Consider the following 72,089-nt stretch of genomic DNA (forward strand, 5'->3'; position numbering starts at 1 on the left):
GGAGGAACTCAACGCAATGGGGACCATTGCTTCCTAAGGGGGGAGGAATGATCCAGGTGGATATTGGTGGCCACCTGCCAGGTCCACCTGGACCCCCACCATTGTCTTTCTCAGCATTTTCAGTTTCCTTAATTGTAGCACAGTTTACTATTTTTAGCAGTTTTTCGGGTCCTGAACTTCCGGAGCCGTTTTGAGGCCCTAAACGACGTTTTTTTTGGAATTCTGGGGCGACCGAGCCGTATGTTGCCTCCCAAAGTGGTAGTACTCGGATAGATCTTTCTAACGAGCTATCGTACGCGTCAAACGGAGATCGTATGCCAAAGTTACGACCCCGGGAAATTGATGTACCAATTTACCCAAACGGGGCCCACAATTTGGCGTTTCATCTTCTAGGGTTAGGTTTCGGTATGTGAAGGGTTTTCCATTGTTTCTCAACAATAAATAGGCCTTCGAGCCTCATTGTAATACAGTTCGGAACAGTTCAGAGGCATGTAGCCGCACATCTCTTCTCAGAGATAGCTACCATCGCCCTAGCTGGTTTATTTCCATTTCTGGTTGTATTCAGTATTTTCCATTAATGAAATGAATCATTATTTCCGCTGCATATATGTGTTTATGGTTATTGCATCTCTGTATTTATGGTTATCTCTGTAATCTATTGCGTTCCTGTTTAAATCCGGATCAGTGGTATCAGAGCGGTCTGCTTTTCCTCTGTTTTTCTTTGCATGTCCCCAACGAGGTCGGGATATAAGGAGTTAGGGCTTGAACTGGTCGAACCTTTGCAAGACCAGCCTCGCAAATCCCGACGGCCTCCCATGGCGGACGAGAAGAAAGACGAGGGGGCAGGAGATCCTATCAAAATCTTGCTCGAAGAAGCGCTCGAGCGGCAAAGGAACGCGATGATGGATAGCTTTGCGCAGATCCTTCAGCGGCTACCCAGAGGCGACGCATCAGCTTCCAACAGCGACTCTGGAAATGCCACACCCTTCAAGGTACAAGTTAATTTTGAAATCCCCATATTCGAGGGTCAAATAGACGCAGATGCCGTAGATAAATGGTTAAATCTGCTAGATGGGTATTTTTCTGTTCATGAATTTTCAAGTCGGGAAAAGATTGTTTTCGCTCTTCTCAAAGCAGCCCCCCACGTCAAGGACTGGTGGGAAACATACTGCGAGCAGAAGGATGAAAGTACAGGCTCACTATTTTCAGCCGCACCCACTTGGAATGACTTTCGGGATGCCATCAAGGAGCAGTATTACCCTGTCGGAAGCTATGAGGACAAATACATCAAATGGACCACACTGCGGCAGGGACGAGACCAAGATGTGCCGGAGTTCACAAACATTTTTCATACCCTTCGCACACAGTTGGGTATCAAAGATTCTGAGCTGCATCTGGTACTCAAATACCGTGGCTGCCTACACAGATACATCCAGGAAGAGATGGTGTTCTTGAACATCTCCTCACTCGGCACAGCATACCGATATGCTGTCAAAATCGAGCAAAAGTTCAAACAGAAGAAGGAGACTTTGGATCTGCAAATCCGAAGCCCAAAGGACAAAGCCAAGGCGGGGTGACCCAAGACAACCCGTCGAGGCCGCAAGAAAAGAACAACACCACGAAGCCGAGGAAGGACACAGGAAAGTGGTGTGAGTTCCACAAGAGTCCCACTCATAACACAAGTGAGTGTCGGACCAAGCAGTCGCTGGTGGCTGAATTGAAGGCTTCCGAATCAGATGCATGTTCCGATCCTGAGCCAGAACCCGACAAGGGGAATGGCAAAGGGAAGCAGATCATTGATGCGGATCCCAGTGCCACTGTTGCCACCGCCAAGATCAAGAAAAATGAGCCCGAAGATCCAGAGGAGGGGGAGCGTCTTTTCCACTCACAGATGTGGGTGAAGGGTTCACCGCTGCGATTCATTGTCGACAGTGGTAGCCAAAAGAACCTGGTTTCAGCAGAGGTCGTGAAGCGATTGGGCCTACCGACTACACCACACCCGCAGCCATACAGTATCGGGTGGCTTCATGAAGGACGAGATCTCAAAGTTCGCCAGCAGTGCCGCCTTCCCTACAGCATCAAGCCCTTCACCGACGAGGTATTATGTGATGTTACACCTCTGGATGTTTGTGATGTATTATTAGGCCAGCCATACTTGTGGAGGCGACATGCTGTGTATGAGTCCAGGCCTCGTGCTGTCATTATTTCTTTAAATAATTCATTATACAGGATACCGGAGGTAGCCCCACCTACCGCCACATATTTGATCACTACCAAAAAAGCCAGCAAGCTCATATCACAGACCAGGAAATTCATCTGCCTGGTTCACTCCCAAAGTAAGGGGAAGATTGTTGCTACATCCATGACCCCTGCAAAGGGTTCCTCCACGCAGCAGCAGCAGAAGAGGGATACGGTCATGATAAAACACAGGAACAACTTCTCCTCACCCACATGGGTACCACACAAGTTTCAGATGGGCAACTAATTCTGGTTACATCTGCAGAAAGAACGCCTTACAAGAGCCCATCAGAAGCTCCGATCACTCGGACATGGTCTTTACAACAGTACCAAGGCTATGGGGAACAATGCTTTGGAGCACATCATTCCTCCATTCCTTCACTGGCACCAAATGTTCAATGTGGACCATCGTCAACCATGCTTCCCACCATCACTGGACACATCAGAGATTGCAGGACAAGTTCAGCAGATGGAGGAACTCAACGCAATGGGGACCATTGCTTCCTAAGGGGGGAGGAATGATCCAGGTGGATATTGGTGGCCACCTGCCAGGTCCACCTGGACCCCCACCATTGTCTTTCTCAGCATTTTCAGTTTCCTTAATTGTAGCACAGTTTACTATTTTTAGCAGTTTTTCGGGTCCTGAACTTCCGGAGCCGTTTTGAGGCCCTAAACGACGTTTTTTTTGGAATTCTGGGGCGACCTAGCCATATGTTGCCTCCCAAAGTGGTAGTACTCGGATAGATCTTTCTAACGAGCTATCGTACGCGTCAAACGGAGATCGTATGCCAAAGTTACGACCCCGGGAAATTGATGTACCAATTTACCCAAACGGGGCCCACAATTTGGCGTTTCATCTTCTAGGGTTAGGTTTCGGTATGTGAAGGGTTTTCCATTGTTTCTCAACAATAAATAGGCCTTCGAGCCTCATTGTAATACAGTTCGGAACAGTTCAGAGGCATGTAGCCGCACATCTCTTCTCAGAGATAGCTACCATCGCCCTAGCTGGTTTATTTCCATTTCTGGTTGTATTCAGTATTTTCCATTAATGAAATGAATCATTATTTCCGCTGCATATATGTGTTTATGGTTATTGCATCTCTGTATTTATGGTTATCTCTGTAATCTATTGCGTTCCTGTTTAAATCCGGATCAGTGGTATCAGAGCGGTCTGCTTTTCCTCTGTTTTTCTTTGCATGTCCCCAACGAGGTCGGGATATAAGGAGTTAGGGCTTGAACTGGTCGAACCTTTGCAAGACCAGCCTCGCAAATCCCGACGGCCTCCCATGGCGGACGAGAAGAAAGACGAGGGGGCAGGAGATCCTATCAAAATCTTGCTCGAAGAAGCGCTCGAGCGGCAAAGGAACGCGATGATGGATAGCTTTGCGCAGATCCTTCAGCGGCTACCCAGAGGCGACGCATCAGCTTCCAACAGCGACTCTGGAAATGCCACACCCTTCAAGGTACAAGTTAATTTTGAAATCCCCATATTCGAGGGTCAAATAGACGCAGATGCCGTAGATAAATGGTTAAATCTGCTAGATGGGTATTTTTCTGTTCATGAATTTTCAAGTCGGGAAAAGATTGTTTTCGCTCTTCTCAAAGCAGCCCCCCACGTCAAGGACTGGTGGGAAACATACTGCGAGCAGAAGGATGAAAGTACAGGCTCACTATTTTCAGCCGCACCCACTTGGAATGACTTTCGGGATGCCATCAAGGAGCAGTATTACCCTGTCGGAAGCTATGAGGACAAATACATCAAATGGACCACACTGCGGCAGGGACGAGACCAAGATGTGCCGGAGTTCACAAACATTTTTCATACCCTTCGCACACAGTTGGGTATCAAAGATTCTGAGCTGCATCTGGTACTCAAATACCGTGGCTGCCTACACAGATACATCCAGGAAGAGATGGTGTTCTTGAACATCTCCTCACTCGGCACAGCATACCGATATGCTGTCAAAATCGAGCAAAAGTTCAAACAGAAGAAGAGAGACTTTGGATCTGCAAATCCGAAGCCCAAAGGACAAAGCCAAGGCGGGGTGACCCAAGACAACCCGTCGAGGCCGCAAGAAAAGAACAACACCACGAAGCCGAGGAAGGACACAGGAAAGTGGTGTGAGTTCCACAAGAGTCCCACTCATAACACAAGTGAGTGTCGGACCAAGCAGTCGCTGGTGGCTGAATTGAAGGCTTCCGAATCAGATGCATGTTCCGATCCTGAGCCAGAACCCGACAAGGGGAATGGCAAAGGGAAGCAGATCATTGATGCGGATCCCAGTGCCACTGTTGCCACCGCCAAGATCAAGAAAAATGAGCCCGAAGATCCAGAGGAGGGGGAGCGTCTTTTCCACTCACAGATGTGGGTGAAGGGTTCACCGCTGCGATTCATTGTCGACAGTGGTAGCCAAAAGAACCTGGTTTCAGCAGAGGTCGTGAAGCGATTGGGCCTACCGACTACACCACACCCGCAGCCATACAGTATCGGGTGGCTTCATGAAGGACGAGATCTCAAAGTTCGCCAGCAGTGCCGCCTTCCCTACAGCATCAAGCCCTTCACCGACGAGGTATTATGTGATGTTACACCTCTGGATGTTTGTGATGTATTATTAGGCCAGCCATACTTGTGGAGGCGACATGCTGTGTATGAGTCCAGGCCTCGTGCTGTCATTATTTCTTTAAATAATTCATTATACAGGATACCGGAGGTAGCCCCACCTACCGCCACATCTTTGATCACTACCAAAAAGGCAGCAAGCTCATATCACAGACCAGGAAATTCATCTGCCTGGTTCACTCCCAAAGTAAGGGGAAGATTGTTGCTACATCCATGACCCCTGCAAAGGGTTCCTCCACGCAGCAGCAGCAGAAGAGGGATACGGTCATGATAAAACACAGGAACAACTTCTCCTCACCCACATGGGTACCACACAAGTTTCAGATGGGCAACAAATTCTGGTTACATCTGCAGAAAGAACGCCTTACAAGAGCCCATCAGAAGCTCCGATCACTCGGACATGGTCTTTACAACAGTACCAAGGCTATGGGGAACAATGCTTTGGAGCACATCATTCCTCCATTCCTTCACTGGCACCAAATGTTCAATGTGGACCATCGTCAACCATGCTTCCCACCATCACTGGACACATCAGAGATTGCAGGACAAGTTCAGCAGATGGAGGAACTCAACGCAATGGGGACCATTGCTTCCTAAGGGGGGAGGAATGATCCAGGTGGATATTGGTGGCCACCTGCCAGGTCCACCTGGACCCCCACCATTGTCTTTCTCAGCATTTTCAGTTTCCTTAATTGTAGCACAGTTTACTATTTTTAGCAGTTTTTCGGGTCCTGAACTTCCGGAGCCGTTTTGAGGCCCTAAACGACGTTTTTTTTGGAATTCTGGGGCGACCGAGCGATATGTTGCCTCCCAAAGTGGTAGTACTCGGATAGATCTTTCTAACGAGCTATCGTACGCGTCAAACGGAGATCGTATGCCAAAGTTACGACCCGGGAAATTGATGTACCAATTTACCCAAACGGGGCCCACAATTTGGCGTTTCATCTTCTAGGGTTAGGTTTCGGTATGTGAAGGGTTTTCCATTGTTTCTCAACAATAAATAGGCCTTCGAGCCTCATTGTAATACAGTTCGGAACAGTTCAGAGGCATGTAGCCGCACATCTCTTCTCAGAGATAGCTACCATCGCCCTAGCTGGTTTATTTCCATTTCTGGTTGTATTCAGTATTTTCCATTAATGAAATGAATCATTATTTCCGCTGCATATATGTGTTTATGGTTATTGCATCTCTGTATTTATGGTTATCTCTGTAATCTATTGCGTTCCTGTTTAAATCCGGATCAGTGGTATCAGAGCGGTCTGCTTTTCCTCTGTTTTTCTTTGCATGTCCCCAACGAGGTCGGGATATAAGGAGTTAGGGCTTGAACTGGTCGAACCTTTGCAAGACCAGCCTCGCAAATCCCGACGGCCTCCCATGGCGGACGAGAAGAAAGACGAGGGGGCAGGAGATCCTATCAAAATCTTGCTCGAAGAAGCGCTCGAGCGGCAAAGGAACGCGATGATGGATAGCTTTGCGCAGATCCTTCAGCGGCTACCCAGAGGCGACGCATCAGCTTCCAACAGCGACTCTGGAAATGCCACACCCTTCAAGGTACAAGTTAATTTTGAAATCCCCATATTCGAGGGTCAAATAGACGCAGATGCCGTAGATAAATGGTTAAATCTGCTAGATGGGTATTTTTCTGTTCATGAATTTTCAAGTCGGGAAAAGATTGTTTTCGCTCTTCTCAAAGCAGCCCCCCACGTCAAGGACTGGTGGGAAACATACTGCGAGCAGAAGGATGAAAGTACAGGCTCACTATTTTCAGCCGCACCCACTTGGAATGACTTTCGGGATGCCATCAAGGAGCAGTATCACCCTGTCGGAAGCTATGAGGACAAATACATCAAATGGACCACACTGCGGCAGGGACGAGACCAAGATGTGCCGGAGTTCACAAACATTTTTCATACCCTTCGCACACAGTTGGGTATCAAAGATTCTGAGCTGCATCTGGTACTCAAATACCGTGGCTGCCTACACAGATACATCCAGGGAGAGATGGTGTTCTTGAACATCTCCTCACTCGGCACAGCATACCGATATGCTGTCAAAATCGAGCAAAAGTTCAAACAGAAGAAGAGAGACTTTGGATCTGCAAATCCGAAGCCCAAAGGACAAAGCCAAGGCGGGGTGACCCAAGACAACCCGTCGAGGCCGCAAGAAAAGAACAACACCACGAAGCCGAGGAAGGACACAGGAAAGTGGTGTGAGTTCCACAAGAGTCCCACTCATAACACAAGTGAGTGTCGGACCAAGCAGTCGCTGGTGGCTGAATTGAAGGCTTCCGAATCAGATGCATGTTCCGATCCTGAGCCAGAACCCGACAAGGGGAATGGCAAAGGGAAGCAGATCATTGATGCGGATCCCAGTGCCACTGTTGCCACCGCCAAGATCAAGAAAAATGAGCCCGAAGATCCAGAGGAGGGGGAGCGTCTTTTCCACTCACAGATGTGGGTGAAGGGTTCACCGCTGCGATTCATTGTCGACAGTGGTAGCCAAAAGAACCTGGTTTCAGCAGAGGTCGTGAAGCGATTGGGCCTACCGACTACACCACACCCGCAGCCATACAGTATCGGGTGGCTTCATGAAGGACGAGATCTCAAAGTTCGCCAGCAGTGCCGCCTTCCCTACAGCATCAAGCCCTTCACCGACGAGGTATTATGTGATGTTACACCTCTGGATGTTTGTGATGTATTATTAGGCCAGCCATACTTGTGGAGGCGACATGCTGTGTATGAGTCCAGGCCTCGTGCTGTCATTATTTCTTTAAATAATTCATTATACAGGATACCGGAGGTAGCCCCACCTACCGCCACATCTTTGATCACTACCAAAAAGGCAGCAAGCTCATATCACAGACCAGGAAATTCATCTGCCTGGTTCACTCCCAAAGTAAGGGGAAGATTGTTGCTACATCCATGACCCCTGCAAAGGGTTCCTCCACGCAGCAGCAGCAGAAGAGGGATACGGTCATGATAAAACACAGGAACAACTTCTCCTCACCCACATGGGTACCACACAAGTTTCAGATGGGCAACAAATTCTGGTTACATCTGCAGAAAGAACGCCTTACAAGAGCCCATCAGAAGCTCCGATCACTCGGACATGGTCTTTACAACAGTACCAAGGCTATGGGGAACAATGCTTTGGAGCACATCATTCCTCCATTCCTTCACTGGCACCAAATGTTCAATGTGGACCATCGTCAACCATGCTTCCCACCATCACTGGACACATCAGAGATTGCAGGACAAGTTCAGCAGATGGAGGAACTCAACGCAATGGGGACCATTGCTTCCTAAGGGGGGAGGAATGATCCAGGTGGATATTGGTGGCCACCTGCCAGGTCCACCTGGACCCCCACCATTGTCTTTCTCAGCATTTTCAGTTTCCTTAATTGTAGCACAGTTTACTATTTTTAGCAGTTTTTCGGGTCCTGAACTTCCGGAGCCGTTTTGAGGCCCTAAACGACGTTTTTTTGGAATTCTGGGGCGACCGAGCCCGATGTTGCCTCCCAAAGTGGTAGTACTCGGATAGATCTTTCTAACGAGCTATCGTACGCGTCAAACGGAGATCGTATGCCAAAGTTACGACCCGGGAAATTGATGTACCAATTTACCCAAACGGGGCCCACAATTTGGCGTTTCATCTTCTAGGGTTAGGTTTCGGTATGTGAAGGGTTTTCCATTGTTTCTCAACAATAAATAGGCCTTCGAGCCTCATTGTAATACAGTTCGGAACAGTTCAGAGGCATGTAGCCGCACATCTCTTCTCAGAGATAGCTACCATCGCCCTAGCTGGTTTATTTCCATTTCTGGTTGTATTCAGTATTTTCCATTAATGAAATGAATCATTATTTCCGCTGCATATATGTGTTTATGGTTATTGCATCTCTGTATTTATGGTTATCTCTGTAATCTATTGCGTTCCTGTTTAAATCCGGATCAGTGGTATCAGAGCGGTCTGCTTTTCCTCTGTTTTTCTTTGCATGTCCCCAACGAGGTCGGGATATAAGGAGTTAGGGCTTGAACTGGTCGAACCTTTGCAAGACCAGCCTCGCAAATCCCGACGGCCTCCCATGGCGGACGAGAAGAAAGACGAGGGGGCAGGAGATCCTATCAAAATCTTGCTCGAAGAAGCGCTCGAGCGGCAAAGGAACGCGATGATGGATAGCTTTGCGCAGATCCTTCAGCGGCTACCCAGAGGCGACGCATCAGCTTCCAACAGCGACTCTGGAAATGCCACACCCTTCAAGGTACAAGTTAATTTTGAAATCCCCATATTCGAGGGTCAAATAGACGCAGATGCCGTAGATAAATGGTTAAATCTGCTAGATGGGTATTTTTCTGTTCATGAATTTTCAAGTCGGGAAAAGATTGTTTTCGCTCTTCTCAAAGCAGCCCCCCACGTCAAGGACTGGTGGGAAACATACTGCGAGCAGAAGGATGAAAGTACAGGCTCACTATTTTCAGCCGCACCCACTTGGAATGACTTTCGGGATGCCATCAAGGAGCAGTATTACCCTGTCGGAAGCTATGAGGACAAATACATCAAATGGACCACACTGCGGCAGGGACGAGACCAAGATGTGCCGGAGTTCACAAACATTTTTCATACCCTTCGCACACAGTTGGGTATCAAAGATTCTGAGCTGCATCTGGTACTCAAATACCGTGGCTGCCTACACAGATACATCCAGGAGAGATGGTGTTCTTGAACATCTCCTCACTCGGCACAGCATACCGATATGCTGTCAAAATCGAGCAAAAGTTCAAACAGAAGAAGAGAGACTTTGGATCTGCAAATCCGAAGCCCAAAGGACAAAGCCAAGGCGGGGTGACCCAAGACAACCCGTCGAGGCCGCAAGAAAAGAACAACACCACGAAGCCGAGGAAGGACACAGGAAAGTGGTGTGAGTTCCACAAGAGTCCCACTCATAACACAAGTGAGTGTCGGACCAAGCAGTCGCTGGTGGCTGAATTGAAGGCTTCCGAATCAGATGCATGTTCCGATCCTGAGCCAGAACCCGACAAGGGGAATGGCAAAGGGAAGCAGATCATTGATGCGGATCCCAGTGCCACTGTTGCCACCGCCAAGATCAAGAAAAATGAGCCCGAAGATCCAGAGGAGGGGGAGCGTCTTTTCCACTCACAGATGTGGGTGAAGGGTTCACCGCTGCGATTCATTGTCGACAGTGGTAGCCAAAAGAACCTGGTTTCAGCAGAGGTCGTGAAGCGATTGGGCCTACCGACTACACCACACCCGCAGCCATACAGTATCGGGTGGCTTCATGAAGGACGAGATCTCAAAGTTCGCCAGCAGTGCCGCCTTCCCTACAGCATCAAGCCCTTCACCGACGAGGTATTATGTGATGTTACACCTCTGGATGTTTGTGATGTATTATTAGGCCAGCCATACTCTTGGAGGCGACATGCTGTGTATGAGTGCAGGCCTCGTGCTGTCATTATTTCTTTAAATAATTCATTATACAGGATACCGGAGGTAGCCCCACCTACCGCCACATCTTTGATCACTACCAAAAAAGGCAGCAAGCTCATATCACAGACCAGGAAATTCATCTGCCTGGTTCACTCCCAAAGTAAGGGGAAGATTGTTGCTACATCCATGACCCCTGCAAAGGGTTCCTCCACGCAGCAGCAGCAGAAGAGGGATACGGTCATGATAAAACACAGGAACAACTTCTCCTCACCCACATGGGTACCACACAAGTTTCAGATGGGCAACAAATTCTGGTTACATCTGCAGAAAGAACGCCTTACAAGAGCCCATCAGAAGCTCCGATCACTCGGACATGGTCTTTACAACAGTACCAAGGCTATGGGGAACAATGCTTTGGAGCACATCATTCCTCCATTCCTTCACTGGCACCAAATGTTCAATGTGGACCATCGTCAACCATGCTTCCCACCATCACTGGACACATCAGAGATTGCAGGACAAGTTCAGCAGATGGAGGAACTCAACGCAATGGGGACCATTGCTTCCTAAGGGGGGAGGAATGATCCAGGTGGATATTGGTGGCCACCTGCCAGGTCCACCTGGACCCCCACCATTGTCTTTCTCAGCATTTTCAGTTTCCTTAATTGTAGCACAGTTTACTATTTTTAGCAGTTTTTCGGGTCTTGAACTTCCGGAGCCGTTTTGAGGCCCTAAACGACGTTTTTTTTGGAATTCTGGGGCGACCGAGCCCGATGTTGCCTCCCAAAGTGGTAGTACTCTGATAGATCTTTCTAACGAGCTATCGTACGCGTCAAACGGAGATCGTATGCCAAAGTTACGACCCCGGGAAATTGATGTACCAATTTACCCAAACGGGGCCCACAATTTGGCGTTTCATCTTCTAGGGTTAGGTTTCGGTATGTGAAGGGTTTTCCATTGTTTCTCAACAATAAATAGGCCTTCGAGCCTCATTGTAATACAGTTCGGAACAGTTCAGAGGCATGTAGCCGCACATCTCTTCTCAGAGATAGCTACCATCGCCCTAGCTGGTTTATTTCCATTTCTGGTTGTATTCAGTATTTTCCATTAATGAAATGAATCATTATTTCCGCTGCATATATGTGTTTATGGTTATTGCATCTCTGTATTTATGGTTATCTCTGTAATCTATTGCGTTCCTGTTTAAATCCGGATCAGTGGTATCAGAGCGGTCTGCTTTTCCTCTGTTTTTCTTTGCATGTCCCCAACGAGGTCGGGATATAAGGAGTTAGGGCTTGAACTGGTCGAACCTTTGCAAGACCAGCCTCGCAAATCCCGACGGCCTCCCATGGCGGACGAGAAGAAAGACGAGGGGGCAGGAGATCCTATCAAAATCTTGCTCGAAGAAGCGCTCGAGCGGCAAAGGAACGCGATGATGGATAGCTTTGCGCAGATCCTTCAGCGGCTACCCAGAGGCGACGCATCAGCTTCCAACAGCGACTCTGGAAATGCCACACCCTTCAAGGTACAAGTTAATTTTGAAATCCCCATATTCGAGGGTCAAATAGACGCAGATGCCGTAGATAAATGGTTAAATCTGCTAGATGGGTATTTTTCTGTTCATGAATTTTCAAGTCGGGAAAAGATTGTTTTCGCTCTTCTCAAAGCAGCCCCCCACGTCAAGGACTGGTGGGAAACATACTGCGAGCAGAAGGATGAAAGTACAGGCTCACTATTTTCAGCCGCACCCACTTGGAATGACTTTCGGGATGCCATCAAGGAGCAGTATTACCCTGTCGGAAGCTATGAGGACAAATACATCAAATGGACCACACTGCGGCAGGGACGAGACCAAGATGTGCCGGAGTTCACAAACATTTTTCATACCCTTCGCACACAGTTGGGTATCAAAGATTCTGAGCTGCATCTGGTACTCAAATACCGTGGCTGCCTACACAGATACATCCAGGGAGAGATGGTGTTCTTGATCATCTCCTCACTCGGCACAGCATACCGATATGCTGTCAAAATCGAGCAAAAGTTCAAACAGAAGAAGAGAGACTTTGGATCTGCAAATCCGAAGCCCAAAGGACAAAGCCAAGGCGGGGTGACCCAAGACAACCCGTCGAGGCCGCAAGAAAAGAACAACACCACGAAGCCGAGGAAGGACACAGGAAAGTGGTGTGAGTTCCACAAGAGTCCCACTCATAACACAAGTGAGTGTCGGACCAAGCAGTCGCTGGTGGCTGAATTGAAGGCTTCCGAATCAGATGCATGTTCCGATCCTGAGCCAGAACCCGACAAGGGGAATGGCAAAGGGAAGCAGATCATTGATGCGGATCCCAGTGCCACTGTTGCCACCGCCAAGATCAAGAAAAATGAGCCCGAAGATCCAGAGGAGGGGGAGCGTCTTTTCCACTCACAGATGTGGGTGAAGGGTTCACCGCTGCGATTCATTGTCGACAGTGGTAGCCAAAAGAACCTGGTTTCAGCAGAGGTCGTGAAGCGATTGGGCCTACCGACTACACCACACCCGCAGCCATACAGTATCGGGTGGCTTCATGAAGGACGAGATCTCAAAGTTCGCCAGCAGTGCCGCCTTCCCTACAGCATCAAGCCCTTCACCGATGAGGTATTATGTGATGTTACACCTCTGGATGTTTGTGATGTATTATTAGGCCAGCCATACTTGTGGAGGCGACATGCTGTGTATGAGTCCAGGCCTCGTGCTGTCATTATTTCTTTAAATAATTCATTATACAGGATACCGGAGGTAGCCCCACCTACCGCCACATCTTTGATCACTACCAAAAAAGGCAGCAAGCTCATATCACAGACCAGGAAATTCATCTGCCTGGTTCACTCCCAAAGTAAGGGGAAGATTGTTGCTACATCCATGACCCCTGCAAAGGGTTCCTCCACGCAGCAGCAGCAGAAGAGGGATACGGTCATGATAAAACACAGGAACAACTTCTCCTCACCCACATGGGTACCACACAAGTTTCAGATGGGCAACAAATTCTGGTTACATCTGCAGAAAGAACGCCTTACAAGAGCCCATCAGAAGCTCCGATCACTCGGACATGGTCTTTACAACAGTACCAAGGCTATGGGGAACAATGCTTTGGAGCACATCATTCCTCCATTCCTTCACTGGCACCAAATGTTCAATGTGGACCATCGTCAACCATGCTTCCCACCATCACTGGACACATCAGAGATTGCAGGACAAGTTCAGCAGATGGAGGAACTCAACGCAATGGGGACCATTGCTTCCTAAGGGGGGAGGAATGATCCAGGTGGATATTGGTGGCCACCTGCCAGGTCCACCTGGACCCCCACCATTGTCTTTCTCAGCATTTTCAGTTTCCTTAATTGTAGCACAGTTTACTATTTTTAGCAGTTTTTCGGGTCCTGAACTTCCGGAGCCGTTTTGAGGCCCTAAACGACGTTTTTTTTGGAATTCTGGGGCGACCGAGCCGTATGTTGCCTCCCAAAGTGGTAGTACTCGGATAGATCTTTCTAACGAGCTATCGTACGCGTCAAACGGAGATCGTATGCCAAAGTTACGACCCCGGGAAATTGATGTACCAATTTACCCAAACGGGGCCCACAATTTGGCGTTTCATCTTCTAGGGTTAGGTTTCGGTATGTGAAGGGTTTTCCATTGTTTCTCAACAATAAATAGGCCTTCGAGCCTCATTGTAATACAGTTCGGAACAGTTCAGAGGCATGTAGCCGCACATCTCTTCTCAGAGATAGCTACCATCGCCCTAGCTGGTTTATTTCCATTTCTGGTTGTATTCAGTATTTTCCATTAATGAAATGAATCATTATTTCCGCTGCATATATGTGTTTATGGTTATTGCATCTCTGTATTTATGGTTATCTCTGTAATCTATTGCGTTCCTGTTTAAATCCGGATCAGTGGTATCAGAGCGGTCTGTTTTTCCTCTGTTTTTCTTTGCATGTCCCCAACGAGGTCGGGATATAAGGAGTTAGGGCTTGAACTGGTCGAACCTTTGCAAGACCAGCCTCGCAAATCCCGACGGCCTCCCATGGCGGACGAGAAGAAAGACGAGGGGGCAGGAGATCCTATCAAAATCTTGCTCGAAGAAGCGCTCGAGCGGCAAAGGAACGCGATGATGGATAGCTTTGCGCAGATCCTTCAGCGGCTACCCAGAGGCGACGCATCAGCTTCCAACAGCGACTCTGGAAATGCCACACCCTTCAAGGTACAAGTTAATTTTGAAATCCCCATATTCGAGGGTCAAATAGACGCAGATGCCGTAGATAAATGGTTAAATCTGCTAGATGGGTATTTTTCTGTTCATGAATTTTCAAGTCGGGAAAAGATTGTTTTCGCTCTCTCAAAGCAGCCCCCCACGTCAAGGACTGGTGGGAAACATACTGCGAGCAGAAGGATGAAAGTACAGGCTCACTATTTTCAGCCGCACCCACTTGGAATGACTTTCGGGATGCCATCAAGGAGCAGTATTACCCTGTCGGAAGCTATGAGGACAAATACATCAAATGGACCACACTGCGGCAGGGACGAGACCAAGATGTGCCGGAGTTCACAAACATTTTTCATACCCTTCGCACACAGTTGGGTATCAAAGATTCTGAGCTGCATCTGGTACTCAAATACCATGGCTGCCTACACAGATACATCCAAGGAGAGATGGTGTTCTTGATCATCTCCTCACTCGGCACAGCATACCGATATGCTGTCAAAATCGAGCAAAAGTTCAAACAGAAGAAGAGAGACTTTGGATCTGCAAATCCGAAGCCCAAAGGACAAAGCCAAGGCGGGGTGACCCAAGACAACCCGTCGAGGCCGCAAGAAAAGAACAACACCACGAAGCCGAGGAAGGACACAGGAAAGTGGTGTGAGTTCCACAAGAGTCCCACTCATAACACAAGTGAGTGTCGGACCAAGCAGTCGCTGGTGGCTGAATTGAAGGCTTCCGAATCAGATGCATGTTCCGATCCTGAGCCAGAACCCGACAAGGGGAATGGGAAAAGGAAGCAGATCATTGATGCGGATCCCAGTGCCACTGTTGCCACCGCCAAGATCAAGAAAAATGAGCCCGAAGATCCAGAGGAGGGGGAGCGTCTTTTCCACTCACAAATGTGGGTGAAGGGTTCACCGCTGCGATTCATTGTCGACAGTGGTAGCCAAAAGAACCTGGTTTCAGCAGAGGTCGTGAAGCGATTGGGCCTACCGACTACACCACACCCGCAGCCATACAGTATCGGGTGGCTTCATGAAGGACGAGATCTCAAAGTTCGCCAGCAGTGCCGCCTTCCCTACAGCATCAAGCCCTTCACGACGAGGTATTATGTGATGTTACACCTCTGGATGTTTGTGATGTATTATTAGGCCAGCCATACTTGTGGAGGCGACATGCTGTGTATGAGTCCAGGCCTCGTGCTGTCATTATTTCTTTAAATAATTCATTATACAGGATACCGGAGGTAGCCCCACCTACCGCCACATCTTTGATCACTACCAAAAAAGGCAGCAAGCTCATATCACAGACCAGGAAATTCATCTGCCTGGTTCACTCCCAAAGTAAGGGGAAGATTGTTGCTACATCCATGACCCCTGCAAAGGGTTCCTCCACGCAGCAGCAGCAGAAGAGGGATACGGTCATGATAAAACACAGGAACAACTTCTCCTCACCCACATGGGTACCACACAAGTTTCAGATGGGCAACAAATTCTGGTTACATCTGCAGAAAGAACGCCTTACAAGAGCCCATCAGAAGCTCCGATCACTCGGACATGGTCTTTACAACAGTACCAAGGCTATGGGGAACAATGCTTTGGAGCACATCATTCCTCCATTCCTTCACTGGCACCAAATGTTCAATGTGGACCATCGTCAACCATGCTTCCCACCATCACTGGACACATCAGAGATTGCAGGACAAGTTCAGCAGATGGAGGAACTCAACGCAATGGGGACCATTGCTTCCTAAGGGGGGAGGAATGATCCAGGTGGATATTGGTGGCCACCTGCCAGGTCCACCTGGACCCCCACCATTGTCTTTCTCAGCATTTTCAGTTTCCTTAATTGTAGCACAGTTTACTATTTTTAGCAGTTTTTCGGGTCCTGAACTTCCGGAGCCGTTTTGAGGCCCTAAACGACGTTTTTTTGGAATTCTGGGGCGACCGAGCCATATGTTGCCTCCCAAAGTGGTAGTACTCGGATAGATCTTTCTAACGAGCTATCGTGCGCGTCAAACGGAGATCGTATGCCAAAGTTACGACCCCGGGAAATTGATGTACCAATTTACCCAAACGGGGCCCACAATTTGGCGTTTCATCTTCTAGGGTTAGGTTTCGGTATGTGAAGGGTTTTCCATTGTTTCTCAACAATAAATAGGCCTTCGAGCCTCATTGTAATACAGTTCGGAACAGTTCAGAGGCATGTAGCCGCACATCTCTTCTCAGAGATAGCTACCATCGCCCTAGCTGGTTTATTTCCATTTCTGGTTGTATTCAGTATTTTCCATTAATGAAATGAACCATTATTTCCGCTGCATATATGTGTTTATGGTTATTGCATCTCTGTATTTATAGTTATCTCTGTAATCTATTGCGTTCCTGTTTAAATCCGGATCAGTGGTATCAGAGCGGTCTGCTTTTTCTCTGTTTTTCTTTGCATGTCCCCAACGAGGTCGGGATATAAGGAGTTAGGGCTTGAACTGGTCGAACCTTTGCAAGACCAGCCTCGCAAATCCCGACGGCCTCCCATGGCGGACGAGAAGAAAGACGAGGGGGCAGGAGATCCTATCAAAATCTTGCTCGAAGAAGCGCTCGAGCGGCAAAGGAACGCGATGATGGATAGCTTTGCGCAGATCCTTCAGCGGCTACCCAGAGGCGACGCATCAGCTTCCAACAGCGACTCTGGAAATGCCACACCCTTCAAGGTACAAGTTAATTTTGAAATCCCCATATTCGAGGGTCAAATAGACGCAGATGCCGTAGATAAATGGTTAAATCTGCTAGATGGGTATTTTTCTGTTCATGAATTTTCAAGTCGGGAAAAGATTGTTTTCGCTCTTCTCAAAGCAGCCCCCCACGTCAAGGACTGGTGGGAAACATACTGCGAGCAGAAGGATGAAAGTACAGGCTCACTATTTTCAGCCGCACCCACTTGGAATGACTTTCGGGATGCCATCAAGGAGCAGTATTACCCTGTCGGAAGCTATGAGGACAAATACATCAAATGGACCACACTGCGGCAGGGACGAGACCAAGATGTGCCGGAGTTCACAAACATTTTTCATACCCTTCGCACACAGTTGGGTATCAAAGATTCTGAGCTGCATCTGGTACTCAAATACCGTGGCTGCCTACACAGATACATCCAGGGAGAGATGGTGTTCTTGATCATCTCCTCACTCGGCACAGCATACCGATATGCTGTCAAAATCGAGCAAAAGTTCAAACAGAAGAAGAGAGACTTTGGATCTGCAAATCCGAAGCCCAAAGGACAAAGCCAAGGCGGGGTGACCCAAGACAACCCGTCGAGGCCGCAAGAAAAGAACAACACCACGAAGCCGAGGAAGGACACAGGAAAGTGGTGTGAGTTCCACAAGAGTCCCACTCATAACACAGGTGAGTGTCGGACCAAGCAGTCGCTGGTGGCTGAATTGAAGGCTTCCGAATCAGATGCATGTTCCGATCCTGAGCCAGAACCCGACAAGGGGAATGGCAAATGGAAGCAGATCATTGATGCGGATCCCAGTGCCACTGTTGCCACCGCCAAGATCAAGAAAAATGAGCCCGAAGATCCAGAGGAGGGGGAGCGTCTTTTCCACTCACAGATGTGGGTGAAGGGTTCACCGCTGCGATTCATTGTCGACAGTGGTAGCCAAAAGAACCTGGTTTCAGCAGAGGTCGTGAAGCGATTGGGCCTACCGACTACACCACACCCGCAGCCATACAGTATCGGGTGGCTTCATGAAGGACGAGATCTCAAAGTTCGCCAGCAGTGCCGCCTTCCCTACAGCATCAAGCCCTTCACCGACGAGGTATTATGTGATGTTACACCTCTGGATGTTTGTGATGTATTATTAGGCCAGCCATACTTGTGGAGGCGACATGCTGTGTATGAGTCCAGGCCTCGTGCTGTCATTATTTCTTTAAATAATTCATTATACAGGATACCGGAGGTAGCCCCACCTACCGCCACATCTTTGATCACTACCAAAAAAGGCAGCAAGCTCATATCACAGACCAGGAAATTCATCTGCCTGGTTCACTCCCAAAGTAAGGGGAAGATTGTTGCTACATCCATGACCCCTGCAAAGGGTTCCTCCACGCAGCAGCAGCAGAAGAGGGATACGGTCATGATAAAACACAGGAACAACTTCTCCTCACCCACATGGGTACCACACAAGTTTCAGATGGGCAACAAATTCTGGTTACATCTGCAGAAAGAACGCCTTACAAGAGCCCATCAGAAGCTCCGATCACTCGGACATGGTCTTTACAACAGTACCAAGGCTATGGGGAACAATGCTTTGGAGCACATCATTCCTCCATTCCTTCACTGGCACCAAATGTTCAATGTGGACCATCGTCAACCATGCTTCCCACCATCACTGGACACATCAGAGATTGCAGGACAAGTTCAGCAGATGGAGGAACTCAACGCAATGGGGACCATTGCTTCCTAAGGGGGGAGGAATGATCCAGGTGGATATTGGTGGCCACCTGCCAGGTCCACCTCGACCCCCACCATTGTCTTTCTCAGCATTTTCAGTTTCCTTAATTGTAGCACAGTTTACTATTTTTAGCAGTTTTTCGGGTCCTGAACTTCCGGAGCCGTTTTGAGGCCCTAAACGACGTTTTTTTGGAATTCTGGGGCGACCAAGCCGTATGTTGACTCCCAAAGTGGTAGTACTCGGATAGATCTTTCTAACGAGCTATCGTACGCGTCAAACGGAGATCGTATGCCAAAGTTACGACCCCGGGAAATTGATGTACCAATTTACCCAAACGGGGCCCACAATTTGGCGTTTCATCTTCTAGGGTTAGGTTTCGGTATGTGAAGGGTTTTCCATTGTTTCTCAACAATAAATAGGCCTTCGAGCCTCATTGTAATACAGTTCGGAATAGTTCAGAGGCATGTAGCCGCACATCTCTTCTCAGAGATAGCTACCATCGCCCTAGCTGGTTTATTTCCATTTCTGGTTGTATTCAGTATTTTCCATTAATGAAATGAATCATTATTTCCGCTGCATATATGTGTTTATGGTTATTGCATCTCTGTATTTATGGTTATCTCTGTAATCTATTGCGTTCCTGTTTAAATCCGGATCAAAATTCCTAGTTATTGAACGTATTTGTGGATTCTTCTTGACGTCATTTCTATTATAAATTTTCTAAACGACATTCATTTTATTGTGCTTAATAAATCTGAGTCAAGAAAAAATGTTTTATCTTGTATATATATTTTCCAAATGCCTAAGTACTGGTTAAGAATCTTTGGTTACAGTAAAACTAGATGAGTGTATGATTGAAAATTTTCTTACCCAGTTTTCAATTGCATTTTGCATCAGTGCTATACAATCCACACCTTCAACTCTTGGTTGGGGTGGTTTAAGGTTGTTTATGAAAGTAAAGATTATGTAGGATTTCAATTCTTTCTTCCAAAGTAATCTTCTATTTGTACTTATCTTTTATACTTCAATGCTATCTAAAGTGTATTTCAGTATTTAACCTCTTGAGTGGGAGAGATTGTTTGTATTGTCTTTATGCAGTTGAGTGTATAGAACAAGGGCCTTTATCGTGTCTTGAAATCTCTCTTCTCTATTGTTTGGATTGTGTGTGAGGAATAAATGTCGGGAATTTCTTAAATTCAGGTCTTAAAACTTAGTCTTGTTGTTTTTGTTTTGTATCGAGTGTGGCTTGAATTGGAGACAAGAGAAGTTTGCATCGTTCATTAAAATATAATCAAGGCAAGACATGTTTTTTGTTGGGGTTTATGTTGTTTGCAAGCATAAACATTTTGTACGATTGAAAATTTTCTTACCCAGTTTTCAATTTCATGATAGCTAAAGAGGAGTTCACTTTACTTTTAACACCATTTTATTTCTCTCACTCAAAGTGTAACATATCACGCATATCTCCATCTGTGCTCTTTCTCCATATGTTATTGCCTTACGACATTCCTTTGCAACATCTGGTGCAATTGCTAGTTCTTAATTTTCTGATGATTATTTTATTATTAATTTCTTAATGATTTCTTGAATTACCATTGTTTTAATGTTTAATAATAATAAACCTTTCTTAAGCTTGTTCTTTATTAATTTATTTTGATTATTTATTTATTAGTTTTCAGTGTTGGGTATTATTATTATTTAACACAATTACCCTAAATATTTTCTTCTAATTATCCTCCCTTTTTTTCCTTTTTTTTACTTGGTTTTAATTTATTATATTGTTTCTTTTAAACCTTTTATTAATAATAAATCCTTATGGTTTATTTATTTTTAATCATTTTCTTTTTAATTTACATCTAATGTTCTCCCCCAATGGCTACATTGTTTGAACATTTTGACTGGAAGGTCCATTCCTATTTATGCTTTGGGCATTATCAGAATTTCTTCGCAAGTTTGTCCTAAAGATGAACCACACTTAATGGTTCACAACATCAAAAATTCTAAATGTGATGGATCCAGAAAATTTGTTACGCACTGAAAACTTATATATATATATATATATATATATATATATATATATATATATCACTTTTTAATGATATAATAAAAAATGAATATTGAATTTTTTATATAAAAATATAAATATTATATTATAGATGTGAGAAAAATTTAAAAGCAATAGAATTTTAAAGTTACAATCAATTTTGATTGTGAATTGATATTTAACCAGACTAGATCCATCTTAACTCCGAATGTACCAAGGTCCAAGAGGGATCAAATATCTTTTCACTTTAAAAGACGTTTGCACCTCAAGAGATTTGTCCCTCTTGGTGCTTAGTAGATCCAGAGTTAAGATGGATCTAGATTGATTTAATTATTAATTTTTATTAAATCTATTATGATATGTGTGCATAAATTTCTATGTGATCGAGGGCGTGTAGGTTGGGCTTCTAGCGGAAAGAAACACTTAGATTTGTTAAGATTATCAGTGCTACATGATGTGGCCTGAGCTTGGACTTTTCTGAAAAAAATCACCAATCAAATTCAAACTTGGTACCAATTAAACAGGGTATAAATTATACAGAATTCATTTTGGGCAGGGATAGAGTGGAGATAAATAACACTCAAAGCCCTAACCAAATCCTTCTCTTTGGAAAAAAGAAAAAATAGTAGATTTGTATGCCTTTAAATATGCTACATTAGAGAAAAATACAATGGGAAAAACCATGGCTTGTAAAAACCTAGAATTTGAAAATCGTTAATCTTGACATAACATGACAACAACCCTTCCATAGTGAGTTGGAGAGCACCTCTCGACACAATGATTTTATGAAAAAACCATTCAAAATAACCTTAGCTAATCTTCAAGGTTACATTAAAGAAATTCCAAATACAAAATGATATTAAAAAAATAATTAACAAGTAATTTTATACTAGCAATTGCACGAGATGTTGCAAAGGAAACATTGCAAGGCAATAGCATATAACATTAATTAATGCTTATTTGAAAATTGTTGAAAGACAGAAAAATATCAACGAAAGGTAAGGACCATGCTACAATGAAATCTTACTGCAATACTGCTTCCATGAGCCTTACAAATCATGAGGCCTATGTTGAAGTTAAAGATGCATGAAGATTTTTTCTCTTGAGAATATGTTGTTCTATGTTATCTTTTCTTTAGGTACTCTTCTTGCCAACCTGAAGAATATTAAGATTGTACTATAATGAACTTAGCTTTTGTACAAATACTATTTCCATATTGATGAGGATTTTATATGGATTTCGTTAACCATTTTATGTTGATTTGATTTCATACTCATTGAGTATGTTTTTTTCTTTGTGGGTTCTTGACCTATTAAAGATTGTTTAATCTACTAAGTTTTCATTATATTTTTGAGTGTCTTAAAAGGAACTAACTTATATTTCAGTAGCTGATATGAAGTTGGTCAGTTTTTTTCTTTATGCAGATAGTAAAAAATATATGGAGCAGTGGCTTTCATCACTTCAAGAGCAGTAAAAACAAGGCTATTGAGAAAATAAATCCAGCACTAAGAGAGATTTGGTAGCAGTTATGGAATTGGTGAACATGTCTTGCTCTGTGGTGTTGGATACTGGGCATATCTTTCTTGATCTTGTATAGAAGAAAGTAAATTTTCATTTAGCTTATACTGCATTAACCATGAAATTTCCAACATTCAGGGCACGCTTGCCACCACAATTGTAGAGCAAATTCTAATAGAGTATCACACATTTCTTATAAAATCTAAATGCTCCTATATGAACCAGTGGTGAATTTAATCACTTCAAGAGTAGTAAAAGCAATTCTATTGAGAAAACAAATCCATCACTGAGAGAGATTTGGTAGAAACTGTGGAATTAGCGAACATGTCTTGCTCTATGGTGTTGGCTATTGCACATAGCTTTCTTGATCTCGTATAGAAGGCTGTAAATTTGCATTTAGCTTATACTACATTAACCATGAAATTGCCAACATTTAGGGCACACTTGCCATCACATTTGTAGAGAAAATTACAAGGCTATCACACTTTTCTTATTAGATCTAAATGCTCCTATATGCAATAGCTACCTTGTGCCTCATAGTTTAAATTTGTGCAAAGAGTGTTAAGGTGCAAGCTAGAATAAGAAGAGGGGAAGTCAGGATTGAGCAGTGTATGAAGAATTTTGTTTGGGACTTGAGATTCATGTCAGAACACCCTTATTTATGCATCACACATTCTTTGATAATAAATTGTTTGATTCTATAAGGTGATTTAGAATAGCAAAACTAAAGCAAGCTATAAGCTCACTATTTAAGCTAAAAATATTAATTGGATAGACACGTTCTATAAAAGTACTATGTGGGTGCAGTTTCCTGATAGCTAAAATTATATTTATGACTGACCTTGTACTCCCTATACCATGTTCAGCGAGCTCAGAGTCGGGCTACATTAGTTGTATTACTGTAGTTGAAGCTCATGAGCATATCTTAAGCACAACCATATTGTTAGAATTTCTTAATAGATGCTTGTTAAAGAGACCATCATTGAGCCTTATCATAATATATGTAACAAATGCACATACATTATCATATTATCTTTAGGTTTGCAATATTTATTATGTGATGGACATAAATTTCCCTATAGATATTAAGTACATTGCAAGTGATGACATAGAATCTTCACAAAAATCGCTCATGAATTGGGGCTAGATCAGTCAAAGCATAGTTGTTGAATGATTTGGTTGTGTTAATTGTACTAAAATAGGGATCCAAAATAAATGAGGCTACTTACAACCTGAAGAGACAATTTCCACACAAATTTCTCTTCTTTTTGATAGGAACAAATTTAGTTTTGGTCCTCGTCTGACTCCTAAAACGAATTTGTTGAGTTGCAAGCATTATAGACACTTGTCCTTCAATCAATAGCATGGAAAAAAATCCAATTTAACAATTATTTTTGAATTTGATTGAGCTACAATTGTTTCTGAATTTGAACGACCTACATGGATAAGGAAAGGGTAACAGTACAATTTTTTAATTTCTGACACACTATTAGACTAGAAACAAGTTTTTCGAAACCATTTACATACAAAAAAAGGATTGTATATTTTTGCATTGCTTATTAAGCTAGGTCTAGGTTGGGTCAATGGCCTTACATGCTTGATTCCAAAAATCAAGCAAATTGTTCCTAGTTTGATTGCAAAAGTTGACACTAGCAATTTCAGTGTAATTGAAGCAAATGGAATATATTCCTTGTTAGAGCCTAGATTTGTCTCAGGCTAAAAAGACAAGGTTCTAGGTCCACATCAAACCACGCTCAGCCTCGTAGCTAGCCCTACGAGGACAGGGGAGGGCTCTCTCCGGGTCAATCTCGGCGAAAGGTAATCAATGAGGCTCGAGATGACTAAGTTTGCAACTGATCTTAGGCTAGGTATTAAGTGCAGGGTTTTTGATTTGTTTTTTTAAGGGTTTTGTTGAAAAAATGGGAAAGGCAAATTTGGGCTCAGGGATGAGGCACAGTTTCTGCAGAGTTCTGATTGGGGCAAGGAAGGCAATCGTTTTGACGCTTTAAAGCAAGTGGTATGGATAGATCAGACCGTTGAGGAGCTAAGGAGAGCAAGAGACTCTCAAGAATTCTCCTTAAACAGATGAAAACATGGAAATTTGAACAAATTCAAAGGCAAAGCATAACAGTTACGGTTTCCACCTTTATCACTCATTTGTTTCAAATTTAGAAGAAGAAGCAAGAAAATGATACACATAACACTAGATAAACTTACAATTACTCAGATAAGCACACCATCAAAACATAAAGCCACATGGATCCCAAACAGTGCTGTAAAACCATGGTCTTTGCTTAGCCAAAAATGCAGAAATAAATGTACAATAGAGTGCCAAACTTTTCCCAAGAGTCCAACCCTGAAAATGACTTAGAAAATACATGATATAGACTAGCCCAACCCATTCCCTTGCCTATAGGGGTCAAGCTCATCATTCTAGGAGTTGTTCCAACCAATTGTAAACAAAGCACTCTAATCTAAGCAATTAAAACAACTTGCCTCTATAAGGTAGGAAACTAATTCATTCATTAAATTTTCACCCTTTGGTGAATGAATCCTCTAGAACAAGTAACTAAGTGTCAAAATTACATCATGTTAATTCAATTACATCAAGATAGGTCAAAAATGACATCACAAAGCAAAACTAGTCAAACTGGCCGAATTTCTGAGCTGGAAGGTGAAAAATTGGTCAAAAAACCTATGTGCGTCGCGCCAATTTCTGTATGCGTTGCGCCACTTTGATGTTGTTTTTGAGGAACTTTATGAAGTCCAAATTGAGCCCAAGTGTACTTGTTGGAAAGCCCTGCCTATCTACTTTCCAGCCCAAGTGGAATTTCTGAATTTGGTGCCCATTTGCCCCTCCAAAACCTCAATCTCCCAAGACTACTTCCTGTGTGTCAAAATAGGGGCAGAGAGGTCATTTTTAGGGTGTTTTTGACCTCCTGAGGACTCAAAAATTGCCCAAACTTCTTGGCCATGCACCAACAGTCATGATTTTTCATGACAAATCCAAAACTATAAAGTTTTTTTTTTCTTTTGGAGCTTCCAATCATAAGCGCGCGCGCCACGTGGCGCGGCGCACAGGGAGAAAAACCCTGTTTTTTGCACAAAAATTTACAAAAATACCAAAAATGCCCCAAATTTCTTGAAATTTAGGCTGGAGCTTCCTTATCAAGTGTTATGCTGGGCTAAAGAGGCTTCAGCCAATATCTGAAGATGATCGAGCTCCCTTTGCCTCTTTTGCTTCCTTATGGCCTTCCTCAATTTCGCCTTCAAATTCCTGATTCGGGCCTTGCACACCTTGTTTCGTGCCATGTAGTGGAAAGCCATATGTCTCAGCAGTGCATGGTCTTTTTCGGCTTGTCCAACAGCCTCTCTAGGTGCATGTTAACTCTCTCGAGATTGGCCTCCCGATCCTCATTAATCTCTTGCTCCAATGACGTGAGCTCAACTCTTCTCCTTTGTGCAGCTTGGCGATGCTCACGAATGTTTTGTAGCTCCATGATCGCTTGTTGATCCTCAAGCTGTTTGTTCCTCTACTCCAAGTATTTCATGGTCCACTTAGCCCTCTCCAAGTCAAGGGATAAGGCTTCGATCTCTGATTGCTGCTCCTAGATGATCTCTCTAAGTTTGGCACTTTGTGGACCCGTATCTGTATCATCATCATGAAGGAGAATGAAGTCGGTCTCTCGTTCACCTGATGGCTCACCTGAATGCCCCTCATCCTGCATTGGCCTCTTGCCTTTGTCCTGTACCTGTGATGCTGATGGAGGAAGCGAGGCCCCTTCCACCCCAGGTGGAGATAACACTCGCTTTGCCGCTGCAAACAAATGTCTGGTGCCTCTCTGATATATGATGAAAACCGGCACACTAGTGGTCTCACGACGCTCATACTGATGAGAAGGTTCACCTTCATGCTTAACCTCTGATACTCCTTGTGAAGCTCTGAAGAAGTCACGAGAGATGAAATCATCCCAAGTGATGCCCTGCAATCCAAGATGATGAATCACCAAAATCTTAATAAGAGAAAAATGATATACACTATTAAGTTGCTGCTGAGGGGTTTTATGCTGTAGAAAGGTGGTCATCCTCTCTATGTTCTGGCAAATGAAATACGAAATTTTCATCATCCGTACCCTGGTGAAATGCATGAGTAACGTGATGTGATAAGCATAGAGATGAGAAAAACGTCCCTCACAGCTGAAATATTTCATGATCAATCTCATTAGTGGAGCATATTCATCTTTCAAATGCCGAAACGGGAACACTCTCTTGAGCTGCCTCAAGAAACTGGTTTTGATGTATGGCTCATAATGCTGCCGGTCAATCTTTTGTTTCTTGTGCCATGGTTCACCAATGTTCGGTATACCGGTTGCTAATGAGACAGATTCTGGTGTAAGTGTGAAGGTGACATTAGCCAAGATAGCTTGATCTCCGTGCAAGTGCGGCACAAAAAGACGAGCCAACTCATGATGAAATTGGACACTAGCCACCTTTTGACAAAACTCATAGCAAGACTGATGCTGAAAACACTGCATAGCAAGAGGGCAGGCCTACAATTCTGTGAGGGTGATTGGTTCTTCCCTAACATATCTGCCACTTTTATTAGGCCTCCCAGGTGCCTGTTCTTCCAAGGGAGAGTCACTTTGGGTTTCCACCTCATAGTCCGATGAATGCTCAAATGCCATGACTGCTGGACAAAATACCTTGAAGACAAAGCTACTACTGTATATAAACTGTACTTGGACTGCTCTTTTTGATGTAAAAAATTGCTGTGTGGTCATTCTGCCACCAAGGGGAAAGACAAATGCAACCAGGGAATGTTAGAAAGGGGAAAACAGTAGAGGATTAGGGAATATTGAAATAAATTTAATTAGGGAGAGGAGGGGGATTTTATGTATGGGAATAAGGTTTAGGGTTTGGGATTAGTTGTATAGGGTTGAGGAGATTTTTATAAGGGCTAGGGTTTTGGGGTTTTGGGATTTGAATGTAATGTAGGATTGATCAGCTTAGTGGGGGGGGTAGGAAATGAGGAAACAAGGGAGAAATGGGGAAAAAGGAGAATCCTTGGTGACAAATCAAAGATTAAAGAACCTACAACAAACTTCCTTTGAAGGCACTTTGGAGGGAGGGTTTGGATTTTTGTTTCGACCGCTACCACCCATAAACCACCAACACTTATCACAAAATTTGAAGCAATGTCAAAAAGAAGGCCCTACCTGGCAAATTCACGCAAGGTATTAGCAATTTGGAGAAGTTTGAAACAATTTCAGGCTTTAGACTATATGTGCTGCGCCAAGAACCCAGTGCATCGCGCGCTTCCTGTGCGTCGCGCCCGTTCAAATTAACACTGGGCAGAAACTCTCAATGCGTCGTGCGCTTCTAGTGCACCGCGCCACCTATTATGTTGCAAACAATTTCTCTCCAAAACACGCACTGCTCACCCAAATTCGCCTTGAAATGCTTTTCTCCAACCTTGGCATGCAGAATGACTTTCATCTTCATGGAAAAACCTTTATAAAGACATCAATTTGATTTTCGATTCTCCAAAACCCATTTTTGTAATGTTTTGTAATTTACACTTTTTCACAATTAATAGAACTCTGACTTTTTGTTTCCTCCTTTATTTTTGGTTGAAATGATGAATTTCTTGGCAATTTTTTTGCAAGGATAGTTATCATGGAATTTGGCAAAGGAGACCAGGGCTGCGCTTGAAGAATTCAAGAACTGAAATTTTTTTGAAAATTATTACAAATAACAAAATGTCGACTTGTCTTCAAAACAGAGTTTTCAAGAAAAGTCATAATCCATCTATATGACGATAAAAATATTTTGAAATAACAACTTATCAAGGACCTCCCTCTGGCCTGTTGGCTTTATTACACTTTGTCGAAGACCAAATTGTCTAACCCTAGACCTAATGACTAAAACGACTATTATGACCTAGAAACTGCAATAGGACTGCAAATGACTTTTAAGATTTGATTTTGATGGACAGACCTGAGCCAGCAGTGCAAAGTATGAGGGGAATGAATGACAAAAGCCCTTCCATCAGATTTATGGCATGGTCCTAACGAAATGCAACTAATCGAGAGAGATGGGACACCTAAACATGAAATGCAAAAAGAGTTTTGATCTCTGACGGAGGGATGACCAGACCGACTCTAACATTGGCTCCAATGGGGATGGTAGCTCCTTGGAGGTGCCAAGAATGGCAGATCTCTAGAAGAGCTAGACAGTGCCTTCATCAATTGGGCTATGGAGTCATTATTTCGACAAACAATACAATATTTCTGACTCAATTTATTTGACTGAGACTTGACTCAAAATGACTCGATAATAACACTAAAATGACTGAAAAACTGACTCGACAAACTGAACTCAAAACTGAAATCTTTCTTCATAATTATAGCCTTCACTTCGGGCCCCAGACTGAAGAAAAGATCACAACACACACTTGCAATGAAACTGAAATAAAATGGTATTTACAATGACAATGATGATAGCAGAAATTACTCAGAAAAGGTATCGCTTGAGCAGCCGACCATTGACTGGCCCTCCTGGACAATCTTCCCCGTTCATCTCCTTCAAAAGAAAGGCATTCTGACCCTGGTACGCTACAATCTTAAAAGGACCTTTCCAGAGATTTTCAAACTTGTTGTGCTTGCCCTTTTCCTCATTCCTTGCATCCCACTTTAACACCACATCATCCAACTAAAATGTGTCCGCCTTTGCTTTTTTGTCATAAATCTTTTTAATTCTCTCCTGCAACTTGAATTTGTTTTGAAAAACATCCTCCCGTGTCTTCTGTAAGTGGATCATTTGATTTAGTCTTCTCTGCATTGGATCCTCTTCACTACCAGCCTCTTGAAGAAGTTTGACTACCGGAGCTGCAAGAGAGGTAGGGAACACTGTATCAACTCCATAAACTAACTCAAAGGGGGACATACCAATGGATTTCTTCTGACTCACTCGATCTGCCCAAAGTGCATGGACCAGCTTCTTATGCCAACTCTTCTTGTTGATTTCCAGCATCTTCTTAATGATATTAACCAAAGATTTGTTGGAAGACTCCGCCAATCCATTGCCTTGTGGATGATAGGCGGTTGAGTGCCCCAAAGTAATGTGATATTTACTACAAAACTCAACCATCCTTTTGGACTTGAACACTGCTGCGTTATCAGTGATTAACTTATTCAGGCAAACAAAACGTGACAAAATATTATTTTTAAGGAATGAAATTATTGTCACATCCGTAGCTTGCCTAGTGGGAATTGCTTCGATCCATTTCGAAGTAATCTGTCGCTGTGAGGATCCATCTATGCTGACCTGAAGAAGAAGGATGAATTTCACCAATGAAATCCAACCCCCACTGCTGAAAAGGGGCACTCACCTCAATGGGCTTAAGCGGCAAAGGCTGTAATTTCTGTTTCCCTTCAAAAATCTGGCAGTTATGACAGCTCTTAACAGTCTTGAACACATCAGCAAACAATGTCGGCCAATAGTATCCAGCCCTTAGAATTTTATTTGCCGTTGTTTTCCAAAAAAGGTGACCACCACAATCTCCTTTATGGAAATCCTCCATGACCTGCTTCGCTTCTTCTTCCACCAAACAATTTAACAAAACGCCACCGGGATCTTTCCAATAAAGTGCAGAATTCAAAATACAAAACTTAGCAGCCTTTAACTTAAGAGTTCTAGCTTTGTTTCTAGCCATACCAGGCGGTGCGGACAAATTCTGAAGGACATATATGATATCTGAATACCATGGAGAAAGAACAAACATTTCTGATACCTGAAGTGAAGAACTTTCCTCATTTTCATCGGACATAGCAGCGATCAGATTTATGTCTAAGACGTGCAGATTTGATTCAGCCATCAACTTCGCCAAACCCTGACCTTTAACAAGCTTTGTGGGCCTTATCTCCACATCATACTCCAGCAAAGCTGCTATCCACTTGCCACGTCTTCCTTCAGGATTGGTCTGAACCAAAACATCTTTGACAGCAGCATTAGGAACATAAGCTAAAATATGGGAATGCAGAATGTACACATGGAAATCTTTCAGTGCTTTTACAAGTGCAAGGGCTTGCTTCTCAATAATATTGTATTTCAAAGCAGCATCTCTTATAGTCTGGCTGAAAAAAGCAATGGGTCTTTCATGCTCATCTTTTTTCTGCATTAATACAGCTGCCATAGTATGTTCCGAAGCAAATGAAAACAATATAAAATCCTGAGTATAATCCGGGCTGATTAGAACCGGAGCTGAAGAAAGAGCCAATTTTACTAAATTGAAAGATTTTACAGCCTCTTCCGTCCATGACACTTGGCTGTCCTTCTTAAGCATGTTTGTAATCTCCCTTAGATGTTCAACAAGATTAGGAACAAAGCGGCGCAGAAAATTCATCTTACCATTAAACGATTGTATCTCCTTCTTATTCCGGGGCAGGTCAATTTGCTGAATCGCTTCCACACGTGCTGGATCAATATGGATGCCATCTTTTGAAATAATGTGCCCAAGTAGTTTTCCTTCATCCATGGAAAACAAGCTCTTCTTAAGATTCAGCGACACACCATATTTTCTGCGCTTTTCAAAGACAATTTTCAAATGATACAAGTGTTCTTCATCTGATTTGGAAAACACGGTCAAATCATCAAGGTACACAACCAAGAAGACATCCTTCTCATTTGTGAAAGCCAAGTCCATTGCCCACTGAAAAGTGGCACCTGTGTTCTTCAAACCGAAAGGCATTTTGGCGTAATGAAAGGTTCCCCGCGGAGTGGTGAACGCTATTTTGTCTCGGTCATATTCATGGACTAAAATTTGGTTATATCTGGCATAACCATCGAGTAGTGACATGCGAGATGCTCCAACTACTCACTGAAGTGTGTGATCCATTTTGGGTAGCGGATAATTATCCTTCAATGAAACTTTGTTGAGATTTCAAAAATCAATGCAGAAACGAATCTCACTGGTCTTTTTTCGCATGGGCAACAAATTAGATATCCAATCAGAAAAACAGATGGGAACAATGATTCCAGATTTTTACAACCTGTTAACTTCCTTCTCAATTGATGGCAACAATTTTGGATTAAGCCTTCTTAACTTCTGTCTGAAAGGTTTTTGATTAGGCTTAATAGGAATAGTATGCTGAATTATATTTGTATCATATGTCTTCAAATCAGAATAGTCCCAAGCAAACACATCGGCAAAAGATGACAACAAACTGATATATTTGGCCTTTACCTTCGGTGGCAATGCTTTGGACAGCTTTACCATCTTCGGATGCTTGGTTGTTCCAATGTTCACGTCTTCAACTCCCTTTTCTGTTGGCTGCAATGTTGGTTTGCGGGCTACGTCATCATGATCAAAGAGCTCTTCTAAAGGTATCAAGACTTTAGGAATCACATTATCCTTAAGCTGCAACACTTCCATTTGATTGATCTGCACATCATCTTTTCCGTCATCATGCTCTACATCAATTGATGTATCTTTGAATTTACCTTTGTTTTGCAGAAAATCATTAATCTCCTCATCATCTTGGAAAACTTGCCAATATCTCTGATTGTCTGGGACAATAGGATGATGCTTCACATGGATTTCAAATTTATTGCTTGAGTTCATAGGAATCTTTAAATTACTTGCTGCCTTAGCAAGTGCATCAGTAATACTATTTTGAATACAAGGCACACACGTCAAAGTGTAATCTGAAAACAGCTTCAAAATGTCTAGAACAGCGTTTCAGTATGCCCGCATCCGAGGATGCTTTGCTTGATATTCGCCTTTAACTTGCTTAATCACCAATTTGAAGTCGCCATATACAGCAATACTCTTAGCATTCAGCTTTCTTAGGATCTTTAAGCCAGCAATCAAAGCTTCATACTCAGCTTCATTGTTTGAGAAATTGAAAGCAAGTTTGTAAGAACATACCCACACATTACTCGGCACTTTGTTTGGAGCGGAAAAAGGACTGCGTACCCAAATCCCAATGCCAGCACCATCATTTCCCACTGCGCCATCGAAATCCATGGTCCACAGGCCATCTTCCTCTTCTTCTAAGTGTTGAAACTCTCTTTCCTCTGTTTTTTCTGCTCGCTGTCCATCACCTTTTTCTGATTACCGAATAGCACTTCCATGTTATTGTCCTTCTCTCTTCAAAACTTCTCTGAAATTTTCTGCTATTTCTGGAATATCATCTGCTACAACTAACTGACTATCAATATCATTGAAACTATCTGAATACAAAACAAAAGACTCGAGATCTGTATGTACATAATTAATCAGATGATTAATTGGTTTCTCCTTGCTTGTAATCATGTATTTCATTTTCTGTTCACGATACAATTTTCTCATTTGGCCAAACACTGGAATCATTGCATAGGAGAAATCAAGCTGCATAGTTCCTTTGATCTTTGCTCCCCAAGACCTTGAAAGAAGCATACCGAATCGGGGAGGAATGTCTGCCACAACAACATCCATCAAAATATTCTTAGCCGGAATCTGATCCAAACTGACCACCAAGTCTTTAATAAGCCCAATACATCTCACCCTGCTGGAATCAAATGAATAGAGATCATGGTACTTCCTGGTAATGTCCAAACCCAACTTCTCCATGATAGCTTTTGGCATAAGATTGTGGGAGGCACCGGAATCGAACATAGCATTATGCAACACAAACTCATGCACTCTCAAACTGATATAAAAAGGAGGCACATCACTATCGGGAGACTCACCATTCAATGCTGGTCCAAAAATCAGTTCAGGTTTATCATCTTCCACACTCACCATATCAGACATTGGATCAAAATTCAAAATTTTGGAAACCTGACCTCTATAATCGTTGTTCCTCATCAGCTCTGTCAAGGGAATAGATACCTTCAATTTAGAAATTTCATTTTCTAAACTAAAAGTGGAAGTCTTCTCTACCTCTTTGGCTGGAACTTCTTTCTTCTCAGCTTTATCTTTCGGTACAATGGGCTGATTGACTCATTCATTTGTTGATGGAGATTTGTTAGGCATTGGATCAGCAACTTCTTTGCCTTTATTTGGTGCAACCGATGGCTCATTCTTAGATGCTAGACTTTCCTTTCTCTTTTGGATTGGATTGATGGGGACATTTCTGTTTCTTAAGGAATACTGACGTTGCTGGGTGGACAAGGCATGCATATACCCTCGTTGATACTCATCCGACTCTTCTTCAAGAGCTGTGTCATTCAACAAGATAAAATCTGCATCATGCTATACCGCTGAAATTTCTGCATACTCATCATCTTCAGTGATAAATGTGGGCATATCATCAGGAATAAAGAAGTGATTTTCTTCTCCTATTACATGGTCTTCATCATCAGATTCGGGGCCAACAAAATTTTGCTGAAGAGGTGTCTTTACTTGCTGCTGTTGTGATGCTGTTTCTTGTGCTCGCTGCTCACGTTGTTTGATCCTGAATTGTGGCTGCCGCTGGCCATGGAAATTGGGATTCCGAATCTGTGTTTCAGGCTTATCTAGTGTCAACCTTTCAATCATCTTTTCTACCTTGCAGAGCACCTGATCTGAAGTAGAAGCTTCTTCTTTTATTGAGACTTTCTTCTCTGCTTTCAATCTAGCTCGCTTGTCATTCAAATTTGCCTCAACGCTAACGGAAATTTTCTGCATTTCTTCTAAGGTAGCTGGATCTCTCTCCCTTAATTGATAAGCCATGTTCAGATCAAAACCATCCGGGAACTTAAGCAAAGCTGATCTTCTAGTTGGCTTTAAATCATCCGGAATTGCATTATAAACCGCATTGAATCTAATACAATAGTCTTGAATGGACTCACCAGCATTTCGCTTGATCTTGGTATATTCAGAAGTGATTTGCAGCGGATCTTTCTTTACTTCCCAGCATTCCAAAAACTATCTTTTAAGCTCTTCTAATGTAGGAATACTTCTGGCTGGCAAAGCTCTGAACCATTTTCTTACCTCGCCACCGAAAGTCTGCACGAATAACCTCATGGTCACATTTTCTGCATCGATCTCATGGAGATCGAAGAAATCTGTCATTTTGTCCATGTGTTGTTGAGTTGTGATACCCTGAGGCGTGCCATCAAATAAAGGAATTTTTCTCTGATAATCTGTGGGCATGTCATTCAAAACTTGAGGCAGCGCAAGAGGTGCAAACCGAGCAGCCATTGCTCTTGGTGGATTTGGTCTGGGGGATGTCGGAGGAGTGGGAGAAGCTGATGTGTGAGGTGTATGAGGTGGTGTATGCGGAGGTGAAGCAATTTTATATGTAGAAGGAGTAGATGGAGGTGAATTTACAGCAGACTTTTGATCAGCAATATTAGGCTACAGGGGAAGGGTGGGAATGAAGGGAGGTTCGGTAGGGATTTTCGAAGCGGATGTCGTTACGGAAGATTCGAGGGTTGCAGATGCAGCTTCTAGGAAATCAGCGATATTTGAAATGTGAATTTCTCTTTGAAGGTGCCTCAAGATAAAATTCTCAATTGATTTATTATTTCTTTCAACTTCAAGAGCTATAGCAAAGTCAGGATTTGGAACTATAGAACCAAGAGCACTTTCGGATTTGGTTTCAAATAATGACAATTCAAACTTTTCATCAAAATCAAGCTCTTCAAGATACTCAAAAATTGCAGGACATGAACGAGATTTAAACACGGGAGTGACGGAGCTTTCTTGGCGAACAATTTTTGAAATCAAATTAGGATTCTCGTAGAAAGGAGGAGGATTTGGATCTGGATTAGCTCTGGTATATCTCTTTGAAGCCAGCATGTTATTTTCAAGAAATCAAAGGGACATAGACAACTTACTCAGCCTTTCAGATTCTAAACTTATCATCCAAAGCTTAGAATTCTCAAATGTACTGGGGCGATTTATAGGTCAAGTGTCACGATTACAAGCTAGACCGGAGATTGACTGAAGCAGCGTTTATCTACTTGCGCTAATGCAAAGCAAAAGCGTTTCGAAGGCTACCTGGCATAACTTTAGGCTCTGTCTGTAGCTTATAAAACCAATGACATCAACAAGCAAACCATTTTCTTCCCCAGTATGGTCGCCACTATGTTAGAGCCTAGATTTGTCTCAGGCTGAAAAGACAAGGTTCTAGGTCCACATCAAACCACGCTCAGCCTCGTAGCTAGCCCTACGAGGACAAGAGAGGGCTCTCTCCGGGTCAATCTCGGCGAAAGGTAATCAATGAGGCTCGAGATGACTAAGTTTGCAACTAATCTTAGGCTAGGTATTAAGCGTAGGGATTTGATTTGGCTTTTTAAGGGTTTTGTTGAAAAAATGGGAAGGGCAAATTTGGGCTCAAGGATGAGGCACAGTTTCTGCAGAGTTCCGATTAGGGCAAGGAAGGCAATCGTTTTGACGCTTTAAAGCAAGTGGGATGGATAGATCAGACCGGTGAGGAGCTAAGGAGAGCAAGAGAGTCTCAAGAATTCTCCTTAAACAGATGAAAACATGGAAATTTGAACAAATTCAAAGGCAGAGCATAACAGTTATGGTTTCCACCTTAATCACTCATTTGTTTCATATTCAAAAGAAGAAGCAAGAAAACGATACACATAACACTAGATAAACTTACAATTACTCAAAGAAGCACACCATCAAAACATAAAGCCACATGGATCCCAAACAGTGCTGCAAAACCCTGGTCTTTCCTTAGCCAAAAATGCAGAAATGAATGTACAATAGAGTGCCAAACTTTTCCCAAGAGTCCAACCCTGAAAATGACTTAGAAAATACATGATATAGACTAGCCCAACCCATTCCCTTGCCTCTAGGGGTTGAGCTCATCATTCTAGGAGCTGTTCCAACCAATTATAAACAAAGCACTAAAATCTAGGCAATCAAAACAACTTGCCTCTATAAGGTAGGAAACTGATTCATTCATTAAATTTTCACTCTTTGGTGAATGAATCCTCTAGAACAAGTAACTAAGTGTCAAAATTACATCATTTTCATTCAATTACATCAAGATAGGTCAAAAATAACATCACAAAGCAAAAACTAGTCAAACTGGCCGAATTTCTGAGCTGGAAGGTGAAAAATTGGTCAAAAAACCTCTGTGCGCCGCACCAATTTCTGTATGCGTCGCGCCACTTTGATGTTGTTTTTGAGGCACTTTCTGAAGTTCAAATTGAGACCAAGTGTGCTTGTTGGAAAGCCATGCCTATCTACTTTCCAACCCAAGTGGAATTTCTGAATTTGGTGCCCATTTGCCCCTCCAAAACCTCAATCTCCCAAGACTGCTTCCTGTGTGTCAAAATAGGGGCAGAGAGGCCATTTTTAGGGTGTTTTTGACCTCCTGAGGACTCAAAATTTTCCCAAACTTCTTGGCCATGCACCAACAGTCGTGATTTTTCATGACAAATCCAAAACTATAAAGTTTTTTGCATTTGGAGCTTCCAATCATAAGCGCGCGTGCGCCACGTGGCGCGGCGCACAGGGAGAAAAACCCTGTTTTTTGCACAAAAATTTACAAAAATACCAAAAATTCCCCAAATTTCTTGAAATTTAGGCTGGAGCTTCCTTATCAAGTGTTATGCTGGGCTAAAGAGGCTTCGGCCAATATCTGAAGACGATTGAGCTCCCTTTGCCTCTTTTGCTTCCTTATGGCCTTCCTCAATTTCGCCTTTAAATTCCTGATTCGGGCCTTGCACACCTTGTTTCATGCCATGTAGTGGAAAGCCATGTGTCTCAGCAGTGCATGGTCTTTTTCGGCCTTGTCCAACAGCCTCTCTAGGTGCATGTTAACTCTCTCGAGATTGGCCTCCCGATCCTCATTAATCTCTTGCTCCAATGACATGAGCTCAACTCTTCTCCTTTGTGCAGCTTGGCAATCCTCGCGAATTTTTTGTAGCTCCACGATCACTTGTTGATCCTCAAGTTGTTTGTTCCTCTGCTCCAAGTATTTCATGGTCCACTTAGCCCTCTCCAAGTTAAGGGATAAGGCTTCGATCTCTGATTGCTGCTCCAGGATGATCTCTCTAAGTTTGGCGCTTTGTGGACCCATATATGTATCATCATCATGAAGGAGAATGAAGTCGGTCTCTCGTTCACCTGATGGCTCACCTGAATGCCCCTCATCCTGCATTGGCCTCTTGCCTTTGTCTTGTACCTGTGATGGTGATGGAGGAAGCGAGGCCCCTTCCACCCCGGGTGAAGATAACACTCGCTTTGCCGCTGCAAACAAATGTCTGGTGCCTCTCTGATATGTGATGAAAACTGGCACACTAGCGGTCTCATGGCGCTCATACTGATGAGAAGGTTCACCTTCATGCTTAACCTTTGATACTCCCCGTGAAGCTCTGAAGAAGTCACGAGAGATGAAATCATCCCAAGTGATGCCCTGCAATCCAAGCTGATGAACCACCAAAATCTTAATAAGAGCAAAATGATATACACTGTTAAGTTGTTGTTGAGGGGTTTTATGCTGTATAAAGGTGGTCATCCTCTCTATGTTCCGGCAAATGAAATACGGAATGTTCATCATCTGTACCCTGGTGAAATGCATGAGCAACCTAATGTGATAAGCATAGAGACGAGAAAAACGTCCCTCACAGCTGAAATATTTCATGATCAATCTCATTAGTGGAGCATATTCATCTTTCAGATACCGGAACGGGAACACTCTCTTGAGTTGCCTCAAGAAACTGGTTTTGATGTATGGCTCATAATGCTGCCGGTCAATCTTTTGTTTCTTGTGCCATGGTTCACCAATGTTCGGTATATCGGTTGCTAATGAGATAGATTCTGGTGTAAGTGTGAAGGTGACACCAGCCAAGATAGCTTGATCTCCATGCAAGTGCAGCACAAAAAGACGAGCCAACTCATGATGAAATTGGACACTAGCCACCTTTTGACAAAACTCATAGCAAGACTGATGTTGAAAACACTACATAGCAAGAGGGCAGGCCTGCAATTCTGTGAGGGTGATTGGTTCTTCCCTAACATGTCTGCCACTTTTATGAGGCCTCCAGGGTGCCTGTTCTTCCAAGGGAGAGTCACTTTGGGTTTCCACCTCATAGTCCGATGAATGCTCAGATGTCATGACTGCTGGACAAAATACCTTGAAGACAAAGCTACTGCTGTATATAAATTGTACTTGGACTGCTCTTTTTGATGTAAAAAACTTTTGTGTTGTGATTCTGCCACCAAGGGGAAAAACAAATGCAACCAAGGAATGTTAGGAAGGGGAAAATAGTAGGGGATTAGGGAATATTGAAATAAATTTAATTAGGGAGAGGAGGGGGATTTTATGTATGGGAATAAGGTTTAGGGTTTGGGATTAGTTGTATAGGGTTGAGGAGATTTTTATAAGGGCTAAGGTTTTGGGGTTTTGGGATTTGAATGTAATGTAGGATTGATCAGCTTAGTGGGGGGGGGGTAGGAAATGAGGAAACAAGGGAGAAATGGGGAAAAAGGAGAATCCTTGGTGACAAATCAAAGATTAAAGAACCTACAGCAAACTTCCTTTGAAGGTACTTTGGAGGGAGGGTTTGGATTTTTGTTTTGACCGCTACCACCCATAAACCACCAACACTTATCACAAAATTTGAAGCAATGTCAAAAAGAAGGCCCTACCTGGCAAATTCACGCAAGGTATTAGCAATTTGGAGAAGTTTGAAACAATTTCGGGCTTTAGACTATATGCGTCGTGCGCTTCCTGTGCGTCGCACCCGTTCAAATTAACACTGGGCAGAAACTCCCAGTGCGTCGCGCGCTTCTAGTGCGCCGCACCACCTGTTATGTGCGTCGTGCGCTTCTAGTGCGTCGCGCCACCTGTTATGTGCGCCGCGCCGGTTAGTTGCAAAGGATTTCTCTCCAAAACACTAACTGCTCACCCAAATTCGCCTTGAAATGCTTTTCTCCAACCTTGGCATGCAGAATGACTTTCATCTTCATGGAAAAACCTTTATAAAGACATCAATTTGATTTTTGGTTCTCCAAAACCCATTTTTGTAATGTTTTGCAATTGACACTTTTTCACAATTAATAGAACTCTGACTTTTTGTTTCCTCCTTGATTTTTGGTTGAAATGATGAATTTCTTGGCAATTTTTTGCAGGGATAGTTATCATGGAATTTGGCAAAGGAGACCAGGGCTGCGCTTGAAGAATTCAAGAACTGAAATTTTTTTGAAAATTATTACAAATAACAAAATGTCGACTTGTCTTCAAAACAGAGTTTTGAAGAAAAGTCATAATCCATCTATATGACGATAAAAATCTTTTGAAATAACAACTTATCAAGGACCTCCCTCTGGCCTGCTGGCTTTATTAGACTTTGTCGAAGACCAAATTGACTAACCCTAGACCTAATGACTAAAATGACTGTTATGACCTAGAAACTGCAATAGGACTGCAAATGACTTTTAAGATTTGATTTTGATGGACAGACCTGAGCCAACAGTGCAAAGCATGAGGGGAATGAATGACAAAAGCCCTTCCGTCAGATTTATGGCATGCTCCTAATGAAATGCAACTGATCGAGAGAGATGGGACACCTAAACATGAAATGCAAAAAGAGTTTTGATCTCTGACGGAGGGATGACCAGACCGACTCTAACATTCCTAATGCACTAGCTCACTTCCAAATGAATATGCAAGAATTTGTTATCGATAATTGTCAATTTTTGGGGTCAACACAATTTTTTAAACTGTTTATTGTACTATGCAACTCATTAGAGGCACCAATCCTTTTGAAATATCTTGAAGATAAGATGTTAATTCTTAATGTGGTTCGAGAGAGAATTTTGCAAGATGCACAACATTTTGACTTTTCAATCATAATTCATCTGGTGATATTCTATCCAATGGTGTTGTGGTGGATTGACAAGGTTTTGCAAATTAAAGTAAACAAAACACAGAACTTATACTTGTGTGGAGCGATAAAAAGGTGTCTTGTGAACTCCTAATTATCTCACATTAATTATCAACCCAGGGACGACTTTTTATTTCAAGAGTGTACTCTGTCTGAGGCAGCTATTTTCTTAAGAGTAATGTTTTGCAGTACAGTGCTTAAAACCCAAAAGTAAATGAATGCTTGAAAAAGAAATCTAATTGAAACAACAAGAAACTGAAAATGTTCTGAACTAAATCATTCATTCAAACAACCATCAATCGAGGATAATAACTCAGTCCTCTAGAAATTGATGAAAAAGAAATAGAGTATGGATCATGGATCTGGGAGCATAATAGCGTCTGCTGTGTCTCACGACAGCCTTGATCCTCCTCCCACACCAAAGCAATACATGCAAGTAAATAAATCAGCAGAAAGTAAAATGGAACAGCGAATTGGAAATGGGACAGCAATAAATAATACAGCAGTAAAATGGAACAGCAATCCTTAATGAATTACAAAGTAACAACTATCATCCGTATGTACATGATTTACATTAATATAGCAATCTGAAAGTATTGAATGATATAACTATATTTCTGAACGAAGGAACATTGTCCTCAAGCCTCACAAATACTATTTCACATGGATCGGATAACAGTAACATTCATACCAACGTTCCGCTACGGAAATAGCTGAGAAATGCAATTCGAATAGATCCACTTATACAATGCAGAGACATGAGAGAAAGAACTCCTTCAGATATCAATTATAATGAGGCATAGTATATCACATATAAAGAATGTATCAGATTACTTAATAACAGAAATGAACAAACCACACGCAATTTACCATATAATACAACAGCGGCAAGTGTCCGTTGGAGCCGGGCCCGTAGCCTCCAATGGCACCGCCGTAACTTAATTCAGATGCAGCAACGAAGTGAACACCAATTCCTTTATATTGATTGCATTAACAGAAGTATACAAACTCAGATCTCACCGAGACTCCATGATCACAATTGGTTTTGAAACTTAGAATTATAAAAACAGTCGTTCTCCATTCTGCCTCCCGTCTCTGATCTTGGGTTTCATTTAAATAAAGAAGATCAGAGCATAGATAATTACAATAATGATTTCTCTTACAAATTTAGGTTGATTCCAACCCATTGATCAACAAGAACAAGGCGGATTTGGGTTTGCAGCTAAGATTTGGAGGGCGGCCGCAACAACAAATCTCAGAAAATCGTGCTCAAAGAACCCTGCGTTTCTCCCTGTACAAGCCGAATTTGGGCAAACTGTTTTTTATGAAGATAATTGGGCCCGTTCTGGACAAAACCCATGTTCCGGATTTTCCAAATTCGTCTTCATTTGCTCAGAATCTTAACCGCAAAACTGTCACTCCTTAAACCAGCGAATTTCTGAGTTGGCTGATTTAAAAATCAAATCTTCAATCTGGAAGTTACTTTGGAGGCTAAAAATGGTAGATAAGGTTACAACCAACTTATTAGAACTATCATTGGTAAAATAATGCATAATAATCAATTTATTAAAAATAAAAGAGAATAAATAATATTCATCCATGAGAGCATAAATCATTTATAAAATGGATTTAAATGATAAATTATAATAAATGACATGATGAAGAATGGTGGAAATGGGTGGAATAAACGTTCACAAGTGACAATAATCATGGCATATTAACGACCCCACAACTTGAAAACTTCGCCAACACCTTGTTGTCTTCGAGTAGGACCATGCTCTAATCCTCAAACTCTATTGGCAAAGTTCAGCGAGCACAGAGTTTCTCCCATGTCATTTTCATGGGGACTAATTTGTACAAACAGAGTCTTTGAATCTCCTCCTAAGTGAACATGCATCATATTGGTGTCAGAGGAAATTGAATTGAACTTGATACAGCTAAATTAAAATTTAAACTCGATTTTGACCAGAAATTTTAACCTAAAAAGGAAGACAACGAAGCAAGAGAAGCAACACTCAATAAACATTGTGAAATCAAAGAAGCAACTTAAAATTATAATTGAAAAGGTTAAATACAATTACCCAATGAACGTTGCAACAAATGCATAATCTTAGAGTTCCTATTTTCACCAAGAAAATTATTATTACTAATTTTATATAGCGAAAAAAGGAAATAGACCAAGTAATAGAATGCAAAAGAGTTAACCAGAAAACAACATTGCAAAACTCTCTTGCTCCTTATATTTTGTCAGAGCAACAAACCTGTATGGTATATGACTACTTTTGGTTGTAAGGGCAACTATGACATCACCGAGAGCATATAGGGACTTATTGATATATTGTTCTTCTTTTAGACGCTCCCCATGGACATCAGTGTTTGCTATTCTCTCATATTTTAAATTTGTGCAAGGAGGAGGAGTGTCAAGGTGCAAGCTAGAATAAGAAGAGGGGAAGTCGGGATTGAGCGGTGTATGAAGAATATTGTTTGGGACTTGAGATTCATGTCGGAACACCCTTATTTATGCATCACACATGCTTTGATAATAAGTTGCTTGATTCTCTAAGGTGATTTAGAATAGGAAAAATGAAGTGAGCTATAAGCTCCCTATTTGAGATAATAGTATTAATTGGAGAGACATGTTCTAGAAAAGTACTATGTTGGTGTAGTTTCTTAATAGCTAAAATTATCTTTATGACTGACCTTGTACTCCCTATACTATGTTCATCAGGCTCAAAGTTGGGCTACGTTAGTTGTATTATTGTAGTTGAAGCTCATGAGCATAGCTTAAGCACAAACCTATTGTTAGCATTTCTTAATAGATGCTTGTTAAAGAGACCATAGTTGAGGCTTATCATAATATCTATAACATATGCACATACATTATCAAATTATCTTTGGGTTTGCAATATTTATTATGTGATGGAAAGAAAATTTCCCCCTTGGATATTAAGTACATTGCAAGTGATGACATAGACTCTTCACGAAAGTCACTCATGAATTGGGGCTAGATCAGCGAAAGCACAATTGTTGAATTATTTGGTTGTGTTAGTTGTACTAAAATGGGATCCAAAATGAACGAGGCTACTTACAACCTGAAGCGACAATTTCTATGCAAATTTCTCTTCTTTTCAATACAAAGAGATTTAGTTTTGGTCCTCATTTGGCTCCTAAAACAGATTTGTTGAGTTGCAAGCATTATCGACACTTGTCCTTCAATCAATAGCATGGGAAAAATCCAATTTAACAATTGTTTCTAAATTTGATTGAGCTACAGTTGTTTTGATTTGAACAACCTACAAGGACAAGGAAAGGGTAGCAGTACAATTTTGGAATTTCTAATGCACTAGTAGACTAGAAACAAGTTTGTCGAAAGCATTTACATACACAAAAAGGATTGTAAATTTTTGTAATGCTTACTGAGTCGGGTCTAGGTTGGGTCAATGGCCTTGCATGCTTGATTCCAGAAATCAGGCAAGTTGTTCATAGTTTGATTGCAAAAGTTGACACTAGCAGTTTCAGTGCAACTGAAGAAAATGGAATATATTCCTAACGAGCCAACTCATTTCCAAATGAATATGGAAGAATTCGTTATTGATAATTGTCAATTTTTGGGGTCAACACAATTTTTTTAACTGTTTTTTTCTACTATTGCAGCGCATTAGAGGCACCAATCCTTTTGAAAGATCTTGAAGCTAAGGTGTTAATGCTTAATGTGGTTCGAGAGATAATTTTGTAAGATGCACAACATTTTGATTTTTCAATCATAATTCATCTGGTGATTATTTTATCCAATGGCGTTGTGGTGGACTAAAAAGGTTTTGAAAATTAAAGTAAACAAAACACAAAACCTGTACTTGAAAACTTCACCAGCATCTTGTTGTCTCCGAGTAGTACCAATCTCTAATCCTCAAACTCTACTAACAAAGTTCAGCGAGCACAGAGTTTCTCCCATGTCATTTTCATGGGGACTAATTTGTACAAATAGTCTTTGAATCTCCTCCTCAGTGAATATGCATCTTAATGGTGTTAGAGGCAACTAAATTGAACTTGATACAGCTAAATTAAAATTTCAACTTGATTTTGACCTGAAATTTTAACCAAAAAAGAAGACAACGAAACAAGAGAAGCAGCACTCAATAAACATTGTGAAATCAAAGAAACAACTTAAAATTATAATTGAAAAGGTTAAAGACAATTACCCAATGAACATCGAAACAAGAGAAGCAGCACTCAATAAACATTGTGAAATCAAAGAAGCAACTTAAAATTATAATTGAAAAGGTTAAAGACAATTACCCAATGAACATTGCAGCAAATGCGTAAGCTTAGAGTTCCTATTGTCACCAAGCAAATAATTATAAATTTCAATATCAATTATATATATATATATATATATATATATAGAGAGAGAGAGAGAGAGAGAGAGAGAGAGAGATAATTTAGAGTATGAGGGAGATGTGTATTTCCTTATATACTTAATATAAATTCAATTCCATATATATATATAGAGAGAGAGAGAGAGAGATTGATTTCTAATTTAGAGTACTAGGGAGATATGTATTTCCTTCTATGCTTAAAATAAAGTTGATTCCATTGTATGTGCTTTCTACTTCCCATTAAGATATGTCTAAAAACATTTTAATAACAACATTTTAACATGTAAGCCACAAATAAAATATTTTAATGCTCATAAAATATTTCAATGTTAACTGTGCATATATTTAGAAATTTAAATAATAATAAAAAATTATGATTAAAACACTTTATTAATGTGTTATTCAAAATTAATAACATAGAATTTTTTAAATGATTAATAAAAATTTGATACATGTTACTAACAAACACATATAATCTATAAATCCATTTTAACTTAAATTTAAAATTTTAAAAAACAAAAAAAACAACTTATTTTTACACATATAATTTATAGATCCATTTTGGTTAAAATTTATTCAAAACTCTCTGAAATAAATTTAAAAAACAAAAACAACTCACTTTTACCCATAATTTATAGATCCATTTTCATTGAGATTTATTCAAAACTCTCCGATTAAAAGAAAAACAACTTTATTTAGGTTTTGTAATGTAAAATAAATTTACACTTTGATCTCACTAGCTTTAATATATCGTGCGAATGTAAAAGTAAATAAAATATCTTATAGTTTTAATACAAATTGTCAATCTGCGCGGGTTAAAATGAGTGTAGAATTTTTTTATTTTATTTTTTTATAAATGATTGATAAGGATTTGAGATATGGTATTAATAAATATATATAATCTATATATCTATTTTACTTTAGATTTATTCAAAAAAAAACTTTTACACATATAATCTATAAATCTACTTTCACTAAGATTTATTCAAAACTTTCGGAATAAAACAAAAAAAATTATAATATAAAAAAAAAATACACTTTAATTTATTTAGTTTTGATATACATATGTTTCTATATTCACAGTATTGCAAATATTTCTATTATTTTAGATAGCAGAAAAAATTATCTAGCTTTACACATATGAAATATTTTTCAGATAGTGGAAAAAATATCATAATTTAGGTGTCAAATCAATGGGACAATTATTATTGGTTGCTATTAGCAATTACCTACCGCACTTAGAATTACTCATTGATAATCTGTAAGAAAGTAAGCTTTCACATACCTTTGAATCTTAAAGGTTAACTTATTTCCTTATATACTGAAAAAATAAACTCTTAACTAAATAAAAACAATTTTAAAATATACTCTAAAAATAAAATATGTTCTTTCCTAATAAACATTTAAATTCTAATTTATTTAATTAAAAAAATAAAATAAAAATAGATAGACGGAAAATCATGCTTACCTTAGAGTTATTAAACTAGGAAACTCCTATTTCCACCTCTATAGCCTCATTAATGCGCGGCTACATGCGCCGGAGATAGTGCGATATAACACGCGCGTGGTGTAACACGCCGTTTTTTTTTTTTATCTAGTTATCACTGACTATCTCCGACGCATGTAGCCGCGCATTAATGAGACTATAGAAGTGGAAAGAGGAGTTTCCATTAAACTATCACCAACATACGACTACGTACCTTCACCTTCACCCTCATGGTGTCACTATCAATCACCATGTGGAAATGCTTTTACTAGGGAGTTGCATTTTTCATGTATTTATTGTCGGGTTTGTAGTATAAACATTGGATTGTGACCCACTAATTCCCTGAGTTGTTTATTACATGGCAATGACCATCTCACCTTTAATGTACACCCTCCATTGTCAATAAGGGTACACTTTTTCACGTGACAAAAGTATTTTCTGCCTATGGTGCTAACCTAAAGCATGTGTCCGATGGTAGATTCTTTGCTCATTGGATTGCATGATGGCACACCTTTAGCACTATGTGAATTTTTAAAGACTGGTTTTATGAGTTAGGTACAATCATGAAGAGACAAGTTGGAATTATGAAAAATATTCCATTCCTAACTTCCATATGAATAGACAAGTTGGAAGTATGAAGAGGATCCCACTTCCATATAATCCAATTAGGGGTAGAAATTATAAAGAATATACCTGATATATAATGGTTATTATGTAGATTTTGTTTGGTATTATCCATTTGATATATTATGCAAATTGAGAAAGGTTATTGGAACTTTTTGCTTGTTTGATACATAGGTATTTGAACAGAAAATTTATTAGAAACTCAAGTAATGTTAAATGGATGGGTTCATGGGGATCTCCTTTGTTAGGAATTAATGGGATTCCCTATTGCTATCACATGTTTGGAGGTTGTAAACGATTGCAAGCATAATTATGGTTTGATGCAAGTTTTTATCTAAATGTATTGTTGGATTACATTGCTTTTATATTACTTTTCTCTATTCATTTTATCTATTTTGTATGACTTCTTATCATTGTATTTTAGTTGCAATTATGATGGGTGTTGTCTTTTTTTATTTCAAAATTTGGTTGTGATTTATAATGGGTGTTGTCTTTTTTTATTTCAAAATTTGGTTGTGATTTATAGATATTGATTTTTAACTTACTTAGTTTTGAAGGACATTATGAGTATAATATTTTTTTCATATTATTTTTTAATAGTTTTTATTAAAGATTTACAACATATTAGGTGAGAATGTTTGCCACTTTATTTTTCATCTTCCGTATATATTATCCTTGTATATGGGATATTAGCATGAGAGACTTCCCCTTAAAGGGGTGAGTTTCTTTCTAAAGCCTTCTTGGCCATTTTACTCACTTTAAGTGTAATTGTTTTGGGGTCTCCTTATTTATCATTTGATCCATAATTCCTTCCATATGTCTAATCCCTTTCTTAATGCCATTACCACTGTCAAGTTATTAATGGTCTCCCTTATATTTTGTATCTAGAACCCAGTGGGTTCTCTCAATAAATTAGACCTATGTAAATAGAAAACTTATTCTAAATTTAAAATAATGTTAAATTGGGGTTTTTATGGGGGTCTCCATCTCTTGTACCATGTTCACTACTCTTTCGTAGGCATTGGTGGGGTTTCCTTAGTGCTATTGTACAATGAGAAGTTTCCAATAGTTGCAAGCATCATTAGTATTTGATGCATCTTCTTGTGTAATGCATTTTTGTACTATATGACTTTGTTCCACTTTTCTCTATGAAATGCATCTCTCTTGTATGGAATCCTATCATTGCATTCTTCATTGTATTCATATTGGAGCCTTGTCCCATTTATTCCGAAACTTTATTGTGCCTTGTAGATTGGATCCTAATCTCAGTTACACCATGTGGGACATTGTGAGTGTCACACCTCTTTCATATCAATTCTTAATAAATCTCATCTAAGATTTGCCCCATATTAGCGAGATTATTTTTTACCACCTCATTTTCCATCCTTTTGTATAGGATGTACACTATCCTTGTATATCTAAGACACATATTAGCATAAGAGACTTCTTCTCAAAGCGGTGAATTAATTACAAATGAGACCTTTTTGACTCAATTCTACCCACTATCATGTATATCTTGGATTGTCCATTTGATTATTTGATTCATAAATCCTTTCCAATGTCCAACCCTTTCTCAATGTTATTATGTCTATCAAGTTCATCGTGATCTTCATTATTTTTTGTACATTAAATCCAATGGGGTTCCTTGGTAAATTTTGGTTTTTTGGAGGATCCCTCTATCCCTCTTATGCCTACTAGATATTGTTATAATTGCACTCATTGATATTTAAAATTGATGAAATCACACCAACTTAGATATTTTTATCAATACTTGTTGGATATGTGTTATATTCTTGGCATGACTACCTTCACATGTTGTACGTTGTGTCAGGCACAATGGGTGGGGTGGCAGGGGGGTCACAAAGGGGAAAAAAACCCCTTCCTCAAGGGTTTAGGGGCAATGACCCCATGAAAAAAAAGAGATAAGATAAGATAATATAAACAAATAAATTTGGGTGGTTTTTTTCATCCATTTTTTTGCGGTTTTTGGCTCATGGTTTTCACTTTTAGCATTTTTCTAGTGCATGATGGTTTTTACCATGATTTTAAAATCCCATTTCAAGAACTACGATTGTGTTCTAATTTAGGGTAAATGGATCAGAATTTTATGGATGCCACAAGATATGTAAAGAAGAGACACTAAAAAATATTTTGGTTTTCTCAATTTAGGTTTCCAAGGTAAAATCTTTGTGTTAATGTGTCTATGTGCCATTGCAATTTTTTGGTTTTACTAATAATTTATATACAGCAATTGATTTTGTAAGTTTAAACTTGCATTTGGTATTAGAGTAGTTTTCAGCTTCAAAGGGACTCTTTTATGGTTAAGGGGTTTGGGTTGAGCCTATGTAAACCCTATTGTCATGGGACATCTATGGAATCAATTCATGTGGTGAAAGGGAATGATGAGCAATTCACATACAGAGATCGAGAAATTCAATGGGCATAGTTTTGAGTTGTGAAAGCTCGACATGGAAGATTTTTCGGTGGACAAAGATCAAAGGATCATTGTAGATTTAGATTTTGAACTAACAAGGATTTTAACAAAAGACTAAGCTATGTTGGATAGAAAGAAAAAGAGCACAATATGATTGTATCTCTCAAATTAAATATTACTGAATGTTTTAGGAGAAGCTAGATTGAAGGCATCGTGGAACAAGTTAGGGACTTTGTACCAGTCTATGTCCCTGGTGAAAAAGAATTTCCTATGGAAAAAGTTGTATAACTTAAGGATGAAGGATGGAGACTCAGTGACAAAGCATATTAAAACATTATATATTGTCGTAAGTCAACAAATGTGTGTTGATATTAACATTTCATATGAAGATAAGTGTATCAGTTTGTTATGTTCCTTACCAAACTCGTGGGATAGTTTGGTTGTTTCCAAAGGTAGTAATGCATAAATGTTTTTTCTTTTAATTATGATGAGAATATTGTATAAAATTAAAATTTGTTCTTGGATCACGACCTATACAGTCGGTGAGTACAGTGAAAATCCTTTGAGGCCAATTATACTTATAAACTCATGACGACCTTTATTCTCAACATCTATCAGCCATTTTACTATCCTAAAAGACACAGGGTCTTTGGAAGTGTAGATTCTCCAAAAGACCTGTAAATACAAACAAAATTTACATTGTTAAGGAATAGTTGTGAGGGAAGGAATACCATTTCTCATTAGAACTCATGCATCCAAGTTTACACCTTTATTGCAAAGATCAACTATAGCAGAACTGTTCATTCTCAACACATGAAATAAGCTAATAATAGAGAAGACTAGTTTTAGATTCCTAATTCGATCAATAATTCTTCGCAACCTATAATCCTTAAGCAAAGATCTTTGAACAAGGTGATGTATAACTAGTTGTAAAGTTCCTGACACCACAACATGTTTGATGTTTGTTTCTTTGGCCAGAAGGAGCCCTTTCAGTAATCCATATGCCTTTGCCACATTATTTTCACAATTTCCTAACCCCCAACTGTACTTAATTTTAATTTTTCCATCAAGGTTGAGAATAACCCCTCTTGCTCCTGCCACCACCAATAATGCATATTGTTTGATGAGATAGTATCAACCTTGTTTTCAAAGGAGATGAGATGGAAAAATGTGCAAAGTCAGAACACATATGCCTTGTTTGTAATAGGACAATCCTGTAATAAAAATAAAAATAATTTCTCAGGTGGGAGATCAAAATATACAAGAAGATATAAATCTCCGTGAAAATTCATAAAGGTATGTCAAAAATGTGGAAAAAAACGGCATTACAAGAAAAACTATAGATCTAAAATTTCTAGGAAAGGGAAGAGATCACATGATGCTCCTTCTACGGAAGCAAAAGCCACATCCTCAAATGAAGGAGGGGATGCATACTTCTCTTATTCAAGTACACATGTTGGTCATGAAGCATGGTTGTTCCACTCATGGGAACCCTTTCATATGACTCCCCACATTGAATGGTTTTGCGAGTATGAAAGATGGTGGTGGTGATGTTTTCCTAAGAGATAACTCAACGACCAAAACCATAGGATGATGAAAAGTCAAGTTGAATCTCATGGATGGAAGGATTACAACACTCCTTGGTGTTTAGCATATCCAAGGATTAGCCAAAATTTTGATTTCGTAAGCAAGATGAGCAATGCAGGTGTAAAAACAATGCTTGAAAATGATATTTGTAGGATGGTTTGAGGAGCAACAATATTGTTGTGGGGAGTTTGGATTGGAACTCTATATAAGCTACTAGGAAGCACTATTAGTGACGGGTTCAATAGTTATGTTGTTCTTGAGAGTGGAGATAAAGAAGGAAAAACTCCTACAGTCTCTAGAGAAAAGATTGTTGTGGCATAAAAGAATAGAACTATTAAAGCGAATGACCCTCGAGTACTACATGGTAATGGTATGATATAAGGTATGTCTGATTGCTCTCTAGATTTTTAATTTTTGTGAACATTGTTTATATGGGAAGCAAAATTGAGTAAGATTCTCCTTTAATGTTCTAAGGGAGGAGGGAATAATACCATTAGCACATAGTGATGTGTTCAGTTCTGTGTCAGTTCTGTTAGTGTCAGTTTTTGCATCCTTCCTCCAATTATCAAACATTCTCTTACAAAGTGATTTTAAGGTGTCAAGGTCAAATTTTGTCATTTCAGTGAGTCTTCAAGTAAAATTTGGTCGCTAGGTATTAGGTCTAGGGTTTGCTTTTACTCCTTTCAAAAGTTGTCCAAATGTTGGTCCATGTCACCGTTCAGCTGAGTGTACCATCATTCAAAGGGTTGTCATCATAATTTCAGGTTCCAATGGGTCATTTTACACCTTGTTCGTGCTTCAGTTGCGTCTAGGTAGAGTTCATTTCCCTCTCCTAGGGTTTTGAAGGTAATTTCTCTTGGATGGTCAAATCATCAGAAAAACTTGTATCCTGATGTTCATACACCTTCCCCTATCCTTAATTTACCTTATTAAACAATTCCCATCACTGAGATCCCCCAAATTCCTCATTTTCGCACAAACCCTAGTTTCTTGCTACAACTTGGCAATTTTCTAGGCTAGACCTTTGTTTTGACCTTTTGCACCCCTTCCCCTCACTCAATCTTTGAAATTCCACTTTCCCCTACTTCCTAACATCTCTCCCTACTTCCCAATTTTTTCTCAAGAATTTATAAGCCCCTTATCCCCTTCATTTCGCTTCATTTCAACAAAACCCCTGTTCCACACATCGGGGTAGATTTTACTCAAATGATGTTTCTGAGCAATAAATGATGAATTTTGGAAAAATGAGAGAGTTTGTTGTCCACAATATGCCAAGGAAGAAAAACCACCTTCACTTTTTACACAGGTGTCATGGTTTTAGAGAAATGTCAAAAATATAGTTGCCTCGGGAGAATTGATGCACCTCTAAAGTGACCTTGGGAAAATCAATTTTTCTCCTAGCTTGGTTGGCCAAATGACTTTCATGATGAGTCAAATGATAAATAGACACAAAGGGCTTTCCAATGAGCTATCATGAGCTCAATTTGGAGTTGAGGAAGACCTTCAAACATTGACTGCAACAGCACTCCGCCTTTAGGGAGCCTCATTTGGCACATTTTGACCAGTCTTGGGAGATTTGATTTTTGACAGGGAAAATGAACTCCAAATTTAAAAATTCTAGTTGGGTTGGAAAGTAGACTCAAAGGCCTTTCCAACGATTTATCCCGCACCCAATTTGGACACCAGGAAGGCCTCCAACAGTCTCCTGGAAAAAGCCGACGCATTGGGCAGGTGGCGCGGCACATAGAGAAGGCACGGCGCATTGGGTTTGTGGCGCGGCGCATAGAGCTGCCAAGCCCAATTTTATCCTAAACTCTCTCAAGTTGCCAAAATTTCTTAAATCTTCGAATGTGCAAGTAAGTCACCATCTCTTCATTGCTAGTGGAGGAGTTTTCTTTAAGGTTTATGGTGATCGTGTAAAGACGAATCAAACCCTACCTCTTGTATCTCTCAAAGGAAACAGTACCTAGGGTTTGCACTATTGTTTGGCTACCAATTCATTCCCTTACCTTTCCACTCCCTCACTCATTTTCCTAGTTTCTTCCCCTATTACCTAATTCCCATAATCCCAAAACAAAATCATATATCCCTATCCCCAATCCTATTTTTCCCAAACCCAAAAATTCCCTAAAACCCCCTCATTGCCTCAAAATCCCTACAAACAATCTACCCAGCCTCTTATACACAGTTCTTCCACATTCCCTCCATAGCCCCTCATACAAACATACCTTTGGCAGCAAAAACCTAATCACCATAAATCTCATCAAGAAACCTCACACATTAGCAAGCATCAGGAGTCTTGGCTTGAAAGAGCCAACATACACTTAGAGAGACTGCTAGACAAGGCCAACAAGGACAAGGACATGCTCAGGCACATGAAAAACCATTATTGGGCACGAACTCATGTTTGTAAAGCGAGGATCAAAATCCTGAAGGCAAGACTAAGGAGAGCACTAAAACGACGCAAAAGGCATGATAGGCTCTGAATCTTGGCCAAAGCTTCTTTGGTTGAGCATGATACTTGATGATGGACCTTCAGTCCAAATTTCAGCAAATTTGGAGAAAATTTTGTCAATTTTGAATTTTTTTGGCTTCAAAACAAATTTTCCTGCCCAACGCGTAGCGCCACTTGGCGCGCGCTTATAATTGGGAGATCCTCTGGAGGAAAACTTTGTATTTCTAGATTTTTTATGAAAAGTTATGCATGCTCATGAATTACCTAAGGATTTCATCAAGTTCCAAGTTGCCTAAAGGGTCAAAAACACACAAAAAATGACATTTCTGCCACCTTTTGCACGCACAAGAAGCAGTGTTGGGAGATTGGATGTTTGGAGGGGAAAATGGACACCAAATCTAGAAATTCCACTTGGGTTGGAAAGTAGACAGGTAGGGCTTTCCAACGAGCTATCATGAGCTCAATTTGGACTTTGGGAAGGCCCTCAAAATTAGCCTCAAATTTGTGTTATGCATATAGGTTTCAGGCGCGGCGCATAGGGAAATTTGGCCTATTTTTCACTCAGCAGCTCAGAATTTCGCCCAGTTTTGACTAGTTTCACTTTTTCATGTGCCTCTTGACATATCTTGATTTAAATTCATGACTTTGATGTAATTTTGGCACATTTATACTCATCCATGTAGATTCATTCACTAAAAGGTGAAAAGATAGTGAATGAATCAGTTTCCTTTTATATAGAGGCAAGTTGTTTCATTGCCTATTTTTCAGTTCCTTGTTTAGATATGGTTGAAACAGCTCCTAGAATGATGAGCTCAACCCCTAGAGGCATGGGAAGGAGTTAGGCTTGTCTATATCATGTAATTTCTCAGTCATTTTCAGGGTTGGACTCTTGAGAAAGCCTTGAGCTTCATTGTACATTCATATCAGCATTTTGGCTAAGGAATTGAGACCAAGGTTTGCAGCACTCTTTGGGATCCATGTGGCAATTTGTCTTGGTACAGTGCTTTCTTTTGTAATTGTTAATTTATTTATGTGATTATATTCCATTATCTCTCTTATTTCTTCTCAACTAAATCAAACTAGAGTGTAAGTAGAATCCATTGAAATTCCAATGCTCTACTTGAGGTTTGCTTTAGTCTTTGATGTTTTCAGCTATTTGGAGAGGATCCATGAATTTTCTTGCCCTCTTCAACTCCTCACCTGTCTAATCCCTCCATCTCATTCGATTTGAAGTGCCAAAATCAGTTGCCTACCTTACCCCATTGAGATCTCTGCAAGACTGATCCTCATTCCCCGCACCCAAAATCTGCCTTTCCATTAGAACCGACAAAAACATCATTTTACTCAATCAAACTCTTGCACACACATACCTAGCCTAAAATCAAAACATATTTCAATCATCGCAAGCCCCATAGATCATCATTTGCTGAGATTGACCCGGAGAGAGCCCTCTCCTGACTTGGTAGGGCTAGCTACCAGGCTGAGCGTGGTTTGATGTTGGCTCTGGATCCTACCTTTTTAGCCTGAGGTAAATCTAGGCACTAACATAGTGGCGACTCCACTGGGGAAGAAAAGCTTATTTGTTTGTTAGCGTTCTTGCTTTATAAGCTACAGACGGAGCCTGAAGTTAGCCAGGTAGCCTTCGAAACATTTTTGCTTTGCATTAGCGAAAGTAGATAAAAGCTGCTTCAGTCAATCTCCGGTTTAGTCTTATAAGCTGAACATCTGACCTGCAAATTGCCCCAGTAACATGTATCAAGTTCAGATCTTATTGTTGATGGTGGACAACAGTTAGACAAATATTAAGGCTGAAATCATTCACCTGGCGACTCCAATGTCGAAGAATCCCAAGGTTCCGAATTTTTATGGTGACTCTACTCTTCAAGAATCAGTAGCCTGAAGAATTTCTTGGTCAATTCATTGTTATCAAAATGGATTTTCTTGCTCGACATTATGCTCCCATGAGCCGAGATCACATTCCAGGTTTTCCAAACAAAATTCCGAAGGTAAATTGGCAAAGGAATTTATCTATGTTTAAAGATGATAATAGGAATGATGCTGCTTTACATCTGGTTAGATTTCACATACATATTCGCAAGTTGAAGGTTGGTTTTCCTAAAGATTGCTTGATGAAGATATTCATGGCCACTGTGGAAGGTGAAGCCCGATCTTGGTATGAAAGTTTGCCGCCTGCTTGTATTTATTGTTTGAAAATTTTTCATACCATGTTCTTTGAAAGGTATAAAGAATCTTATCCATCATTAAATTTAGTTCAGAACTGTTGCACACATGCTTATAGTTTTATTGAAAATCTTGAGAAAGTTTATGAAGATGATGACTTCATGGATGATGAGATCATGGAAGCCCTGCATGAAAATCCATTTCAGCAGCATAAAGAGGATATTTATCAAGATGCCCACGAAAATTTGCAGCAGGATCAAGATCTTCACACAATGGAAAATGATGAAAGAGAAGGTTTTATTTCAGATCTGTCCATAGAAGAAGACAACATGCATGAAAGTCAAGTTTCAATTTCAGAATGTGATAAAGTCAAGTCAACTGTTTCAGATCTAGATTTAGATCGTGACAATCAAGAGTACCTTGGTGTGAATCCCATGAAGGAGAGCTCTGCTGTTGAGATCATCTAGAATGAAGAAGATAGAGTTATTGACCCAAGTGTTCTCATTTCATTGGAACCAAGCCTTCATGAGGAGGTAATCCAGTCAGTTCGTGAAAAACAAGATGAGATCTTTGTTCAAGTAAATGAAAACTCTTCTTTCAATAACTCATTGGTAAATGATAATTTGATTGCCATGTCATATGAAGATGATCAACAATGTTTCCAAATTTCAGAAGATCAGGGAATTGAGGACTGTCATTCAGGTTTTTCATGTTTAGAAATGTTATTTCAAGAAGACAATACTTGCTTGAGCAAAAGGAAACAAAAAGTCTTATCTTCTCTGTCTAAAGATGAGATAGATCGACTCTTGAAAGGTCAGGTTACAGTCAAAGCTAATGCATGTCTACAGTGTGCACATGGTCAAGACGGTGTTGGTGAAACTTCTTCTTGTTTTGAAAATGATGACAGTCTTGACATTAGCCTTATAGATCAGCGAACAGATAATATTTTCTTTCATGAAGATGATAAAGCTATGATGTTTGATAATCTGGAAGATTTTTTTCTGTTTAAGAATGACCTTGACCATGAAATTGAGGAATATGAGCCTAAGAGAGACAATATGCCAGAATTTTTTATGCTCGAGGAATTAATAGCCTAATACCTCTCTATGCCTTCCTATCACTCAGCAACCAGTGGTTCTTTCAGATCAGAATGAAGGGAGTACTTGTATTTTTGTTGCTGGATCTCAAGACAAAATAGTGCTTCAGGATTATCAAGATCCCTTTGGCATTCTTTTGCAAGCATTAGAGAAGATAAATGTTGCCTGGTTCGTTATCATAAGCCTTGGTTTCAGTGGTTATTGTGAGTTGCCTACATGTACATCGTTCTGCCTGCTCGGGGAAAGTGAGAACAGAATTTCATTGAGTAGCCATTTGTTGGATTGGTTACATTGGAAGGCTCACTACACATGATTGTACATATTTCATCAGTAGGCAGGTGGTTGTCATCAGGATTTGAAGTTCTCAAATCTCGATGGTCTGCTGCCATTTAAAAGCTTTGTAAGTACTTGTTTCAGTTAAGTCAGTCTTGAGTCATTTTTTGTTTCAATCAGTTTAAAGATAGTTTCAGTTGAGTGTCCAGTTTCAACTTTTGAGAGTCTTGTTTCAGTTTTGGATTAGTCAGTTCAACTATGAGTCTTGAGTCAAAGTTTCGTAGTAATTGGTTTTTGGGTGTTTTGAAGTTATTGACTCCATAACCCAATGGACGAAAGGCACTGCCTGCTTTCCTAGAGATCTGTAGTTCTTGGCACCTCCAAGGAGCTACCATCCCCATTGGAGCCAATGTTAGTGTCAGTTTTTGCAGCCTTCCTCCAGTGATCAAACATGCTCTTACAAAGTGATTTTAAGGTGTCAAGGTCAAATTTTGTCATTTCAGTGAGTCTTCAAGTAAAATTTGGTCACTAGGTATTAGGTCTAGGGTTTGCTTTTACTCCTTTCAAAATTTGTCCAAATTTTGGTCCATGTCACCATTCAGCTGAGTGTACCATCATTCAGAGGGTTTTCATCATCATTTCAGGTTCCAATGGGTCATTTTACACCTTGTTCGTGCTTCAGTTGCGTCTAGGTAGAGTTCATTTCCCTCTCCTAGGGTTTTGAAGGTAATTTCTCTTGGATGGTCAAATCATCAGAAAAACTTGTATCCTGATGTTCATACACCTTCCCCTATCCTTAATGTACCTTATTAAACACTTCCCATCACTGAGATCCCCCAAATTCCTCATTTTCGCACAAACCCTAGTTTCTTGGTACAACTTGGCAATTTTCTAGGCTAGACCTGTGTTTTGCCCTTTTGCACCCCTTCCCCTCACTCAATCTTTGAAATTCCACTTTCCCCTAATTCCTAACATCTCTCCCTACTTCCCAAAATTTTCTCAAGAATTTAGAAGCCCCTTATCCCCTTCATTTCGCTTCATTTCAACAAATCCCCTGTTCCACACACCGTGTAGATTTTACTCAAATGATTTTTCTGAGCAATAAATGATGAATTTTGGAAAACTGAGAGAGGTTTTTGTCCACAATAGACCAAAGAAGAAAAACCTCCTTCAATTTTTACACAGGTGTCATGGTTTTAGAGAAATGTCAAAAATACAGTTTCCTCAGGAGAATTGATGCACCTCTGAAGTGACCTTGGAAAAATCACGTTTTCTCCTAGCTTGGTTGGCCAAATGACTTTGATGATGATTCAAATGATAACTCGACACAAATTTCTTTCCAATGAGCTATCATGAGCTCAATTTGGAGTTGAGGAAGACCTTCAAAATTTGACTGCAACAGCACTCTGCCTTTAGGCAGCGTCAATTGGCACATTTTGACCAATCTTGGGAGCTTTGATTTTTGACAGGGAAAATGAACTCCAAATTGAAAAATTCCAGTTGGGTTGGAAAGTAGGCTCAAATATCTTTCCAACGATCTATCCTGCACCCAATTTGGACATATGAATGGCCTCTAAACGTCTCCTGGAAAAAGCACGACGCATTGGGCAGGTGGCGCGACGCATTGGGCTGCAATTTCCAGTGCAAATTTACAGTGGCGCAGCACATAAACAAGGCGCGAAACATTGGGTTTGTGGCACGGCGCATAGAGCTTCCAAGACCAATTTTATCCTAAACTCTCTCAAGTTGCCAAAATTGCTTACATCTTCGAATGTGCAAGTAAGTCACCATCTCTTCATTGCTAGTGGAGGAGTTTTCTTTAAGGTTTATGGTGATCGTGTAAAGACGAATCAAACCCTACCTATTGTATCTCTCAAAGAAAACAGTACCTAGGGTTCGCACTATTGTTTGGCTGCCAATTCATTCCCTTACCTTGCCACTCCCTCACTCATTTTCCTAGTTTCTTCGCCTATTACCTAATTCCCATAATCCCAAAACAAAATCATATATCCCTATCCCCAATCCTATTTTTCCCAAACCAAAAAATTCCCTAAAACACCCTCATTCCCTCAAAATCCCTACAAACAATCTACCCAACCTCTCATACACAGTTCTTCCACATTCCCTCCACAGCCCCTCATACAAACATACCATTGGCAGCAAAAACCTAATCACCATAAATCTCATCAAGAAACCTCACACATTAGCAAGCATCGGGAATCTTGGCTTGAAAGAGCCAACATACACTTAGAGAGACTGTTGGACAAGGCCAACAAGGACAAGACATGCTCAGGCACATGAAAAACCATTATTGGGCACGAACTCATGTTCGTAAAGCGAGGATCAAAATCCTGAAGGCAAGACTAAGGAGAGCATTAAAACGACGCAAAAGGCATGATAGGCTCTGAATCTTGGCAAAAGCTTCTTTGGATGAGCATGATACTTGATGATGGACCTTCAGTCCAAATTTCAGCAAATTTGGAGAAAATTTTGTCAATTTTGAATTTTTTTTCTTCAAAACAGATTTTCCTGCCCAACGCGTAGCGCCACTTGGCACGCGCTTATAATTGGGAGATCCTCTGGAGGAAAACTTTGTATTTCTATATTTTTTATGAAAATTTATGCATGCTCATGAATTACCTAAGGATTTCATCAAGTTCCAGGTTGCCTAAAGGGTCAAAAACACACAAAAAATGACCTTTCTGCCACCTTTTGCACCCACAGGAAGCAGTGTTGGGAGATTGGATGTTTGGAGGGGAAAATGGACACCAAATCCAGAAATTCCACTTGGGTTGGAAAGTAGATAGGTAGGGCTTTACAGCGAGCTAGCATGAGATCAATTTGGACTTTGGGAAGGCCCTCAAAATTAGCCTCAAATTTGTGTTATGCATAAAGGTTTCAGGCGCGGCGCATAGGGAAATTTGGCCTATTTTTCACTTAGCAGCTCAGAATTTTGCCCAGTTTTGTCTAGTTTCACTTTTTCATGTACCTCTTGACTTATCTTGATGTAAATTCATGACTTTGATGTAATTTTGGCACATTTATACTCATCCATGTAGATTCATTCACTAAAAGGTGAAAAGATAATGAATGAATCAGTTTCCTTTTATATAGAGGCAAGTTGTTTCATTGCCTATTTTTCAGTTCCTTGTTTAGATATGGTTGAAACATCTCCTAGAATGATGAGCTCGACCCCTGGAGGCATGAAGGAGTTAGGCTTGTCTATATCATGTAATTTCTCAGTCATTTTCAGGGTTGGACTCTTGAGAAAGCCTTGAGCTTCATTGTACATTCATATCAGCATTTTGGCTAAGGAATTGAGACCAGGGTTTGCAGCACTCTTTGGGATCCATGTGGCAATTTGTCTTGGTACAGTGCTTTCTTTTGTAATTTTGAATTTATTTATGTGATTGTATGTCATTATCTCTCTTATTTCTTCTCAACTAAATCAAACTAGAGTGTAAGTAGAATCCATTGAAATTGCAGTGCTCTACTTGAGGTTTGCTTTAGTCTTTGATTTTTTCAGCTGTTTGGAGAGGATCCATGAGTTTTCTTGCCCTCTTCAACTCCTCACATGTCTAATCCCTCCATCTCATTCGATTTGAAGTGCCAAAATCAGTTGCCTACCTTGCCCCATTGAGATCTCTGCAAGACTGATCCTCATTCCCCGCACCTAAAATCTGCCTTTCCATTAGAACCAACAAAAACATCATTTTACTCAATCAAACTCTTGCACACACATACCTAGCCTAAAATCAGAACATATTTCAGTCATCTCAAGCCCCATAGATCATCATTTGCTGAGATTGACCCAGAGAGAGCCCTCTCCTGACCTGGTAGGGCTAGCTACCAGGCTGAGCGTGGTTTGATGTTGGCCCTAGATCCTACCTTTTCAGCCTGAGGTAAATCTAGGCACTAACAGGTTCCATCACTGGGTAAATATGTGTACTATGTTTCATTTATAGATAAGTTCTTGAGGAATATATGGATTTATTTCCTCGTGAAGAAATATGAAATCTTTGACAAATTCAAAGAGTGTAATGCTCTTGTGGAAAACAGACAGAGAATAAAATTAAGGTGTTGAGGACAGATAATGGTGGAGAATTATACAAGAAGTGTGATATAGCAAGGCAAAAGACTACTTCATACACACTTGAGCATAATGAAGTAGCAAAAAGAAAGAATAGGATTTAGATGAATAAAGCAATAAGCGTGCTCAATGGTGTGACGTTAGGACATAAATTCTAAGTAGAGGTAGTGTACATTTCTTATTACTTAGAAAATAGATCAGCCTCATTAGCATTGGATGACAAGACTCCACATGAGGTATGGATTAGTAAGAAACCCTCTTTTAAACATCTCGAGGTATTTTATTTTGATGCTTATGTTCACATTCTAAAGGAGACTAGGAATACACTAGATAAGAAAGCTAAAAAATGTATCTTTAATGGATATAAAGATGCTCTAAAAGGTTATAAATTATCTTTGAGAACCCAAAACTAAGATTGTGTATATTCAAGATGTGGTATTTAAAGAAATCAAAGATGTTGTCAAAGATGAAGTCCTACCAAGGGAGAAAGAACCAGAGAAGATAGAGTTTGAATTGAGGGGTGGTGAATCAAACTTTACAAAAGAACAAGAATCAGAAGAAGAAGGACCATATACTCTGGTATTGATGACATCAGTTCGAGAAATAAAGCAACTAGAAAGGTGTACTCCACTTTATTTCTATTCAAATTTTGCATTGTTTATTATTGATGATGATCCTAGAACTGTTAGGGAGGCAATGAATGTGGAGGATGGAAAACTCTAGAAAAAGGAAATAGTTGAATAAATGGCACTCTTGGACAACAATGAGGCTTGGAGTCTAGTGGAGTTTCCGGCTAGAAGAAAGGCCATTGGTAGCACATGGGTGTTTAAGAAGAACTATTGAATGTAGAAGGTAAAGTGGAGAAATACAAAGCTCAACTAGTAGAAAAAGGTTATTCCTAGGTAGAGGGAATTGACTTTAGTGAGATCTTTTTTCTTATCATCAAGTTAATTTCTATTAGATTTATTTTATCTATTGTTGTTATTTTTTATTTTAAAGTAGAAAACATGGGCATGAAGACAACATTCCTACATGGAGATCTAGAAGAAGAAATCTACATGAAGTAGCAAGAAAGCTTTGTAGTAAAGGGAAAGAAAGAGGTAGTATGTAGGCTAAAGAATTACGTATATGGGCTAAAGCAATCACCAAGGATGTGGTATCAAAATTTTGATACTTATATATTGGTACTTGGCTTCACAAGGAGCAAACTGAATGATTGTGTGTATTAAAAATTAGTTGGTGATCATCTTACTTATTTCGTCTTGTATGTGGATGATATGTTGTTGATTGGAAATGATAGGGAAGTCATCCAGGAAGTAAAAACTCAATTGTCCTCTAAATTTGACATGAAGGATCTTGGTGCTGCAAATTTCATTTTGGCGGAGAATTTAAAAGAGATGGGGAAAACATTAAACTCTAACTAAATTAGAGGAATTATGTTGAGACAATATTGCAAAGGTTTAATGTGCATGAATGTAAACCAATTTAGGTCCCTATTCCTGTAGATGTAAATTTATCTTTAAATTAGTGTCCCAAGACATAAGAAAAGGAAGAGGACATATCTCGTGTTCCATATTCCAGTGTGGATGGAAGTTGGATGTATGCAATGGTTTGTACTAGACTAGACATTACAAATTCAATGGGAGTATTGAGCAAAAATAAGGAGAAGATATAACTCATAGATCTAATAAGGAAATGGAGGAAATTGTGTGTGTCTTCTTGAGTTATTTCTTCTCTTCTTTATATATATTTGGAATTCAAATGCTTTATGTCCAAATCCATTTCACAAATAACAGTAACCATATAAATGATTTGTGTACCTAGTAGATGGTTGTCTTCTCTATTTGATTGCTTGAGGATACCTTATTGTTTGCTACACCTTTTGTTGATTAGTCTTGATTTGCTTTCTAGTACAGTCAGTTGCTTTATGTCCAAGGTTATGGCATGAGAAGTGATGAGCCTCAATATCACAACAAGAATGTTGAGACTTGATTGTCCCTCCTCGTTTGGCCAATGGGTGAGGAGGCTTGGGGGCATGATATCCTTACCTTTGGTAAGTCGAGTATCTCGCGCAAGCTAGGATTATGATGCAGGTGTTTTACCACATGACTCTTAAGGGTCATTGTTGGGACTATCGGTAGGAATTAGGATGGATTGATTAGTATCTCCCCTACATCACCTATTGCTACATATGGGGTCTAAGTAAATAGCCAAAAATGAAATATATGGCCCTAGCATGAACATCTTCAGCGACTTCAAATAACTCATTGAGAAGGTAACTGGACAAATTGAGTTGCTCCCCTCGAACACAAGCCTCTGCAACTGAAATTGTGTCAAGATAACACTCCCCTCTAATGAAATGTCGCATGACATATGTCAACCTTTATGTCCAACACTCTATCCAATGTTGGTCTTCCTTCTGAGTTTTGGGAAGAAGCATTGGACAAAAATAAAGAGAGTTTTCAGGTATTTGCATGGCATTGCTAGTTATGGATAGTGCTACCAAGGAAGACCAACATTGGATAGAGTGTTGGACATACATAGCTTTGTTGATGTAGATGTAGAAATTTTGAATAATATAACACTTATTCACAGAGATTATCCCGATTATACACTATTGCAGAATGCATGCATAATACATAACCTCCTCTACGTCGATCATCAATTTTGCGGAATTAAAAACAATGAAACATCAATCGCATGCGCACATTAACACAGTATGTAACCCGGGGAAAGCATACAGCTGAAAACCCCACACTATCTGTATATTATAATGATTGATAACATGTAACAATACATAGTACAATACTCCTCACAAGTACTCAGTACTATCTCCACCTGTTACACACAAACTAGCTCAGATCTGATGCCTCAAATCTCCTCCACTGTTTTCCTGCCTCCACTGCGCAATCCTGCAAGAGAATAATGATGAATGGCTAAAGCAAACTCGTATTCCTTGGCTGAACCACACAATCCTCATTGGCATTACTCAATCCCACTGATTGTGCAAGATATCATGCACAACTATAGTCACAACTGATAGCAATCTCAACCTCTAACACCTGTCTCCACTGAACTGTCCATGCACTGAGTTAACTGATGTATTCTTTAGTTGTTTTATGAGTTAATAATTAGTGAATTAATTTAATCAATTAATTCACATCACTCATCACTAGTGTATTTGCAGTTAGACTAAATACAACTAGTTTAACCAAGTCAAACTGAACACAACTCCATCAACTCCACCGAAACTCAACCACATGAGTTTTAACTAAACTCCTTCATGCAATAGCTCAACTGACTCATAAGAAAAGCTTATTTCCTTCTGACAGCTGCATGTGCCACATCTTTAGCTCAAACTGAAGTGCTCCAAGAGGATAAGATAATGTTTATAGTCCAAATATTATTATGAGCTAATAATATTCGACTGTTCTATTTTTAGCCTGGCAGTCTAAAAATAGAAGTCCATCTATTTTTACCAACATGACCAATCATCCACAAATAGCATCCTGCAACTCATAGACCATGATCCATATGTCTAAAAATATACATAGTCTAAAAATAGACTTTGCGCCAAAAATAGCCTACGGGCCCACTTAGTGAAGGCTACTTCTTTTTAGTAAGCTCCATCATCTTGTTGCATTTTCAACACTCCCTCTCAACAAGATATGGATTATCTGCAACCCCTATCCTACAACTCTGGAATGTTCTGCATGCAACACATTTGCCCGGTCCACTTGCTCCAACAACACTTGGAACAAAAACACTCCCAACTGACCACTTTGTTGGGCTAGGAACATACTCTGATGCTGAAGCTCTACCTGATGCTGACAAGTGCTCCCTCTCTGACATCTGCGCTACTGCAATATCTCCATGCATCTCGCACCATTGCACACTTCTATGTGCCACCTAGCACTGTGCAAAACACTTGTGCCTCTCGCATTGCTGCAGCCTGCTAGCTATGCGATGTCCTGGGATTTCCTACACTATCACTCTCTTTGTCGTTCCATCCGCATCTATCTCTACCCAATGAGTCAGTTACTACTACTCCACATCGGGGCTCCCGTAGCAAGGTCTCATCTAAGAGGTTGGGTACCTCAAGGATCCTGCTCCTCCTCCTTGGGACGATCAATCCACATCACCCCACCTCCTACCTGGAGGTATGGCTGCATGCGATCCCTCAGCCCACCTGGCTCGAAGTTTCCCCCTACTAGAGGTCTCTGCATGAGTATATGTCTCTACTCGATCTCCTCTCAGCTTCCCTTGTTGTGGCTGCTCCACAACCTCCTGAAGTTGTTGCACCAATCGTGGCTCCTCCACAATCGTCTGAGACTTCTTCTGGCTCTGCATGTTTAGAGGTAATATGCGCTCCCTCTCAACCACCAAGTCTCCATCAGTTGCCTCCCTGCTCAAGGCTTTGCATGCATCTTGAAACTCAAGAGCATACAGGTTCTTGACCTGTGAACCAATCTACTTCCCCTGTCTAGTGATGATGTGTCCAAGGAAATCTTTTCCCATACTGAAGACTACATCATAGCCTCTGTCTTCCAGCATCGCGATCGACACCAAGTTTCTTTCCAGTCCTGGTACATACTTGACATCGGTCAAGGGAAGGTGAGCTCCATGCTCCCTCTGAAAAATAACCGTGCCTACACCTGAGACACTATACTTCTCATCATTACCCATCACTATGAGTATCTGGAGATCTTTCTTCTCCAAAGTACTGAACAAACTCTTGTCACCGGTCATGTGGAAAGAAGCTCCACTATCAAGAAACCAACCACTTCCCACCATGGATGAAACCATGCATGCGAAGAGTGTGAAATCCGACTCAAACTGTGAAGCAAGTGCCTCACCTTCAGATCCTTCCCCGGATCCCTTCTTGGATTTCCTCCGTGGAAAATTTACAGCATAATGGCCCACCTCATGACAACGAAAGCATCTCACTTTCGATTTGTCAACCTTCTTCCCATCATTGGAAGAACTGGATTCGGAAAGAGAACCCTTCTCCTTCCCCTTCTTTGCTTTGGAAGCCAAAGCACAATCTTCTTCATCAGATGCCTTTGATGAAGATCCATCCCTGGTATTCCGCCTAATCTCCTCTTGCACAAGATCCGACCAAAGCCTCTCCCATCCTGGCAATTTCTCCCGACCATTGACAGAGTCCTAATAGGAATGCCAACTCTTTGAAAGACCAAGGAGAGCCAAGCTCACCAAGTCCTCATCATCGACAGTCACCCCCACACTTCCTAGCTCATCCTGGCATTGGGTGAACTTCGTGAGATACTTGGGCATACTGTCTCCATTCTCACACTTAATATTTATGAGTTTATCCTTGAGCGCCAACTTCCTTTGATCGCTCTTGATTTGGAATAGATCTGTCAATGCTTTCCACATCAAGTATGGAGAAGCCTTTCCATGCAGGCTGGACACAATGTGATCCTTCATGCCCTCCAACAAAATCCTTCGACACTTTGTTGTCTTCTTTTGCCAAACCTCAACGTGAGCAGCATCAGTAGGATTTGGGACCTCAGCCTCTATGAACTCCTTCAGCCCATTTTCATCTAACACCGCCTCCATCCTGTCTTTCCATGCAATATAGTTTGAGTTGCCTTCAAGAGCATACTCCAATCGCAATCCGTTGAAAGACATTTCAACTTTGACACCAAGAAAACACTGTTGCAAATTCGAATTCCACCAGCTCAAAACTCAACCACTTCTGATCTAAAATTCGTGAGAACAAAGTATTTCTCATACAGATATTAACTGTATGGGCTTTTACCGGATATCTCACCTTCCAAAAGAAGGATGAATCCAGAGGCTACCTGGCCCGATTAAAGACTCTGCCTGAAGAAATAAAATGTAACCACTTTCTGAATAATAGATCTGATGATCAACTCTGCTCTGATACCATGTAGAAATTTTGAATAATATAACACTTATTCATAGAGATTATCCTGATTATACACTATTGTGGAATTCATGCATAATACATAACCTCCTCTATGTTGATCATCAATTTTACGGAATTAAAAACAATGAAACATCAATCGCATGCGCACATTAACACAGTATGTAACCCGGGGAAAGCATACAGTTGAAAACCCCACACTATCTGTATATTATAATGATTAAGAACATGTAACAATACATAGTACAATACTCCTCATAAGTACTCAGTACTATCTCCACCTGTTACACACAAACTAGCTCAGATCTGATGCCTCAAATATCCTCCATTGTTTGCCTGCCTCCACTGCGCAATCCTGCAAGAGAATAATGATGAATGGCTGAAGCAAACTCATATTCCTTGGCTGAACCACGCAATCCTCATTGGCATTAATCAATCCCACTGATTTTTCAAGATCTCATGCACAACTATAGTCACAACTGATAGCAATCTCAACCTCTAACACATGTCTCCACTGAACTGTCCATGCACTGAGTTAACTGATGTATTCTTTAGTTGCTTTATGAGTTAATAATTAGTGAATTAATTTAATCAATTAATTCACATCACTCATCACTAGTGTATTTGTAGTTAGACTAAATACAACTAGTTTAACCAAGTCAAACTGAACACAACTCCATCAACTCCACAATCAACCCCCCGAAACTCAACCACATGAGTTCTAACTAAACTCCTTCATGCAATAGCTCAACTGACTCATAAGAAAAGTGTATTTCCTTCTGACGGCTACATGTGCCACATCTGTAGCTCAAACTGAAGTGCTCCAAGAGGATAAGATAATGTTTATAGTCCAAATATTATTATGAGCTAATAATATTCGACTGTTCTATTTTTAGCCTGGCAGTCTAAAAATAGACTCCGCCCATATGTCTAAAAATAGAAGTCCATCTATTTTTACCAACATGACCAATCATCCACAAATAGCATCCTGCAACTCATAGACCATGATCCATATGTCTAAAAATAGACTTTGCGCCAAAAATAGCCTACGGGCCCACTTAGTGAAGGCGACTTCTTTTCACTAAGCTCCATCATCTTGTTGCATTTTCAACAGTAGACTGGACTAAAGATCTGAATCGAAAAAAATCTATAAGTGGGTATGTGTTTAACCTATTAGGAGGAACAATTAGTCAGATGAGTAAAAGATAGTTTGTAGTGGCACTCTCAATGACAAAAGCTAAATACATGGCAGCCCCTCATGCAAGAAAGGAAGAAATATGATATGGAGATTGTGTATAGGTATTGGGTAGCTACAATGAGCTATGAGGATAGATTTCTACATTCAAAGTGTAATGTTCCTAGTGAAGAACCCAACGTATCATTCTAAGACAATCATATTGATGTTCAGTGAAGACAAGAAGGTGATGTTAGTGAAAGTGGGCACTTTGAAGAATGTTGTAGATTTATTAACAAAATCTATGAGCATTGAGAAGTTGTCTTGATGTAGAAGAAAATGGGAAATATTGCCCTGGATTATTGATCATGTACTTCTATAACACCTTGTATGCAAAGGAAACAACAAGTGGGAGGATGTTGGGTGTGTGTTATAATCTTTGCACAACTACCTCTACGCATTGTATGTTGTACCAAGTGCAAGGGGGTCATAGTGGGGTGAAATCCGCCTGCATAGGTGTTGGGGGGAAGTGCCCCTAAAAAAATAATTTGGGTAGTTTTTTGCATCTATTTTTGTGACTTTCGGCACACATTGTTCACTTTTAACCATTTTGTGGCATATGGTGGTTTAGCCCATGGTTTAGTAATTCCAATTAAGGAGCTGCAATTGTATTCTAATCTAGGATAAATGGATTGGCAGTTTATGGATGTTGTAGGATATACATATTGTATTGTAATACTGTAAAGAATATATATACTAGAAAATCTTTTTTGTTTTTCTAGTTTCAGTTTCCAAAATAAAATATATGTGTTAATGTACATGTATGCCATTACATTTTTTTGTTATATTAAAAAATTGTTTGCAATAATTCACTGAACAAGACTAAAACCAACATAATTATGAATAATAATATATAAATATTAATTTCAAAATATTTTTTTAAATGTGTGAAAATAAATTATATTGTAAACAAAATATGATATATATAATTTAAAAGTTTACAACTAATCATAACCATTTTTACTGAAGAGAAGTGGAATAAGATTAAGAGGTAATTGAAATAACCTCACCTTTTTTTTCAAGCGAAAAAAACAACAATGTTTCACTGCAAAAAAAAGATAGTTACATGTGCATAATTCTGAAAGGCATCAAAGTCCCAAATAATCTCAAGATATAGGATTTTGAGAAGAGAACAAACATCAAATTTTAGTAAACAGAGAACAAAAAATAGATCATATGTAAACCTATATGTCCAGAAAACCAACAAGACCATTAGGAGAGGAAGCCAACAACGCATGCACTTGTCAAGCCATAGATGACAATGAGCATGTTGGCATTGTTGTGTTGGCATTGATGTCAACAAGTTCATGATCATACTTGTCATATGCATGTGTGATGGATTTTTGACTTGGTGGTCCTATTGGTTAGCATTGATGTATTGGAAGTGCGATGGTAATGTTAGCATTGATGTCAACTCTAGAGGTCATGCACTTATGTCAACCTCATGATGATGTAGATTGATGGACCATGGTGTGTGTCGATATGTGTTGGCATGCACACTGATGGACATGTCATGATGATTGCTAATACTTCTACAGGTAGTTGTTGTTGCTACATGTTGATCATGCAGATCTACATGTGATGGAGATTGTTCATGGCACGCTAGTTGAGTTCTCAACTAGGTCTTCATTAGGTATTCATGTCTATGCATATGAGGAGACTTGTTTTAGTGATGTGATGGCTTGATGATGGTGCTACAAAGGTTGCAGAGGTGTTTTAGATGTGTTGCATCTTGTTTAGAGGTATGATAGAGAGTGTAGGACTTGTTGGCATACTTGTCAACCATGATTTGGCCCTTCTATGTCAACTTGGAAGTGACACTTGAGAGGCATTTTTGATCTACTTGCAGATGTGTTAGAGGCCATGTCATAGGTATAGAGGCTCGTATAGATGTAAGGGAAGGTGATCCATCCGGTCGTAGAGGTTCTGGATTAAAGAATTGATGTTTTACTTAGCCTAAGCCCCAGTCGCATGCACAGAGGCCTATGTTAGTGGTTTGGATGCTCCAGTCGCATGGAAGAAAGATCAATGGAGAAGTTATAGCCCCATTCGAGTTTGAATAGTGTCAACGGTGCGACAGAAGGATTTGACGAGATTTTTTTTGCATTCCTCACGTTGTTCAGAAGCAAATTAGCTTGGAACTTCCCTGAGGCTTCCAGAATTGTTTTAAAAGGTCAGAAATTGTTTGAAAAGGTCCTCTCATGATGTGAATGCATTTAGTGTACTAGTAGTGACCTTAGTGGATTGATTTGGTCCCATTTCTACACCTTTGATCCTAGCCCCAAGCTCAATTTCGGCATACATGTTTTATATTCTTACATTGTGAGCTTTGTGGTTGTTGGTGGAGTTAGATGTTGAGTGTATGTGTGGAGAGAAGGCAGAATAGTGCGATTATGCTTCAAATCTTGAGTAGAGCCTAGATGCTTCAGTCCATGAGTGTTTATGACTGAATATTGTCCTGAGCTGAGGCATGCTACAGAATAGATTAGATTTGATGTTGCTAGAGTAGAGATGATTTGGATAATTTGGTATGTTGTTGGAGTATATCTTGGCGATCCTCTCACACTTGTTTTGCAGGAGTTGTTGATGCATGTAGCACATAGTCATGTGTCTTATGATGTTATTTGTATCATGCAACATTTTGTTGTTGTGAGAGTTTGCTAGTATTCATATTTGTGGCCACAGTTTTCTATTGGAGAGCACATGTTTTGTGCATTTGTTTTATATTGATTTGATGATGAGATCTTGTTGCTGAGAGCATGTATGCAAATTTGATTTCTTGTTGAGCATAGTGTCTTGGGATCCAGTTTGAAAATACATGAAAGGAGGTCTGCATAGTGGAGAGGAGTAGTGACTTCATGAGAGAGGAGCAGTGATGGCGAAGCTTCAATAAAAGGAGGAAGTTTCTCAATCCAATGGTGGTTGGATAGTCCAATGGTAGTTGGGTGAGGATCGATTGATCATGGTGGCCTTCAGCAGATGGTAGTCCGTAGAGATCCATAGAGAACATATTCTTCCAAGTTGATCAGTAGTATCGAGTCTCCTAGCCGATCGGTGTTGGCATTATGTATATGAGGTCGAGTCTCCATGTTGATGGGAGTTAGCAAGCTATGTAAAAGATCAATTGCTTGACTAATAGAAATTTAGAGCAGAGCAATAGCAACAAGGGTGGTTTTTATCCCGGAAGGGTTTGCACCATAAATAGTGTGTCTCATGTGTGATTTATGTGATGTGCATGTTGTTTGGTAGTTGCTTATGGTTTTCAATTATGCTTATGTGATACATATGTTTAATGAATTGTTGCTAACATAAGTGTGATATTGTAATTGAAGTAATAATTAGCAAAAATCATATATATATCACACACTACTAATTCACCCCCCCCAGTAGTGCTCAAAGGTTTCCAATAGAGTAGTCTCCATTGACCCAGTCAATGGAAATCTTCGAGTCTCTAGCGATCAAAATCTAGTCGATATCCAACACTTCTGTGCATTTGATCGCCCCTCGTATTGCCAACACCTTTGCCCGAACGTTTGTGTCATTTCCTCCAGACCAGTAGAAATGATATTCCATAGTTGGGGTGAATATGATGATGAAACCGCACCCACATGCCCCATGCACAGCTGCACCATCAAAAAATCCTATAGGGAAGATATCCTCAAGGTTCTTATGTGACTAGTTGGGGGTGTGGGAGGGTGGACACCAAGGGCCAATATCCATAAAAACAATCACAATGGACAAAGAAATGGACGTTAGATATGGAGATTTACGCTTAAAGATGAAGGCATTTCTGCAATGCCAAATTCCCCAGCAAATGTATAGAAGTAGAGCCCTGAAGGCTCTATTGAGAAGGGACCAATTTTGCATACAATTTGCTATAGAAGCTTTTTCCATTGGCACAATGATCTTCAAAATATTAAAAACCTCCCCCAAGACAAATATCGAAAAACGGCAGTGCGAGAAAAGATGGTTCA

Source organism: Pinus tabuliformis, chromosome 5_2 (genome assembly GCF_031772625.1).
Source record: "Pinus tabuliformis cultivar Carrire ecotype Pingquan chromosome 5_2, CPIR1, whole genome shotgun sequence".
Classification (NCBI taxonomy): Eukaryota; Viridiplantae; Streptophyta; class Pinopsida; order Pinales; family Pinaceae; genus Pinus; species Pinus tabuliformis.